General features: G+C 36.5%; 3 long non-coding RNA genes and 1 pseudogene across 4 annotated transcripts; all 4 read left to right on the forward strand.

Moving 5' to 3' along the window:
• Positions 1 to 4,422: 4,422 nt before the first annotated feature.
• LOC149154456 (uncharacterized) lies at positions 4,423 to 7,048 on the forward strand. The gene is made up of 3 exons (XR_016263691.1): positions 4,423 to 4,745; positions 4,852 to 5,178; positions 6,889 to 7,048. It is a non-coding gene; the product is annotated as an uncharacterized LOC149154456 (long non-coding RNA).
• Positions 7,049 to 15,361: 8,313 nt separating this feature from the next.
• On the forward strand, positions 15,362 to 16,373 carry LOC149154457 (uncharacterized). The gene is made up of 3 exons (XR_016263660.1): positions 15,362 to 15,386; positions 15,543 to 15,943; positions 16,050 to 16,373. It is a non-coding gene; the product is annotated as an uncharacterized LOC149154457 (long non-coding RNA).
• Positions 16,374 to 19,692: 3,319 nt separating this feature from the next.
• Positions 19,693 to 24,023, forward strand: LOC149154458 (uncharacterized). Its single transcript, XR_016262615.1, has 8 exons — positions 19,693 to 19,940; positions 20,028 to 20,102; positions 20,209 to 20,530; positions 22,632 to 22,730; positions 22,841 to 22,935; positions 23,273 to 23,364; positions 23,560 to 23,774; positions 23,887 to 24,023. It is a non-coding gene; the product is annotated as an uncharacterized LOC149154458 (long non-coding RNA).
• Positions 24,024 to 24,110: 87 nt separating this feature from the next.
• LOC149154459 (protein TOPLESS-RELATED PROTEIN 2-like) lies at positions 24,111 to 28,759 on the forward strand (annotated as a pseudogene). The gene is made up of 10 exons (XR_016263351.1): positions 24,111 to 24,224; positions 24,515 to 24,634; positions 24,750 to 24,860; positions 25,049 to 25,228; positions 25,470 to 25,686; positions 25,945 to 26,114; positions 26,218 to 26,601; positions 26,707 to 27,199; positions 27,293 to 28,045; positions 28,186 to 28,759. The product of XR_016263351.1 is annotated as a protein TOPLESS-RELATED PROTEIN 2-like (transcript).
• The last annotated feature ends 43,330 nt before the right edge of the window (positions 28,760 to 72,089 follow it).

Genomic DNA, 72,089 nt, shown 5'->3' on the forward strand with positions numbered 1-72,089 from the left:
ATAACATTGATTGCCTTATTCCTAGAAGAATTATGTCTAGTTTAGAAAACTTATATATTTTGAGATATAGCATGGAATATAAATGGGCTTGAATTAAGTTGGTTCACAAGTTCATGCCTTGAACTGTCTAGTTTAAATTTTATTATAATTCTAATATTTTATTTTCTATCTACTGTAGATGGTTGTTTCCAGTGCGAAGGAATAAGTAGAATGCAAAATGGATTATACTCATATAAAAAGTTCAAAGTCAGGTATGTTTCACATTGTGATTGATTGTTGCATTCAACTCTCGAACTTAACTTGTATAATGATTCTGACACCTTATGATGTATCTGTTGTAGATGGCGTGTTTTGGTGAGCATGGGTAAGTTGAATATAGAATGGAATGTCTTTCTTTATATAGCAAAATCTAAACGAAGTATGTTTGCTATTATGAATAATTATTTGTTTTGAATTATGCTTCCCATTAATATCTGTGTCTTTATTTTAACTTTATTCACACCTCTTTTTTTCCTTTTAGCGGAGGACAAGACACTACAATGGAGATAATGTGCAAAGGGGAAGTTTACAATTTTTTGTTTGTTGTTTTCTACTTGATTTATTTTTGTTGAAGTTCGTGCCTTCAAACTCTCTGGTTTGACTTTTATTAGAAATCTAATATTTTATTGTGTATCTATTGCAGATTGCTTATTCAAGTGAGCATGAAGATGTGAAATGCGAAATGGACTCTTCCCATTTATATAACAATTTCAAAGAAAGGTGTGTTTCTTATTATGATTAATTATTGCATACTCTCTAGTTTAACTTATATAACGATACTAATATCTTATTGTGTATCTTTTGTAGATGGTTGGTTCTGATGAGCATGAGCAAGTTGAATACAAAAGAGTGTCCATCATTATAAAGAGAACTCTATGGGGAGGTGTGTTTGCTATTATGAATAATTATTGATTTTGAAATATGTTTAACATGACTAATTGTCTATGTATTTTAACCTTATCCAACTTGCCTTTTTTCCCTTTTCGCAGAGGACAACACATTGCAGGAGAGATGATGTGCAGAGGGGATGTTTGCAATTTTTTCTTTGTTCTTGTCTGCATGTTTTGTTTTGTTTGAGTTTGAGCATGGCCATGCTCTATTGTACTCGTCTTCCTTTGTTTAACAATTTTTTCTTGTTTTTTGTAGTATATATTGGTTTTGTTTGTTGGGTTTGTTGTACTCTTCCTCTATTTTGTTATTTTGTTTTTGTTTTCTGAACGTTTCTTGTAGTTTGGTCTTGGTTTTGTTTCTTGGGTGCGGAAATGGAAATGAAGGAAGCAGACAAAGAAAATTGAGGTTATTGTTCATAAATAAAGGTGAGTCAACATATCTACATGCAATGCACTTCACTTATAAGTATCTTTCGTTAATTTATGGCTCCATTTGTTTGCTATTCAAATTATTGTATGTTTTATCTATGCTTTCATAGTCAACGATATTGATCTTTTTTATGTAGTGAGCAACTACAATTGTATGGTCTACAAAGGTTAAGTGGTGAAGATGCACTAGACATTCTACAAACATGACACAAAGGATGAGTGAGGCATAGCTTACTTAGGAACCCCATTAAAATATTAATTATTTTAATAAAATACAATCCATGTGGAATTTCCCCAAATAATTCTGGGTCTTGGAGATCTCATGTGTTCTAGCCCCTCCACAAAATTTTGGAGCTAGAGAACATCCCAGGCTACCCTAAAATCAACACTTCCCTCTATTGCCTACTTGTGCTACTTGAATGAGGCAAACTTAGGGCATAGAGGGTTGCTACCTATCACTGTCAAAAGTCCTTGTTCAACAACAAACATGGGCTAGTCAAAGTGCTCCCTTGACCTTGTTCTTTTGTCCTTCAAAGATCAATCTTGATCACCCCTTCTTTTGCCCTAAAATCTATCCTCAAATTCTTTCTCAAGTGATTGTACTTATGTTATGGAGCAAGACACTACAACACTCCCGAAACTGTTCTTTTGGTTGCTCCAAATACTATCCTAAACTACGACACCAATCTTGCACTTTCTCTCCTTGTAGACGTCCACTTCTGCTCTCGAAAACCCTTGGATATGAGTGAGACTTTTTATAAAGAACTCTTTCCTAACTAGGGCAACCTAAAGCAGGTCATGTTGCAACCCACTCCAACATCCTTTGATTTCTTCACTCCTACTGTAGATGAGTGTGGCCTATCCTTGGCTGCCAAGTAAGCTACTCAACACTCTAATAATCATCATTTCATCCACTTGCAATACTTCATAAATCTCAGCCTGTTGGAGAGAGCTTGCTTATGTTTTCATGCTCATATTTTGTCCTCAAAAGTCTCGTCCTAGTTTCCTACTCGTTGCTTTTACCTGCATAACCACAACCCAAAATAGTCCCAAAACCAGCCCTAACCATAATTGATCCTTTCTCTCCTTGGTTCGCGACTCGACCTCCTATTCACATGTTCACATGAGGATAAGTGACTTGATGGGTGAGGAATGAGGCTCTTCCCCCATTCTATTTAATATCATTCCTTAGGGTGATGTCTAACTTCTTAAGTTGTCTCCTCCATAAAAAACAATCCATGTAGAATTTCACCAAATGATTTCTGGGTCTTGGAGATCTCTTGTATTCTAGCCCCTCCACCAAATTTTGGAGCTAGAGAACATCCCAGGCTACTCTAAAATCAGCACTTCCCTCTATTGCCTAATGTGCTACTTGAATGAGGAAAACTTAGGGCATAGAGGGTTGCTACATATCACTGCCAAAAGTCCTTGTTCAACGACAAACATGGGCTAGTCAAGGTGCTCCCCTGACCTCGTTCTTTTGTCCTTCAAAGATCATTCTTGATCACCCCTTCTTTTGCCCTTCTAACTATCCTCAAATTCTTTCTCAAGCGATTGTACTTATGTCATGGAGCAAGACACTAAAACACTCCCAAAACTGTTCATTTAGTTGCTCCAAATACTATCCTAAAATATGACACCAATCTTGCACTTCTGCTCCTTGTAGACGTCCACTTCTGCTCTCGAAAACCCTTGGATATGAGTGAGACTTTTTCTGAAGAACTCTTCCCTAACTAGGGCAACCTAAAGCAGGCCATGTTGCAAGCCACTCCAACAACCTTTGATTTCTTCACTCTTATTGTAGATGAGTGTGGCCTATCCTTGGCTGGCAAGTAGGCTACTCAACTCTCTAATAATCATCATTTTGTCCACTTGCAATACTTCATAAATCTCAGCCTGGTTGAGAGAGCTTGCTTATGTTTTCATGCTCGTATTTTGTCCTCAAAAGTCTCGTCCTAGTTTCCTTCTCGTTGCTTTTACCTGAATAACCACAACCCAAAATAGTCCCAAAACCAACCCTAACCATAATTGATCCTTTCTCCTTGGTTGCGGACTCGACCTCCTATTTCAGTGTTCACATGAGGAATAAGTGACTTGATTGGGTGAGGAATGAGGCTCTTCCCCATTCCTATTTATATCATTCCTTAGGGTGATGTCTAACCTTCTTAAGTTGTCTCCTCAAGTCAACTTGAAACTTAAGATAAATTCACCCACAGAATCAAATAAAAATTCTTTTCTCTCTATCCACAAGGCCTCTCTTCGTGCTACAAGTGGCCCCTTGTTCATTTAAGGGTGCCCTACAATCTCCAAGTGCCAAGTGTCCAAATCCATACATGGTTTCACATCTACAAGTGACTTTGTGGTGCCAATTCATCCACAACCCTAGAGCCTTGGGTTTTGAGTACCACCCAAGTTACCAATCTCAACATGTTCAATATGTTTCAATATGCTTGGATCTCTTTTATATAAAGGTTTATTTATCTTACGATAACATTGATTGCCTTATTCCTAGAAGAATTATGTCTAGTTTAGAAAACTTATATATTTTGAGATATAGCATGGAATATAAATGGCTTGAATTAAGTTGGTTCACAAGTTCATGCCTTGAACTGTCTAGTTTAAATTTTATTATAATTCTAATATTTTATTTTCTATCTACTGTAGATGGTTGTTTCCAGTGCGAAGGAATAAGTAGAATGCAAAATGGATTATACTCATATAAAAAAGTTCAAAGTCAGGTATGTTTCACATTGTGATTAATTGTTGCATTCAACTCTCGAACTTAACTTGTATAATGATTCTGACACCTTATGATGTATCTGTTGTAGATGGCGTGTTTTGGTGAGCATGGGTAAGTTGAATACAGAATGGAATGTCTTTCTTTATATAGCAAAATCTAAACGAAGTATGTTTGCTATTATGAATAATTATTTGTTTTGAATTATGCTTCCCATTAATATCTGTGTCTTTATTTTAACTTTATTCACACCTCTTTTTTTCCTTTTAGCGGAGGACAAGACACTACAATGGAGATAATGTGCAAAGGGGAAGTTTACAATTTTTGTTTGTTGTTTTCTACTTGATTTATTTTTGTTGAAGTTCGTGCCTTCAAACTCTCTGGTTTGACTTTTATTAGAAATCTAATATTTTATTGTGTATCTATTGCAGATTGCTTATTCAAGTGAGCATGAAGATGTGAAATGCGAAATGGACTCTTCCCATTTATATAACAATTTCAAAGAAAGGTGTGTTTCTTATTATGATTAATTATTGCATACTCTCTAGTTTAATCTTATTGTGTATCTTTTGTAGATGGTTGGTTCTGATGAGCATGAGCAAGTGGAATACAAAAGAGTGTCCATCATTATAAAACGAACTCTATTGGAGGTGTGTTTGCTATTATGAATAATTATTGATTTTGAAATATGTTTAACATGACTAATTGTCTATGTATTTTAACCTTATCCAACTTGCCTTTTTTCCCTTTTCGCAGAGGACAACACATTGCAGGAGAGATGATGTGCAGAGGGGATGTTTGCAATTTTTTCTTTGTTCTTGTTTGCATGTTTTGTTTTGTTTGAGTTTGAGCATGGCCATGCTCTATTGTACTCGTCTTCCTTTGTTTTGCAATTTTTTCTTGTTTTTTGTAGTATATATTGGTTTTGTTTGTTGGGTTTGTTGTACTCTTCCTTTATTTTGTTATTTTGTTTTTGTTTTCTGAACGTTTCTTGTAGTTTGGTCTTGGTTTTGTTTCTTGGGTGCGGAAATGGAAATGAAGGAAGCAGACAAAGAAAATTGAGGTTATTGTTCATAAATAAAGGTGAGTCAACATATCTACATGCAATGCACTTCACTTATAAGTATCTTTCGCCAATTTATGGCTCCATTTGTTTGCTATTCAAATTATTATATGCTTTATCTATGCTTTCATAGTCAACTATATTGATCTTTTTTATGTAGTGAGCAACTACAATTGTATGGTCTACAAAGGTTAAGTGGTGAAGATGCACTAGACATTCTACAAACATGACACAAAGGATGAGTGAGGCATACCTTACTTAGGAACCCCATTAAAATATTAATTATTTTAATAAAATACAATCCATGTGGAATTTCCCCAAATAATTCTGGGTCTTGGAGATCTCATGTGTTCTAGCCCCTCCACAAAATTTTGGAGCTAGAGAACATCCCAGGCTACCCTAATATCAACACTTCCCTCTATTGCCTACTTGTGCTACTTGAATGAGGCAAACTTAGGGCATAGAGGGTTGCTACCTATCACTGTCAAAAGTCCTTGTTCAACAACAAACATGGGCTAGTCAAAGTGCTCCCTTGACCTCGTTCTTTTGTCCTTCAAAGATCAATCTTGATCACCCCTTCTTTTGCCCTTCTAACTATCCTCAAATTCTTTTTCATGTGATTGTACTTATGTTATGGAGCAAGACACTACAACACTCCCGAAAATGTTCTTTTGGTTGCTCCAAATACTATCCTAAACTACGACACCAATCTTGCACTTTTTCTCCTTGTAGACGTCCACTTCTGCTCTCGAAAGCCCTTGGATATGAGTGAGACTTTTTATAAAGAACTCTTTCCTAACTAGGGCAACCTAAAGCAGGTCATGTTGCAACCCACTCCAACAACCTTTGATTTCGTCACTCCTACTGTAGATGAGTGTGGCCTATCCTTGGCTGCCAAGTAGGCTACTCAACACTCTAATAATCATCATTTCGTCCACTTGCAATACTTCATAAATCTCAGCCTGGTTGAGAGAGCTTGCTTATGTTTTCATGCTCATATTTTGTCCTCAAAAGTCTCGTCCTAGTTTCCTTCTCGTTGCTTTTACCTGAATAACCACAACCCAAAATAGTCCCAAAACCAACCCTAACCATAATTGATCCTTTCTCCTTGGTTGCGGACTCGACCTCCTATTTCAGTGTTCACATGAGGAATATGTGACTTGATTGGGTGAGGAATGAGGCTCTTCCCCATTCCTATTTATATCATTCCTTAGGGTGATGTCTAACCTTCTTAAATTGTCTCCTCAAGTCAACTTGAAACTTAAGATAAATTCACCACAGAATCAAATAAAAATTCTTTTCTCTCTATCCACAAGGCCTCTCTTCGTGCTACAAGCGGCCCCTTGTTCGTTTAAGGGTGCCCTACAATCTCCAAGCGCCAAGTGTCCAAATCCATACATGGTTTCACATCCACAAGTGACTTTGTGGTGCCAATTCATCCACAACCCTAGAGCCTTGGGTTTTGAGTACCACCCAGGTTACCAATCTCAACATGTTCAATATGTTTCAATATGCTTGGAAATCTTTTATATAAAGGTTTATTTATCTTACGATAACATTGATTGCCTTATTTCTAGAAGAATTATGTCTAGTTTAGAAAACTTATATATTTTGAGATATAGCATGGAATATAAATGGGCTTGAATTAAGTTGGTTCACAAGTTCATGCCTTGAACTGTCTAGTTTAACTTTTATTATAATTCTAATATTTTATTTTCTATCTACTGTAGATGGTTGTTTCCAGTGCGAAGGAATAAGTAGAATGCAAAATGGATTATACTCATATAAAAAAGTTCAAAGTCAGGTATGTTTCACATTGTGATTGATTGTTGCATTCAACTCTCGAACTTAACTTGTATAATGATTCTGACACCTTATGATGTATCTGTTGTAGATGGCGTGTTTTGGTCAGCATGGGTAAGTTGAATACAGAATGGAATGTCTTTCTTTATATAGCAGAATCTAAACGAAGTATGTTTGCTATTATAAATAATTATTTGTTTTGAATTATGCTTCCCATTAATATCTGTGTCTTTATTTTAACTTTATTCACACCTCTTTTTTTCCTTCTAGCGGAGGACAAGACACTACAATGGAGATAATGTGCAAAGGGGAAGTTTACAATTTTTTGTTTGTTGTTTTCTACTTGATTTATTTTTGTTGAAGTTCGTGCCTTCAAACTCTCTGGTTTGACTTTTATTAGAAATCTAATATTTTATTGTGTATCTATTGCAGATTGCTTATTCAAGTGAGCATGAAGATCTGAAATGTGAAATGGACTCTTCCCATTTATATAACAATTTCAAAGAAAGGTGTGTTTCTTATTATGATTAATTATTGCATACTCTCTAGTTTAACTTATATAACGATACTAATATCTTATTGTGTATCTTTTGTAGATGGTTGGTTCTGATGAGCATGAGCAAGTGGAATACAAAAGAGTGTCCATCATTATAAAACGAACCCTATGGGAGGTGTGTTTGCTATTATGAATAATTATTGATTTTGAAATATGTTTAACATGACTAATTGTCTATGTATTTTAACCTTATCCAACTTGCCTTTTTTCCCTTTTCGCAGAGGACAACACATTGCAGGAGAGATGATGTGCAGAGGGGATGTTTGCAATTTTTTCTTTGTTCTTGTCTGCATGTTTTGTTTTGTTTGAGTTTGAGCATGGCCATGCTCTATTGTACTCGTCTTCCTTTGTTTTTCAATTTTTTCTTGTTTTTGGTAGTATATATTGGTTTTTTTTGTTGGGTTTGTTGTACTCTTCCTTTGTTTTGTTTTTTGTTTTCTGAATGTTTTTTGTAGTTTGGTCTTGGTTTTGTTTGTTGGGTGCGGAAATGGAAATGAAGGAAGCAGACAAAGAAAATTGAGGTTATTGTTCATAAATGAAGGTGAGTCAACATTTCTATATGCAATGCACTTCACTTAAAAGTATCTTTCGCTACTTTGTAGCTCCATTTATTATCTTTTCAAATTATTATATGCTTTATCTAAGCTCTCATAGTCAACTATATTCATCTTTTTTATGTAGTGAACAACTACAATTGTATGTTCTACACAAGTCAAGTGGTGAAGATGCACTAGACATTCTACAAACATGACACAGAGGATGGGTGAGGCATAGCTTACTTAGGAACCCCATTAAAATATTAATTATTTTAATAAAATACAATCCATGTGGAATTTCCCCAAATAATTCTGGGTCTTGGAGATCTCATGTGTTCTAGCCCCTCCACAAAATTTTGGAGCTAGAGAACATCCCAGGCTACCCTAATATCAACACTTGCCTCTATTGCCTACTTGTGCTACTTGAATGAGGCAAACTTAGGGCATAGAGGGTTGCTACCTATCACTGTCAAAAGTCCTTGTTCAACAACAAACATGGGCTAGTCAAAGTGCTCCCTTGACCTCGTTCTTTTGTCCTTCAAAGATCAATCTTGATCACCCCTTCTTTTGCCCTTCTAACTATCCTCAAATTCTTTCTCATGTGATTGTACTTATGTTATGGAGCAAGACACTACAACACTCCTGAAACTGTTCTTTTGGTTGCTCCAAATACTATCCTAAACTACGACACCAATCTTGCACTTTTTCTCCTTGTAGACGTCCACTTCTGCTCTCGAAAGCCCTTGGATATGAGTGAGACTTTTTATAAAGAACTCTTTCCTAACTAGGGCAACCTAAAGCAGGTCATGTTGCAACCCACTCCAACAACCTTTGATTTCTTCACTCCTACTGTAGATGAGTGTGGCCTATCCTTGGCTGCCATGTAAGCTACTAACACTCTAATAATCATCATTTCGTCCACTTGCAATACTTCATAAATCTCACCCTGTTGGAGAGAGCTTGCTTATGTTTTCATGCTCATATTTTGTCCTCAAAAGTCTCGTCCTAGTTTCCTACTCGTTGCTTTTACCTGCATAACCATAACCCAAAATAGTCCCAAAACCAGCCCTAACCATAATTGATCCTTTCTCCTTGGTTGCGGACTCGACCTCCTATTTCAGTGTTCACATGAGGAATAAGTGACTTGATTGGGTGAGGAATGAGGCTCTTCCCCATTCCTATTTATATCATTCCTTGGGGTGATGTCTAACCTTCTTAAATTGTCTCCTCAATTCAACTTGAAACTTAAGATAAATTCACCCAGAGAATCAAATAAAAATTCTTTTCTCTCAATCCACAAGGCCTCTCTTCGTGCTGCAAGTGGCCCCTTGTTCGTTTAAGGGTGCCCTACAATCTCCAAGTGCCAAGTGTCCAAATCCATACATGGTTTCACATCCACAAGTGACTTTGTGGTGCCAATTCATCCACAACTCTGGAGCTACAAAGGTTATGTGGTGAAGATGCACTAGACATTTTACAAACATGACACAAAGGATGAGTGAGGCATACCTTACTTAGGAAACCCATTAAAATATTAATTATTTTAATAAAATACAATCAATGTGGAATTTCACCAAATGATTTCTGGGTCTTGGAGATCTCTTGTGTTCTAGACCCTCCACCAAATTTTGGAGCTAGAGAACATCCCAATCTACTCTAAAATCAGCACTTCCCTCTATTGCCTAATGTGCTACTTGAATGAGGCAAACTTAGGGCATAGAGGGTTGCTACCTATCACTGCCAAAAGTCATTGTTCAACAACAAACATGGGCTAGTCAAGGTGCTCCCTTGACCTCGTTCTTTTGTCCTTCAAAGATCATTCTTGATCACCCCTTCTTTTGCCCTTCTAACTATCCTCAAATTCTTTCTCAAGCGATTGTACTTATGTCATGGAGCAAGACACTAAAACACTCCCAAAACTGTTCTTTTAGTTGCTCCAAATACTATCCTAAACTATGACACCAATCTTGCACTTCTGCTCCTTGTAGACGTCCACTTCTGCTCTCGAAAACCCTTGGATATGAGTGAGACTTTTTCTGAAGAACTCTTCCCTAACTAGGGCAACCTAAAGCAGGTCATGTTGCAACCCACTCCAACAACCTTTGATTTCTTCACTCCTATTGTAGATGAGTGTGGCCTATCCTTGGCTGCCAAGTAGGCTACTCAACTCTCTAATAATCATCATTTTGTCCACTTGTAATACTTCATAATTCTCAGGCTGGTTGAGAGAGCTTGCTTATGTTTTCATGCTCGTATTTTGTCCTCAAAAGTCTCGTCCTAGTTTCCTTCTCGTTGCTTTTACCTGAATAACCACAACCCAAAATAGTCCCAAAACCAACCCTAACCATAATTTATCCTTTCTCCTTGGTTGCAGACTCGACCTCCTATTTCAGTGTTCACATGAGGAATAAGTGACTTGATTGGGTGAGGAATGAGGCTCTTCCCCATTCCTATTTATATCATTCCTTAGGGTGATGTCTAACCTTCTTAAATTGTCTCCTCAAGTCAACTTGAAACTCAAGATAAATTCACCCACAGAATCAAATAAAAATTCTTTTCTCTCTATCCACAAGGCCTCTCTTCGTGCTACAAGTGGCCCCTTGTTCGTTTAAGGGTGCCCTACAATCTCCAAGTGACAAGTGTCCAAATCCATACATGGTTTCACATCCACAAGTGACTTTGTGGTGCCAATTCATCCACAACCCTAGAGCCTTGGGTTTTGAGTACCACCCAAGTTACCAATCTCAACACGTTCAATATGTTTCAATATGCTTGGATCTCTTTTATATAAAGGTTTATTTATCTTACGATAACATTGATTGCCTTATTCCTAGAAGAATTAGGTCTAGTTTAGAAAACTTATATATTTTGAGATATAGCATGGAATATAAATGGGCTTGAATTAAGTTGGTTCACAAGTTCATGCCTTGAACTGTCTAGTTTAACTTTTATTATAATTCTAATATTTTATTTTCTATGTACTGTAGATGGTTGTTTCCAGTGCGAAGGAATAAGTAGAATGCAAAATGGATTATACTCATATAAAAAAGTTCAAAGTCAGGTATGTTTCACATTGTGATTGATTGTTGCATTCAACTCTCGAACTTAACTTGTATAATGATTCTGACACCTTATGATGTATCTGTTGTAGATGGCGTGTTTTGGTGAGCATGGGTAAGTTGAATACAGAATGGAATGTCTTTCTGTATATAGCAAAATCTAAACGAAGTATGTTTGCTATTATGAATAATTATTTGTTTTGAATTATGCTTCCCATTAATATCTGTGTCTTTATTTTAACTTTATTCACACCTCTTTTTTTCCTTTTAGCGGAGGACAGGACACTACAATGGAGATAATGTGCAAAGGGGAAGTTTACAATTTTTTGTTTGTTGTTTTCTACTTGATTTATTTTTGTTGAAGTTCGTGCCTTCAAACTCTCTGGTTTGACTTTTATTAGAAATCTAATATTTTATTGTGTATCTATTGCAGATTGCTTATTCAAGTGAGCATGAAGATGTGAAATGCGAAATGGACTCTTCCCATTTATATAACAATTTCAAAGAAAGGTGTGTTTCTTATTATGATTAATTATTGCATACTCTCTAGTTTAACTTATATAACGATACTAATATCTTATTGTGTATCTTTTGTAGATGGTTGGTTCTGATGAGCATGAGCAAGTGGAATACAAAAGAGTGTCCATCATTATAAAACGAACTCTATGGGAGGTGTGTTTGCTATTATGAATAATTATTGATTTTGAAATATGTTTAACATGACTAATTGTCTATGTATTTTAACCTTATCCAACTTGCCTTTTTTCCCTTTTCGCAGAGGACAACACATTGCAGGAGAGATGATGTGCAGAGGGGATGTTTGCAATTTTTTCTTTGTTCTTGTCTGCATGTTTTGTTTTGTTTGAGTTTGAGCATGGCCATGCTCTATTGTACTCGTCTTCCTTTGTTTTGCAATTTTTTCTTGTTTTTTGTAGTATATATTGGTTTTGTTTGTTGGGTTTGTTGTACTCTTCCTTTATTTTGTTATTTTGTTTTTGTTTTCTGAACGTTTCTTGTAGTTTGGTCTTGGTTTTGTTTCTTGGGTGCGGAAATGGAAATGAAGGAAGCAGACAAAGAAAATTGAGGTTATTGTTCATAAATAAAGGTGAGTCAACATATCTACATGCAATGCACTTCACTTATAAGTATCTTTCGCTAATTTATGGCTCCATTTGTTTGCTATTCAAATTATTATATGTTTTATCTATGCTTTCATAGTCAACTATATTGATCTTTTTTATGTAGTGAACAACTACAATTGTATGGTCTACAAAGGTTAAGTGGTGAAGATGCACTAGACATTCTACAAACATGACACAAAGGATGAGTGAGGCATAGCTTACTTAGGAACCCCATTAAAATATTAATTATTTTAATAAAATACAATCCATGTGGAATTTCCCCAAATAATTCTGGGTCTTGGAGATCTCATGTGTTCTAGCCCCTACACAAAATTTTGGAGCTAGAGAACATCCCAGGCTACCCTAAAATCAACACTTCCCTCTATTGCCTACTTGTGCTACTTGAATGAGGCAAACTTAGGGCATAGAGGGTTGCTACCTATCACTGTCAAAAGTCCTTGTTCAACAACAAACATGGGCTAGTCAAAGTGCTCCCTTGACCTCGTTCTTTTGTCCTTCAAAGATCAATCTTGATCACCCCTTCTTTTGCCCTTCTAACTATCCTCAAATTCTTTCTCAAGTGATTGTACTTATGTTATGGAGCAAGACACTACAACACTCCCGGAACTGTTCTTTTGGTTGCTCCAAATACTATCCTAAACTATGACACCGATCTTGCACTTTTTCTCCTTGTAGACGTCCACTTCTGCTCTCGAAAACCCTTGGATATGAGTGAGACTTTTTATAAACAACTCTTTCCTAACTAGGGCAACCTAAAGCAGGTCATGTTGCAACCCACTCCAACAACCTTTGATTTCTTCACTCCTACTGTAGATGAGTGTGGCCTATCCTTGGCTGCCAAGTAAGCTACTCAACACTCTAATAATCATCATTTCGTCCACTTGCAATACTTCATAAATCTCAGCCTGTTGGAGAGAGCTTGCTTATGTTTTCATGCTCATATTTTGTCCTCAAAAGTCTCGTCCTAGTTTCCTACTCGTTGCTTTTACCTGCATAACCACAACCCAAAATAGTCCCAAAACCAGCCCTAACCATAATTGATCCTTTCTCCTTGGTTGCGGACTCGACCTCCTATTTCAGTGTTCACATGAGGAGTAAGTGACTTGATTGGGTGAGGAATGAGGCTCTTCCCCATTCCTATTTATATCATTCCTTGGGGTGATGTCTAACCTTCTTAAATTGTCTCCTCAAGTCAACTTGAAACTTAAGATAAATTCACCCAGAGAATCAAATAAAAATTCTTTTCTCTCAATCCACAAGGCCTCTCTTCGTGCTGCAAGTGGCCCCTTGTTTGTTTAAGGGTGCCCTACAATCTCCAAGTGCCAAGTGTCCAAATCCATACATGGTTTCACATCCACAAGTGACTTTGTGGTGCCAATTCATCCACAACTTTGGAGCTACAAAGGCTAAGTGGTGAAGATGCACTAGACATTTTACAAACATGACACAAAGGATGAGTGAGGCATACCTTACTTAGGAAACCCATTAAAATATTAATTATTTTAATAAAATACAATCCATGTGGAATTTCACCAAATGATTTCTGGGTCTTGGAGATCTCTTGTGTTCTAGCCCCTCCACCAAATTTTGGAGCTAGAGAACATCCCAGGCTACTCTAAAATCAGCACTTCCCTCTATTGCCTAATGTGCTACTTGAATGAGGCAAACTTAGGGCATAGAGGGTTGCTACCTATCACTGCCAAAAGTCCTTGTTCAATGACAAACATGGGCTAGTCAAGGTGCTCCCTTGACCTCGTTCTTTTGTCCTTCAAAGATCATTCTTGATCACCCCTTCTTTTGCCCTTCTAACTATCCTCAAATTCTTTCTCAAGCGATTGTACTTATGTCATGGAGCAAGACACTAAAACACTCCCAAAACTGTTCTTTTAGTTGCTCCAAATACTATCGTAAACTATGACACCAATCTTGCACTTCTGCTCCTTGTAGACGTCCACTTCTGCTCTCGAAAAGCCTTGGATATGAGTGAGACTTTTTTTGAAGAACTCTTCCCTAACTAGGGCAACCTAAAGCAGGTCATGTTGCAACCCACTCCAACAACCTTTGATTTCTTCACTCCTATTGTAGATGAGTGTGGCCTATCCTTGGCTGGCAAGTAGGCTACTCAACTCTCTAATAATCATCATTTTGTCCACTTGCAATACTTCATAAATCTCAGCCTGGTTGAGAGAGCTTGCTTATGTTTTCATGCTCGTATTTTGTCCTCAAAAGTCTCGTCCTAGTTTCCTTCTCGTTGCTTTTACCTGAATAACCACAACCCAAAATAGTCCCAAAACCAACCCTAACCATAATTGATCCTTTCTCCTTGGTTGCGGACTTGACCTCCTATTTCAGTGTTCACATGAGGAATAAGTGACTTGATTGGGTGAGGAATGAGGCTCTTCCCAATTCCTATTTATATCATTCCTTAGGATGATGTCTAACCTTCTTAAATTGTCTCCTCAAGTCAACTTGAAACCTAAGATAAATTCACCCACAGAATCAAATAAAAATTCTTTTCTCTCTATCCACAAGGCCTCTCTTCGTGCTACAAGTGGCCCCTTGTTCGTTTAAGGGTGCCCTACAATCTCCAAGTGCCAAGTGTCCAAATCCATACATGGTTTCACATCCACAAGTGACTTTGTGGTGCCAATTCATCCACAACCCTAGAGCCTTGGGTTTTGAGTACCACCCAAGTTACCAATCTCAACACGTTGAATATGTTTCAATATGCTTGGATCTCTTTTATATAAAGGTTTATTTATCTTACGATAACATTGATTGCCTTATTCCTAGAAGAATTATGTCTAGTTTAGAAAACTTATATATTTTGAGATATAGCATGGAATATAAATGGGCTTGAATTAAGTTGGTTCACAAGTTCATGCCTTGAACTGTCTAGTTTAAATTTTATTATAATTCTAATATTTTATTTTCTATCTACTGTAGATGGTTGTTTCCGGTGCGAAGGAATAAGTAGAATGCAAAATGGATTATACTCATATAAAAAGTTCAAAGTCAGGTATGTTTCACATTGTGATTGATTGTTGCATTCAACTCTCGAACTTAACTTGTATAATGATTCTGACACCTTATGATGTATCTGTTGTAGATGGCGTGTTTTGGTGAGCATGGGTAAGTTGAATACAGAATGGAATGTCTTTCTTTATATAGCAAAATATAAACGAAGTATGTTTGCTATTATGAATAATTATTTGTTTTGAATTATGCTTCCCATTAATATCTGTGTCTTTATTTTAACTTTATTCACACCTCTTTTTTTCCTTTTAGCGGAGGACAAGACACTACAATGGAGATAATGTGCAAAGGGGAAGTTTACAATTTTTTGTTTGTTGTTTTCTACTTGATTTATTTTTGTTGAAGTTCGTGCCTTCAAACTCTCTGGTTTGACTTTTATTAGAAATCTAATATTTTATTGTGTATCTATTGCAGATTGCTTATTCAAGTGAGCATGAAGATGTGAAATGCGAAATGGACTCTTCCCATTTATATAACAATTTCAAAGAAAGGTGTGTTTCTTATTATGATTAATTATTGCATACTCTCTAGTTTAACTTATATAACGATACTAATATCTTATTGTGTATCTTTTGTGGATGGTTGGTTCTGATGAGCATGAGCAAGTGGAATACAAAAGAGTGTCCACGATTATAAAACGAACTCTATGGGAGGTGTGTTTGCTATTATGAATAATTATTGATTTTGAAATATGTTTAACATGACTAATTGTCTATGTATTTTAACCTTATCCAACTTGCCTGTTTTCCCTTTTCGCAGAGGACAACACATTGCAGGAGAGATGATGTGCAGAGGGGATGTTTGCAATTTTTTCTTTGTTCTTGTCTGCATGTTTTGTTTTGTTTGAGTTTGAGCATGGCCATGCTCTATTGTACTCGTCTTCCTTTGTTTTGCAATTTTTTCTTATTTTTTGTAGTATATATTGGTTTTGTTTGTTGGGTTTGTTGTACTCTTCCTTTATTTTGTTATTTTGTTTTTGTTTTCTGAACGTTTCTTGTAGTTTGGTCTTGGTTTTGTTTCTTGGGTGCGGAAATGGAAATGAAGGAAGCAGACAAAGAAAATTGAGGTTATTGTTCATAAATGAAGGTGAGTCAACATATCTACATGCAATGCACTTCACTTAAAAGTATCTTTCGCTAATTTATGGCTCCATTTGTTTGCTATTAAAATTATTATATGTTTTATCTATGCTTTCATAGTCAACTATATTGATATTTTTTATGTACTGAGGAACTACAATTGTATGGTCTACAAAGGTTAAGTGGTGAATATGCACTAGACATTCTACAAATGGGACACAAAGGATGAGTGAGGCATACCTTACTTAAGAACCCCATTAAAATATTAATTATTTTAATAAAATACAATCCATGTGGAATTTCCCCAAATAATTCTGGGTCTTGGAGATCTCATGTGTTCTAGCCCCTCCACAAAATTTTGGAGCTAGAGAACATTCCAGGCTACCCTAAAATCAACACTTCCCTCTATTGCCTACTTGTGCTACTTGAATGAGGCAAACTTAGGGCATAGAGGGTTGCTACCTATCACTGTCAAAAGTCCTTGTTAACAACAAACATGGGCTAGTCAAAGTGCTCCCTTGACCTCGTTCTTTTGTCCTTCAAAGATCAATCTTGATCACCCCTTCTTTTGCCCTTCTAACTATCCTCAAATTCTTTCTCAAGTGATTGTACTTATGTTATGGAGCAAGACACTACAACACTCCCGAAACTGTTCTTTTGGTTGCTCCAAATACTATCCTAAACTACGACACCAATCTTGCACTTTTTCTCCTTGTAGACGTCCACTTCTGCTCTCGAAAACCCTTGGATATGAGTGAGACTTTTTATAAAGAACTCTTTCCTAACTAGGGCAACCTAAAGCAGGTCATGTTGCAACCCACTCCAACAACCTTTGATTTCTTCACTCCTACTGTAGATGAGTGTGGCCTATCCTTGGCTGCCAAGTAAGCTACTCAACACTCTAATAATCATCATTTCATCCACTTGCAATACTTCATAAATCTCAGCCTGTTGGAGAGAGCTTGCTTATGTTTTCATGCTCATATTTTGTCCTCAAAAGTCTCGTCCTAGTTTCCTACTCGTTGCTTTTACCAGCATAACCACAACCCAAAATAGTCCCAAAACCAGCCCCTAACCATAATTGATCCTTTCTCCTTGGTTGCGGACTCGACCTCCTATTTCAGTGTTCACATGAGGAATAAGTGACTTGATTGGGTGAGGAATGAGGCTCTTCCCCATTCCTATTTATATCATTCCTTGGGGTGATGTCTAACCTTCTTAAATTGTCTCCTCAAGTCAACTTGAAACTTAAGATAAATTCACCCAAAGAATCAAATAAAAATTCTTTTCTCTCAATCCACAAGGTCTCTCTTCGTGCTGCAAGTGGCCCCTTGTTCGTTTAAGGGTGCCCTACAATCTCCAAGTGCCAAGTGTCCAAATCCATACATGGTTTCACATCCACAAGTGACTTTGTGGTGCCAATTCATCCACAACTTTGGAGCTACAAAGGCTAAGTGGTGAAGATGCACTAGACATTTTACAAACATGACACAAAGGATGAGTGAGGCATACCTTACTTAGGAAACCCATTAAAATATTAATTATTTTAATAAAATACAATCCATGTGGAATTTCACCAAATGATTTCTGGGTCTTGGAGATCTCTTGTGTTCTAGCCCCTCCACCAAATTTTGGAGCTAGAGAACATCCCAGGCTACTCTAAAATCAGCACTTCCCTCTATTGCCTAATGTGCTACTTGAATGAGGCAAACTTAGGGCATAGAGGGTTGCTACCTATCACTGCCAAAAGTCCTTGTTCAACGACAAACATGGGCTAGTCAAGGTGCTCCCTTGACCTCGTTCTTTTGTCCTTCAAAGATCATTCTTGATCACCCCTTCTTTTGCCCTTCTAACTATCCTCAAATTCTTTCTCAAGCGATTGTACTTATGTCATGGAGCAAGACACTAAAACACTCCCAAAACTGTTCTTTTAGTTGCTCCAAATACTATCCTAAACTATGACACCAATCTTGCACTTCTGCTCCTTGTAGACGTCCACTTCTGCTCTCGAAAACCCTTGGATATGAGTGAGACTTTTTCTGAAGAACTCTTCCCTAACTAGGGCAACCTAAAGCAGGTCATGTTGCAACCCATTCCAACAACCTTTGATTTCTTCACTCCTATTGTAGATGAGTGTGGCCTATCCTTGGTTGCCAAGTAGGCTACTCAACTCTCTAATAATCATCATTTTGTCCACTTGCAATACTTCATAAATCTCAGCCTGGTTGAGAGAGCTTGCTTATGTTTTCATGCTCGTATTTTGTCCTCAAAAGTCTCGTCCTAGTTTCCTTCTCGTTGCTTTTACCTGAATAACCACAACCCAAAATAGTCCCAAAACCAACCCTAACCATAATTGATCCTTTCTCCTTGGTTGCGGACTCGACCTCCTATTTCAGTGTTCACATGAGGAATAAGTGACTTGATTGGGTGAGGAATGAGGCTCTTCCCCATTCCTATTTATATCATTCCTTAGGATGATGTCTAACCTTCTTAAATTGTCTCCTCAAGTCAACTTGAAACTTAAGATAAATTCACCCACAGAATCAAATAAAAATTCTTTTCTCTCTATCCACAAGGCCTCTCTTCGTGCTACAAGTGGCCCCTTGTTCGTTTAAGGGTGCCCTACAATCTCCAAGTGCCAAGTGTCCAAATCCATACATGGTTTCACATCCACAAGTGACTTTGTGGTGCCAATTCATCCACAACCCTAGAGCCTTGGGTTTTGAGTACCACCCAAGTTACCAATGTCAACACGTTCAATATGTTTCAATATGCTTGGATCTCTTTTATATAAAGGTTTATTTATCTTACGATAACATTGATTGCCTTATTCCTGGAAGAATTATGTCTAGTTTAGAAAACTTATATATTTTGAGATATAGCATGGAATATAAATGGGCTTGAATTAAGTTGGTTCACAAGTTCATGCCTTGAACTGTCTAGTTTAAATTTTATTATAATTCTAATATTTTATTTTCTATCTACTGTAGATGGTTGTTTCCAGTGCGAAGGAATAAGTAGAATGCAAAATGGATTATACTCATATAAAAAGTTCAAAGTCAGGTATGTTTCACATTGTGATTGATTGTTGCATTCAACTCTCGAACTTAACTTGTATAATGATTCTGACACCTTATGATGTATCTGTTGTAGATGGCGTGTTTTGGTGAGCATGGGTAAGTTGAATACAGAATGGAATGTCTTTCTTTATATAGCAAAATCTAAACGAAGTATGTTTGCTATTATGAATAATTATTTGTTTTGAATTATGCTTCCCATTAATATCTGTGTCTTTATTTTAACTTTATTCACACCTCTTTTTTTCCTTTTAGCGGAGGACAAGACACTACAATGGAGATAATGTGCAAAGGGGAAGTTTACAATTTTTTGTTTGTTGTTTTCTACATGATTTATTTTTGTTGAAGTTCGTGCCTTCAAACTCTCTGGTTTGACTTTTATTAGAAATCTAATATTTTATTGTGTATCTATTGCAGATTGCTTATTCAAGTGAGCATGAAGATGTGAAATGCGAAATGGACTCTTCCCATTTATATAACAATTTCAAAGAAAGGTGTGTTTCTTATTATGATTAATTATTGCATACTCTCTAGTTTAACTTATATAACGATACTAATATCTTATTGTGTATCTTTTGTAGATGGTTGGTTCTGATGAGCATGAGCAAGTGGAATACAAAAGAGTGTCCATCATTATAAAACGAACTCTATGGGAGGTGTGTTTGCTATTATGAATAATTATTGATTTTGAAATATGTTTAACATGACTAATTGTCTATGTATTTTAACCTTATCCAACTTGCCTTTTTTCCCTTTTCGCAGAGGACAACACATTGCAGGAGAGATGATGTGCAGAGGGGATGTTTGCAATTTTTTCTTTGTTCTTGTCTGCATGTTTTGTTTTGTTTGAGTTTGAGCATGGCCATGCTCTATTGTACTCGTCTTCCTTTGTTTTGCAATTTTTTCTTGTTTTTTGTAGTATATATTGGTTTTGTTTGTTGGGTTTGTTGTACTCTTCCTTTGTTATTTTGTTTTTGTTTTCTGAACGTTTCTTGTAGTTTGGTCTTGGTTTTGTTTCTTGGGTGCGGAAATGGAAATGAAGGAAGCAGACAAAGAAAATTGAGGTTATTGTTCATAAATAAAGGTGAGTCAACATATCTACATGCAATGCATTTCACTTAAAAGTATCTTTCGCTAATTTATGGCTCCATTTGTTTGCTATTAAAATTATTATATGTTTTATCTATGCTTTCATAGTCAACTATATTGATATTTTTTATGTACTGAGGAACTACATTTGTATGGTCTACAAAGGTTAAGTGGTGAATATGCACTAGACATTCTACAAACGGGACACAAAGGATGAGTGAGGCATACCTTACTTAAGAACCCCATTAAAATATTTATTATTTTAATAAAATACAATCCATGTGGAATTTCCCCAAATAATTCTGGGTCTTGGAGATCTCATGTGTTCTAGCCCCTCCACAAAATTTTGGAGCTAGAGAACATCCCAGGCTACCCTAAAATCAACACTTCCCTCTATTGCTTACTTGTGCTACTTGAATGAGGCAAACTTAGGGCATAGAGGGTTGCTACCTATCACTGTCAAAAGTCCTTGTTAACAACAAACATGGGCTAGTCAAAGTGCTCCCTTGACCTCGTTCTTTTGTCCTTCAAAGATCAATCTTGATCACCCCTTCTTTTTCCCTTCTAACTATCCTCAAATTCTTTCTCAAGTGATTGTACTTATGTTATGGAGCAAGACACTACAACACTCCCGAAACTGTTCTTTTGGTTGCTCCAAATACTATCCTAAACTACGACACCAATCTTGCACTTTTTCTCCTTGTAGACGTCCACTTCTGCTCTCGAAAACCCTTGGATATGAGTGAGACTTTTTATAAAGAACTCTTTCCTAAGTAGGGCAACCTAAAGCAGGTCATGTTGCAACCCACTCCAAAAACCTTTGATTTCTTCACTCCTACTGTAGATGAGTGTTGCCTATCCTTGGCTGCCAAGTAAGCTACTCAACACTCTAATAATCATCATTTCATCCACTTGCAATACTTCATAAATCTCAGCCTGTTGGAGAGAGCTTGCTTATGTTTTCATGCTCATATTTTGTCCTCAAAAGTCTCGTCCTAGTTTCCTACTCGTTGCTTTTACCTGCATAACCACAACCCAAAATAGTCCCAAAACCAACCCCTAACCATAATTGATCCTTTCTCCTTGGTTGCGGACTCGACCTCCTATTTCAGTGTTCACATGAGGAATAAGTGACTTGATTGGGTGAGGAATGAGGCTCTTCCCCATTCCTATTTATATCATTCCTTGGGGTGATGTCTAACCTTCTTAAATTGTCTCCTCAAGTCAACTTGAAACTTAAGATAAATTCACCCAGAGAATCAAATAAAAATTCTTTTCTCTCAATCCACAAGGCCTCTCTTCGTGCTGCAAGTGGCCCCTTGTTCGTTTAAGGGTGCCCTACAATCTCCAAGTGCCAAGTGTCCAAATCCATACATGGTTTCACATCGACAAGTGACCTTGTGGTGCCAATTCATCCACAACCCTGGAGCCTTTGGTTTTGAGTACCACCCAAGTTATCAATCTCAAGATTCTTAACATGAATAGGATATCAATACTAGGGCCATAGACTTTATCATTAAGCTGCCTCACTCAAAAATTATTTGTTTCTTTGAAAAAATATTGCATTTTGAACATTACTACAAAAAAAATTGCAAAAAGGGCAAAACGCTCCCGAAAACGCAGGGAGCGAAAAAATTTTTAGGGAGCGATTTCGGAAGCGCGCTCCCGACCCGCTCCCGCCCGGAGCGTGGATTAGGAGCAGGATCGAGGAGGAGGGGGGTGCTCCCCCGTAACACTGCTTTGGTCTCCTTTTGGTTGGTTGCACACCAATATAATAGTGTACTACACCCTCCCTTTTGGTTGGTAGCACACCAATATAATAGTGTACTACACCCTCCCTTTTGGTTGGTTGCACACCAATATAATGGTGTGCTACGCCCTCTATTCAGATACTGACATGCCTGCATTTGTGTTATAGGAGTTGTGTTTTCCAAGCATATAGTTCACATATATTCCTATACTGTGGCAGGCGATTCTAGACAACATCTAGTGTCTTGCTTACATGCTTAAAGGCCAACCTGTACATTCTTTGTATGTGTGTAAAATTAATTTTGTATTGAAAGTATAATTTATTAACATTGATATAATTTAAACAGATTGACGCAATTGCTGGTGGTGTGAATGATATTGCTTTTTCACACCCTAGCTACCAGCTCTTCATAATAATTACATGTGGGGATGATAAGACCATCAAGGTAATCTGCTTTATCATATGTGTCAAGACTCATTCTAATAGTTGTCGTTTATTTATCTGTATATGAAAATTTGAAAAATAAAGGAAAACAATATTGTGTTATGCTTGTAGGTGTGGAATGCAGTAACTGGTTGAAAGCAGTACACATTTGAAGGCCATGAAGCAGCTATATGTTCTGTTTGTCTTCACCGCAAGAAAATATTCAGGTACTTTGTTCCTTGATACCTGAAGAATTTATGTGAATTGCAGTTGAGGAATATTAAGAATTTATGTGAATTTCAATTGAGGAATATTAAATTCTAGTTGTTTTGTAGTTACATTGCATATTCTATTTTTGTTTGATGTTTGGCTTCCTGTGAATTTTTAGCCATATGACAAATACTTTATTGCACTAAGGATAGATGGATTATGATTCTTTCTTCGTATGCAGTTTATTTTTTTTACAGCTATTGATTGAAAGATTAAAGCCTAGTTATATGATCTTGCGGAATCTACTTTATTGCACTAAGGATAGATGGATTATGATTCTTTGTTCGTATGCAGTTTATTTTTTTTACAGCTATTGATTGAAAGATTAAAGCCTAGTTATATGATCTTGCGGAATCTTTCGGGTCTTATAGTGCTGATGGAACAAGGTAAAATGTTAACTTGGAATGGTGTTTAGTTAGTACAGTGTCTTCATGTGTAACTGAGGTTTACTTTCTCCAATTTTCTATATTTGCTCTGTCAAATCCATGTTCTTTCTCAATTTTACTCTCTCAATTTTCTATATTTGCTCTGTTAAATCCATGTTCTTTCTGAAGTATATAATCATTTGTATTTTTTACTAGGCTCTTCTCCTGTGGAACAAGTAAAGATGGTGATTCAAACCTGGTTGAGTGGAATGAAAGCGAGGGAACAATCCAGTGGACATACTCTGATTTTAAGCGTTCCTTAGGTGTTCTGCAATTTGATACAACCAGGAATAGGTTGTTGGCAGCTGGTGATGAATTTCAAATAAAGTTCTGGGACATGACTGACAACAATTGATGTTGAGGGTAGTTCGGTAAGAAGTTATTTTTGGAGATGAGGATGGTTTATTTTTAGAGTTTCAAAACATTATTTTAAGTTTTCTTGATCACATCTCAATGTATAATCCTTCGCTTATTTTCAAAAAGATCCAGGCTAGTCCCTATTGGCAGTCACGGCATAAAAATTTTACCCAACGCAGAGGGATTAATTTCGCTTAACTTGCATGCTAGAGAGTAGATCCTTTGAAGGAACGAGGGTGCCACCAGAGACAATGGCAACAAAGGTAAATTGCTTCTTCCATGCACATTTACTGTGTACATGCACTACTAATTAATGGTAAAGTTTAAACTCTAACTAGATCATTTTTACTATGCAGACTTCAATTGTGAATGCCATGCCTCCTGTAGTCACTGCTCCTGGTTCCCTTCGCAGTGCTATAGAACGTTCGGACAGACTTCCACCTGCATTGTCAATGACCAATTTTGTAAGAGCTTTCTCCTAAAATTATTTCTTTAGAATCTAGCATATTTGTCCAGCATTATTCAGTTTAGTTTGTTACATATATCTTATCATTTTCTAAACTTCACTCAGAGTCCAGATATTGTTGCTTTCAAGTTTCCATATAGCATAGGATTTTGTTCTTTTCCCTTTTCACATGCTCTATTAGCCATTATTTTGGCATATCTTTTATAGGAATAGGATGATATGATCAATGAATTCTAACAATTATCTGACACTCGAGACAACATGTGTGCAGAGTAGTATAGACTCTAGATAGACAGTCGGACCCCAGATGTTAAACGAAGGCTTCTAGATGAGGTCACAGACAAGAGCAAGAACTGGAAATTGACTGAGATCACTGATTCGGGTCAGTGTAGGTCGCCTGCGAGCAAGGTATGCAATCATCCCTCTATTACAGAAAACACTAAAGGTTGACATACTTTACAATTTTATGTGCTACAAATTCTGTCGATATTGATCCAAACAAGTAATGTGCTATTTCTTGCAGGTGGTAAAACTGATATACACCAATTCCGGTGTTGTTGTCTTAGTACTGACATCCATTGCACTCCATAAGCTATGGAAATGGCCACGGAGTGACCGGAATCCATCCGGAAAGGTGGGGTTCTTTAGTAGTTGTTGTTTGCTTCTTTTTTATTTTAGCTTGTTTTATTTATTTATTTGTTTTAGCTTGTTTTATTTATTTATTTGTTTATTATACGTTTGGATATATAATTTGCAGTTGTATTTTATGTAGTAATGAGTGACGTGTAACTAAGAGTTAGTATCTTGTTCCACCGTCTACAGAGTTTTATTCGAATACAGATGTGGCAGCCAGCGAGTGGGATTGGGATTGTTATGGATAATGACGTTGGTGATACAAATCCAGAAGAAGCCGCTGCTTGTATAGCTTTGTCTAAGAATGATTCCTATGTAATGTCTGCTTCCGGTGGCAAGGTCTCCTTATTCAATATGATGGCATTTAAGGTAAGAGAACCTTTTACCTAAAGACCAGTTTCATTTTAATGTTTCCGATGATATATAATTTCAGTTTTGGTACATTGGTCTGCTTAGGGTTTATTCTCTAATGTCTCACCTTCAACTTTCAAATTATGTGGGTAATGGGGTTCAGTTCCTCTACAAGGTTCTTGTGTAATTTTCCTTACTATAGGCTAAGAATCCAAAGGCTCCCAATTTTCATGGGATGCTGATTAGTGATTCATTGCAGGTCATGACAACTTTCATGCCACCTCCTTCTGCAGCCACTTTTCTGGCTTTCCACCCTCAGGACATAACATCCTTGTAATTGCCATGGAGGATTCAACAATTCAAATATACAATGTTTGAGTTGATGAGATGCTGCGTGTGAATATCTCTTTCAATACTTATCTCTTCCAAAGCTCATCTTTAAGTGGCATGCTCTGAACCTGCTGCAATTTTTACAGGTAAAAGCAAAGCTCAAGGGCCACCAAAAGAAAATCACAGGCCTGGCTTTTTCACATGCTTTGATTGTGTTGGTATCTTTCACATGTTTTGAATGTGTTGGTATCTTCTGGAGCTGATACCCATGTATATGGTTTCTTTTATTATTAAATATAGTCTGACTCCATGATGTTCACTTTAAAGTTTACATAAATTTACGGAGTAGAAATGTTCATGTACTCACAACCACGTCTTTTGGCAGTTATGTCCCTGGGGCATAGATGGGTGGGACAAGCGAAAGTCAAAAGTTGTACCAGTACAACCAGGAAGATCGTCACCACCAGTGGGGATACAAGAGTACAGTTTCATAATGATCAAATTCACTTGTTGGTTGTGCATGAGAGCCAGCTTTGCTATATATGATGCTTCCAAGTTGGAGCACTTGTGCTATGTAAGTACTTGTAAGCAGTGTTAAATTAAACATAGACAATAATATAATGTCACTTACCTTCTGTATCTGATTGGATGACCTTGTTACATGGTTGCATTTGCAGTGGTCTCCTGATGATCCCCTATCTGCTATTTCAAGTGTCATATACTCGTGTCAGTGTCCTAGTTTATGCGAGCTTCTGAGCTTCTGTGATAGTGGACTTGGAGTGTTTGATGCAGAATATCCGCTCCTATTTCAAGTGTCATATACTCACGTGACAGCGTGTACTAGTTTATGTGAGCTTCTGAGCTTCTGTGATAGTGCAGTTGGAGTGTTTCATGCAGAATATTTGCTCCGATTTCAAGTGCCTTATACTCATGCGACAGCATCCTAGTTTATGCGAGCTTCTGAGCTTCTGTGATAGTGCAGTTGGAGTGTTTGATGCAGAAAGCTTGAGGCCTCACTGCCCCATTGCACCTTCTGCATATTTACCATCGGGAATGAACAGGTAAATGGGCTCTTTCATTCTGTCATGGTTGATACATCTATTTTTTAGATTTGGATTTTGACAAGGCATATTATGATTTAATTTATTGTTTGGTTATTTATTCAGCAGTAATGCCTATTCTCAGTCGTTGCATCACATCCATCGGAACCGAATCAATTTGTTCTTGGAAAAACAGATGGAGTTCATGTTATTGAGCCTTCAGAGTGAGAAGGGAAATCGGGTGATGGACCTCCCCCAAATAATGCAACTGTCGGATCAAATCCATCATTTAAGTAACCAAGGTTCGGCACTACCCTCAAGGTAGTTCAATGGAAACATAAAAACAATTTGAAGTGCACTCTTTATTTACAAGAATACCATGAATAATTGCCGCTTCTTGTCAGTGAAATGCCTGACTTGTGTTCCAGTTGTTGAGGCAGTATGGGTGGGACAAGCGAAAGTCAAAAGTTGTACCAGTACAACCAGGAAGATCGTCACCACCAGTGGGGGTACAAGAGTACAGTTTCATAATGATCAAATTCACCTCTTTGTTGTACATAAGAGCCAGCTTTGCTCTATATGATGCTTCCATGTTGGAGCACTTGTGCTATAAGTACTTGTAAGCAGTGTTAAATTAAACATAGACAATAATATAATGTCACTTACCTTCTGTATCTGATTGGATGACCTTGTTACATGGTTGCATTTGCAGTGGTCTCCTGATGATCCCCTATCTGCTATTTCAAGTGCCATATATTCGTGTCAGTGCCCTAGTTTATGCGAGCTTCTGTGATAGTGCACTTGGAGTGTTTGATGCAGAATATCCGCTCCTATTTCAAGTGTCATATACTCATGTGACAGCGTACTAGTTTATGCGAGCTTCTGAGCTTCTGTGATAGTGCAGTTGGAGTGTTTGATGCAGAATATTTGCTCCTATTTCAAGTGCCGCTCTGTGGATTAAATTGAAACGACACGACTGATGAGCTATTTAGTAAGGTTGGGACTCGGGAGCACCTCAAGGTCAAAGGCTGGCCACTGCCAGCGTGCATTAATGTCGAACAGAAAAGAGTTGGGGCCAACAATGGGAGGGAAAGCAGAATAGGATTTTAGTAATGGAGTTAACCAACGCCAACGCAAGAAAGAGGCTTCAATTGTGTCGCCTGATGGGATTCAAACTACATTGATATTATATGTCTTTAAACACCGGGCTTGGCTTTTAAATTTGTATTTGGTATTATAATTCCCACTGCCAATAAATTTATAAAACATGAGGGTTGATATGTGTGCATTGCTGATTTATTATGATATGTCACCATAAGTCTAAAATTGATCGTAGAATTGACAGTTAAGAAATGGGCAATTGTTGTCATTATCTGGAATCGAATCAGATTATAGAATGAATATATGGATGTTTTAAGTCATGCGCTGCCAGCTCACCTGCAGGTGCACGCTCTTATCATTTTCCGTGAGTCCTTCTCTTCAAATTGTTTTTTGGTAAAGTTAGATATGCCCCAGCAGCTGATGCTAATTTTAAAACTTTATATGTTTTGATAATAATAACTTCCTACTTACAGCTTGGTGATGTGAATCATTTCTGGTGTACAGTCTGCTTGTTTAGAAGAATGCTGTAAAGATTGCACCTCAATTATCTGCCGCATAGCTTATAGGCCAAACGATCATTACTTCTCGCTTTGGAGCATCTGTAAAAGCTCCATTCCAGCGTGCAATTTAATCAAGGTTTCCTCCGAATCTTTTAAGAAACAACAGAAATCTATCCGGGAATTCTGCTGCCCTCCGTCTCTGGTTTGTGGCACCTCTTCCTTCATGGGTGGGACAAGCTAAAGTCAAAAGTTGTACCAGTACAACCAGGAAGATCGTCACCACCAGTGGGGGTACAAGAGTACAGTTTCATAATGATCAAATTCACCTCTTTCTTGTGCATAAGAGCCAGCTTTGCTCTATATGATGCTTCCAAGTTGGAGCGCTTTTGCTATAAGTACTTGTAACCAGTGTCAAATTAAACATAGACAATAATATAATGTCACTTACCCTCTGTATCTGATTGGATGACCTTGCCCTATTTCAAGTGCCATATATTCGTGTCAGTGCCCTAGTTTATGCGAGCTTCTGTGATAGTGCAGTTGCAGAGTTTGATGCAGAATATCCGCTCCTATTTCAAGTGTCATATACTCATGTGACAGCGTACTAGTTTATGCGAGCTTCTGAGCTTCTGTGATAGTGTAGTTGGAGTGTTTGATGCAGAATATTTGCTCCTATTTCAAGTGCCTTATACTCGTGCGACAGCGTCCTAGTTTATGCGAACTTCTGAGCTTCTGTGATAGTGCAGTTGGAGTGTTTGATGCAGGAAAGCTTGAGGCCCCTCTGCCCCATTGCACTTTCTGCATATTTACCATCGGGATTGAACAGGTAAATGGGCTTTTTCATTCTGTCATGGTGATACATCTATTTTTTAGATTTGGATTTTGACAAGGCATATTATGGTTTAATTTATTGTTTGGTTATTTATTCAGCAGTAATTCCTATTCTCAGTCGTATCACATCCATCCGAACCGAATCAATTTGCTCTTGGAAAAACAGATGGAGTTCATGTTATTGAGCCTTCAGAGTAAGAAGGGAAATCGGGTGTTGGACCTCCCCCAAATAATGGAACTGTTGGATCAAATCCATCAGGTAGTTCAATGGAAACATAAAACAATTTGAAGTGCACTCTTTATTTACAATACCATGAATAATGGGAGCGTCTTGTCAGTGAAATGCCTGACTTGTGTTCCAGTTGTTGAGGTATTCTATCAAGGATGTAATTTTCATCAGACATTGTTCAGCAAACATCAATGATATGTAAATGAAAATGAGTATCTAGGTGCAATCCTGGTCCCTATTTTTTTTGGGTCATTTAAAAATTTAAGGTCTGTCATTGGAGCATTGGTGGTGTAAAATTGAAAGTCTGTCATTGGAGCATAATATCAGCATTTTTGGGTTGAATACTATTGGAGCTGAGATTGAAGTAATTAAATTGAGAAAACATTAACTAGGCACGAGTTTTTGTAGTTGACTCAACGATGGCTTTTTTGGCGTGGCTAAATCATCACTCTTTATAGTAAACAAATTGTATCAGCATTTTTGGGTTGAATACTATTGGAGCTGAGATTGAAGTAATTAAATTGAGAAAACATTAATTAGGCACGAGTTTTTGTAGTTGACTCAACGGTGGCTTTTTTGGCGTGGCTAAATCATCACTCTTTATAGTAAACAAATTGTTTCTGCAATCGACTCGAGGAACTTTCTTGTTTGATGACTCTATTGTTTAAACATATTGATACAGATATTTACCGAAAGCAAAAGCTTTCGGTTAATGTGATAATGCTCCTATCTGCTTTAGGTTAATGTGATAATGCTCCTATCGCTGCAGTTTTTGTGTTTTGTTTTTATGGACTTGCAGTTTTTGTGTTTTGTAATATCACACATTTTGGATATCAACTTAATATCACACATTTTGGATATCTACTTAATAGGAGGCTTCATTTATATCGTATTTACAGGACTTACATGCTTATAGTGTTTTCATTTATATTTTATTTAAAGGATTTGTACGCTTATAGTGCTCGTAATTATCTACGAATGCATGAATTTTAGCTGCTTTAATAACATGGATAGAATTTATATAAGTGGATATTTTATTGTAAATTGGCACTCTCACAGAGAATTTATATGAGTGGATATCTAATTGTAAATTGGTAGACTGTCATCATTGTATAAAGAGAATTTATGAGTGGATATCTTATTGTAAATTAGCAGATTGTCATCATTGTTTTGTTAGGAAGCAATCAGATAATGTCCTTGTTAAAATATAATATGATTAGCAGTCAACTAGTGAAATTAAAATACTATAACTATAAAGTGCTTGTAACTATCTATGAATGCATGAATTTTAACTGCTTTAATAACATGGAGAGAATTTATGAGTAGATATCTTATTGTAAATTGGCAATCTGTCGTCATTGTATGGAGATAATTTATATGAGAATTCATGAGTGGATGTCTGTCATCATTGTATGGAGATAATTTATATGAGAATTCATGAGTGGATATCTAATTGTAAATGGGCAGACTGTCATCATTGTAGAGAGAGAATTTATGTGAGTGGATATCTAATTGTAAATTGGCAGACTGTCATCATTGTATAGAGAGAATTTATATGAGTGGATATCTTATTTTAAATTGGCAGATTGTCATCATTGTTTTGTTAGGAAGCAATCAGATAAGGTCCTTGTCAGAATATAATATGATTAGCAGTCAACTAGTGAAACTAAAATACTATAACTATAAGGTGCTTGTAACTATCTATGAATGCTTTTAACTACTTTAATAACATGGAGAGAATTTATGAGTAGATATCTTATTGTAAATTGGCAATCTGTCATCATTGGAGATAATTTATATGAGAATTCACGAGTGTATGTCTATCATCATTATATGGAGATAATTTATATGAGAATTCATATGAGTGGATATCTAATTGTAAATGGGCAGACTCTCATCCTTGTATAGAGAGAAATTATATGGGCAGATATCTAATTTTAAATTGGCAGACTCTCATTATATAGAGGGAATTTATATGAGTGGATATCTTATTGTAAATTGGCAGATTGTCATCATTGTTTTGTTAGGAAGCAATCAGACAAGGTTCTTAGAATATAATATGATTAGCAGTCAACTAATGAAATTAAAATACTATAACTATAAAGTGCTTGTAACTATCTATGAATGCATGAATTTTCAGTGCTTTAATAACATGGAGAGAATTTATGAGTAGATATCTTATTGTAAATTGGCAGTCTATCATCATTGTATGGAGATAATTTATATGAGAATTCATGAGTGGATGTCTGTCATCATTGTATGATTGTATGAAGATACTTTATATGAGAATTCATATGAGTGGATATCTGATTGTAAATGGGAGAACTGTCATCATTGTATAGAGAGAATTTATATGAGTGGATATCTTATTGTAAATTGGCAGATTGTCATCATTGTTTTGCTAAGAAGCAATCAGATAAGGTCCTTGTTAGAATATGATTAGCAGTCAAACTAGTGAAATTAAAAAACTCTTCAATTGGAAGTTTTGATACCATCTACATGTCTGAAATTAAAAAACTGTTCAATTGGAAATTTTGATACCATTTACATGTCTGCTATGGAACATTTTGATCTACTACATTGTTTCCTCTTCTCCATTTGTTAAGCCTTGTTTTATAGCATACACAACTTTATTTAGACACACTCCAAATGGAAATAATGTTGAAAGTTTGAAAACCGGGAAGCTTTTGATACCATCTACATGTCCGCAATGAGATATTTTGATTTACTACATTTTTCCAAATGGAAATAATGTTTGTGTGCTCAATCACCCTTTAGTGGATGTTCTTATAAGTTATTGATGAAACACTATTGATAGGGTTTAACGAGATTTTTTCATTTCTCATTGAAGTCGTCTAGATACATGGAAAAGCATGAAACATTGATTATTTATTGATAGGGTTTAATAAGATTTCTCATTGCTCATGAAATATTTCTAAATATATGGAAATATTTCTAAATATTTGGAAATGCGGAGCTAAATTTCATTATCATGAATCAATGCTTTCAACTCATATTTAACTTTTTAATTTTCATTAAATTGGGAATTATATTATTCATAACCCTCAGGAATAGGAAGGAGGAGGGGCTTCCTTTCTGTCTTCATTTTTCATGAAAACAAAATATCCATGTCTAAATTTCATTGTCATGAATCAATGCTTTCAACTCATATTTAACTCATTGATTTTCATTAAATTGGGAATTATATTATTCATAACCCTCAGGAATAGGGGGCTTCATTTTTGTCTTTATTTTTCATGAGGACAAAATATCCATGTCAAAATTTCATTATCATGAATCAATGCTTTCAACTCATATTTAATTCACATTGATTTTCATTAAATTGGGTATGATATTATTCATAACCCTTAGGAATAGGAGGGGCTTCCTTTTCGTCTTCATTTTTCATGAAAACAAAATATCCATGTCATTTTTTAGAATGTTGAGAGTTTTGTGCTATTGCTATGAGTGAGTAATTTTTATCGTCCAAAAAATTTTTATCGTCCAAAAATTCACGAGGTCACATGACTCTATCCACAAAACACATTATATGAGAGGTATGACTTTTATTACTTATGATTTCATTAGCATTGTTAATCTTTGGTTATAAATTTGAATATAATCTTTTTATATTCAAATGGAAAACTACCACATGGCCCTCCTAGTAGGATCAAAGGCCGATGTAGTCGCACTTCCAAAAATGTCATTCATTCATGAGATCCAATGGAAAACAATCGCATGGTCCACCTAGTAGGATCAAAGGCCGATGTGGTCGTACTTCTAGGTAAGTGAGCATGTATCCCTACAAAAGTGGGAGATCCAATGGAAAACACCACATGGCCTGCCAAGTAGGATCAAACGCCGATGTTGTCACACTTTTGGGTAAGGGAGCACTTATCCCTATAAGAGTGCAGCCTATCTCCCTCTTAGGATATAAAGGAACTTATAAAAATGGGACACCAGTGAAGCAAACATGGGCTAGTCTTTACTTGGTGTAACACAAAGTATCCCTATTTCTAGCCAACTAACATCATTTGCGTATTTCCAAAGCAAATTAAACAAAAGGCTTTGTATAAAGAGCAAGAAAAAAAAGTGCACTTATTATTCTTGTTGCCATTGTAAATAATCTTAATCTTAGTGTGTATGAGAATGGTATACCAAGTAAAGAGAATATCTTTGCAATATTTGAATGATGATATCCTCATGCCAGCATGATTTTGCTATAAGGTTTCAAAATCCCCCTTTCAATAAAAATGGGGCGTTTGTGAAGCAAACATGGGCTATTCTTTACTTGCTGCAACATAGAGTATCCTTATTTCCAACGAGTCAACATAATTTTCCTATAATGTTTCAAAATCTCTTTCAAAAATGCAGAGTAGATTGAAGAAAATGATTTATATAAATAGCAAAAGAAAAAAAAATTGCACTTTTTATTTCTTATTGCCATTGTAAATAATCACAACGTGTATGAGAATGGTATACCATGTAAAGAGAATATCTTCACAATATTTGAGTGATGATACTCTTATGCCAGCATGATTTGCCTATAAGGTTTTAAAATCCCCTTTCAATAAAGATGGGGTGCCAGTGAAAGGAACATGGGCTAGTTTTCACTTCACACAACACAGAGTATCCCTATGTCCAGTTAGTCAATATGATTTTCCTAGAAGGTTTCAAAATCTCTTTCAAAAATGTGGAGTAGACTAAAGAGAAAGCTATGTCGAAAGAGTAGGAGAAAATTTTTACACCTTTTGTTTCTTGTTGCCATTATAAATAATGTGTGTATGAAAATGGTATATCATGTAAAGAGAAATAGTTTGCAATATTTGAATGAGAATACTCTTTTGCTAGCATGATTTTCCTATAAGGTTCCAAAACCCCTTTCAAAAATGAGAGTGGATTCAATAAAAGCCTTTGTATAAAGGGCATGAGAAAAAAATTACTCTTTTGTTTTTTTTATTGCCATGGTAAATAATCTCAATGTATATGAGAATGGTAATACCATGTAGAGAGAATATCTTTGCAATATTTGAATTATGATGCTGTTATAATAATGTTATGCATCGTAAAAATAGGAATATTTCATTATGTTCTCATTATAATTATGTATAAAAAATGGAGTGCATTTTTTGTGTTATCAATACAAACACCATTCCAATATTTAGAGTTTTAATACTAATATTTTGGTATTCTCTAATTTGAGCTACTTAATTTCTCTTGAAAATATATAGAGGAAATAGAATCTATTTATTCCCTAAAGAGAAACCACTACCCAATTATTAGCAATGTTAAAAGCTTGCATGATTGCCCATAGCATTTGGATGTCTTAATTATTGTAATATTATTTGTAATTTTATTATATAATATTAATTGTGCATTGGAGACATTTTAGCTTTATATATGATGTTTAACTTTCTAGGAATTAAGTGAACCATTTAAGAGATGCATCACACCAATTTTATATTACAATTGGTTTGGTTTGGGTTGCATAGTCCATAATAATATCATATCTTACAATGAATTAGAATGCTTGTTGAATTGAGCTATGATGCCAACACTGTACATTATTATTATTATATGGAAGTAGGGTTAGATAAAAATGGACATTTCATTTCTTCACAAGAAAACTAAAGTTAATATTTTAATAGTTAGTATTCATATTAATGTTTTGTAATCAACATATTAAATTCATAAATGCATTTCAAAAATGTCATTTCACAACTAAAATTTATTGCTAATCGAAAAATGTTGGATATAACCAAATGAAAAGTGTTTATTAATAACACATTAAAATGACATTATGTTTTGAATAGATGAATACGTAAGTTATGATGTTTTGAGTAATATATGGTTTTATTGCTTTTGATTTATCAAACTGTTGAAACAATGAATTGCAAATGTTCCATGTGCATGAATTTTATTTCTCCCTATTATTGGCTTATCCCTAGATTCAATGTCATTTTTTATTTTAAATAAGTTTAGTCTTTATTACCGCTACCACAATGCCCCTTTAGGGAATTTTTTCTAAAATTATTGCTTCATTCACCATGTTGGTCACATTATTGCACTATATACTATTTTCAAAATGATTATGTTTAACCAACCACAACCTATCAATTTGTTTGTTGGGTCACTATTGTAATGCCTTACCATGTTGCAATTGATAACATGCATATATTTTGTCATACAAGAAATAGCCTCAACAACATTTGGAAATGAGATTGTTTATTAAGAATGACTAACACAAACCTTCTTTAGTGCAAAACAACAATATGATGTAGCATTAATCAATCAACTAGATTTTCTTAAGTGTAAACAACAAGATGATGTAGCCTTAATCAATCAACTAGATTTTCTTAGGTGTCATTGTTAGACCATTAATCAACTAGATTTTCGACACAAATGTGGATTAAATAATGATAGTGACAAAGTATGACTTAATGCTTTATTGGTACAAAAAAAATACGGTTAGACTGTGGATCCACAACACATAATTCCTCTATTGCAAGATCGCCCTTCAAGGTTGTGGCCATATGATGTGATAAATTGATTCCTCTATTGCAAGATCGCCCTTCAAGGTTATGGGCCTATGATGTGATAAATTGATTCCTCTATTGCAAGGTCGCCCTTCAAGGTTGTGACCATATGATGTGATAAATTGATAAGCATACATGTGATTCATAGTGTGTAAATAGCATGCTCATGTTAGACTTGCAAAGACACACTTTGAGGAGCTTAGAATACTCATTTTTCTACTTTGTTTGGTTTTTATAAATCACTTTAGCAACTGAACTGCAACTTGTTGTAAAATTAAAACTAAAACTCATACATTAGAACTTCACTATGAGTAATCTCATTATTTCTCTAAACTTTATCTTAGTTATAATAATAAAATAAAGAGCATAAAATGAATGTTATATCTAATGTGATCCATCAGTGTGTGAATAGCATGTCCATTTTGGTTCAAGTCACACCTTGAGGAGCTTAGAATATTAAATTTTCTACATAATTTTGTTTTTATAATTGATATAATTGATTCTAGGAAACAAATTGCAGCTTACAATAAAATGAAAACTAATACCCATATGTTATAACTTCACTATGAGTAATCTCATTATTTCTCTCAACTTCATCTTAATTATAATAATAAAATAAAGAGCACAAAATGAATGTTATTTCTAATGTAATCCATCAGTGTGTGAATAGCATGTCCATTTTGGCTTTGCCAAGTCACACCTTGAGGAGCTTAGAATATTAAATTTTCTACATAATTTTGTTTTTATAACTAGTTCTAGGAAACAAATTGCAACTTATCATAAAATTAAAACTAATACCCATACTTTATAACTTCACTATGAGTAAATAAAAAAAAAATATTATCTTAATATTACCCATTAATAAATTACTTAATATTTTTTAATATTATGTCCAAGCAATTTAACATAATAAGATGAGAAATACTAAAAATAGATCCTATATTAAAAATAACTCTACAAACATTACTATTTTTTTCCCCATTTTGAATGGAACTCTATTCTTGAGAAAGTACTAAGTGGAAATGAATCATTACCACTACAAATTGTTTTAAGTAATTACTCTCATGCACTTTGTACTATGAAACTCATTTAAATCTAAATCTGTGGTTCCAAACCTCCAATTGAAATGTACCAATAACCCATGAAAATATCATGATATATAACTATATATTTTCTCTTATCTCAATAGTCCTTGGAAAATATTTTTTATATTTCATTATTGTATTGTTTTTAAAGTTTTATTAGAAATATAAATTGGAATTGACTCAATGATAAATGGATGCACTTTTTGATCTTGACATCTTCCATTGTTTTTCTTTAAAGGAGCATTTATCGTACCAATAACCCATGAAAATAAACCTCTAATTGAAATGTACCAATAACCCATGAAAATATCATAATATATAACTATATATTTTCTCTTATCTCAATAGTCCTTGGAAAATATTTTTTATATTTCATTATTGTATTGTTTTTTAAAGTTTTATTAGAAATATAAATTGGAATTGACTCAATGATAAATGGATGCACTTTTTGATCTTGACATCTTCCATTGTTTTTTCTTTAAAGGAGCATTTATCGTAGCCTAGATCCAAAACAAAATAGACAAAATGGACAACATGGACAACATACAAACAATATGAGAGGGGAATGTGTAGTGTACTCTAATAGAAAGCAAAAATACTCAACGAAGAATATAGAGGTCAACTTTGCCAATTGGGCTATGGGAACTATCCCAACAATGGTATATTTACGTCTTTATATTACATTACACATTTATATCCTATGTCAATTTCACTCAATTGATCTAACAATAGGAACGATCCCAACAATGGTATGTTTACAACTTTATATTATGGTACACATTTATATCGTATGGCAATTTCATTCAATTGATCCAAGAATTCCCTTTTTCGATCCTTCAGGTTTTCTTTTTCTGCATTTATTCAAATTCAGAGAGCCTTTAAAAACCAAATAGAAAGGTTGCTATAAATTTGTACTTACTATGCGAAATAAGGATACAACCATAATTCCTCAATTCACTTTAAGGTTACAATAAATTTGTAGTTACTATGGGAAAATGGAGAAAATCATAATTTGTATCAAACTTTATAATAACTATTGGAAATAGAAAACAACCATAATGCCTAATTTTTGTTTTAATATTAAAATTAATTTGGTAATATTTTTTGTTTTAATATTAAAATTAATTTCAATTAATAGGTAATCATTGTTACTTTAAAAGTTATAAGATTAAAGATATTAATATTGTTATGAAGGATTTTAAATTAAAATTAAAAGTGATGAAGGATTTTAAATTAAACGTAGATGGGAAGATTTCAATTTTCTATACAATATCAGATGCAATATAAATCCTGGATTTAGTTATGGTTAGGTTTATATGTTTTGTTGGTTGAAAATCACTGTTATTGATTTGTATTTTTTTGGATAGATGGTTGTACTTTTCAAAATTGCCTATTTTTTTAATGCACTACATCTGCAATATAAAACTTTTCAATGAAAATTATTACTGTTATTGATTTGTATTTTTTTTGATGGATGGTTGTACTTTTCAAAACTGCTTATTTTTTAATGCATTCCATCTGTAAAATGTAAAACTTTTCGATGAAAATTAGTAACGTTATTTTATGTAACGCTAACCTAAAAGTGAGCTATTTGGAATACTAGTTGAAAAGAGAAGTAAGGTCATTGAAATACTTATTTATCATTAAGTCAATTCCAATAATTGAAATACTTAAAAACAGTGCTCAAGGGAGATTTCAATTTAATAAAACTTAACTTTCGAAAACAATGTAGATCAAACCATTTGGTCATCTCCATTGCAGGACCGTGGGGTTTCCTGGAGCCATGGAAAAGTAAATGTTTGAACCCAATATCCGTAACAATGTCAATTCCAATTTCGAAAACAATGTAGATCAAACCATTTGGTCATCTCCATTGCAGGACCGTGGGGTTTCCTGGAGCCATGGAAAAGTAAATGTTTGAACCCAATATCCGTAACAATGTCAATTCCAATTTGTATTTATAAGAAAATTTTCAAAAAATAAAACTATTTATAAGAAAAATTTCAAAAAATAAAACTCTCGAAAACAATGTTGAAGGGCGATTTCAATTTTAAAACAGATCAAACCATTTGGTCATTCTCGAGCCATGGAAAAGTAAATGTCTGAAACCAATATCCCCCACCAGCAAAGCCATACCTGGGAGGAACCGCTGCAAGCATGTCAATGGTATCCAAAACCGGATCCAAATAGGAAAAGGCATTGCTGGAAATCAATTTCACTCCCGCAGATACCATCAATTTCAGTGCCTTGGCCACACCGTCCAGATCAGCAGCAGAGCTCTTGCCATGCCAGAAGGATTCAAGAGTTAACTTAATCTCTCTCTTAGAGTCCACGCGAGCGTATTTAACAACGTGGGAACCCATTGCTTCCAGGGTTGAAAAGTCCAATTTTCCTGCAAATGAGATCAAACTCTCAACAAAATCATGATTAATTTGAATCTCGATTGGATTATAAGATTAAAGGTCCCTGCAACACTATCATTCACAAATCTGCAAGCAATAAAATATCTAGTTCTTGTCCTCCTTTTTCCACACAACCTTTGTGTCCCGTCAATAGAACCAATTGTTGGCTTCACCATCAAGGACGCAAGAGAGCCCACATCGACATTATTCAATATCGAGATCACCAAATAAGGAGACTGGAAATACAGGGACAGAAAAGTTAGGCGCACCGCGCAGACTTGCTGTGCGGGGGCTATGCTCTGCGCGCGTGACTGGCTATCAACCAGCATGACCGTGTGACACTGGTCTAGTTCTGGGGGATTTCTACGATCTACCGGGAGGTATTATGATGAACTGGTAAACAATAGACACATTCCCTTCGCCCTTTTGGCAGCCAGCTAAAAGCCCCACAGTTGACAGAGAAAAGAAGACCGATTAAAAGAAAAGAAGCCGTCCCATGAAGGAAAAGGTGCTACAAACCAGAGACGGAGAGCAACAGAGTTTGCTGTTCCTTCAAAGGCTCAGAGGAAACCTTGATTAAATTGCAGGCTGGAATGGAGCTTTTACAGATGCTCCAAAGCGAGCAGCAGAGTTCTGCTCGTAATTTATCACTCATCATCAAGGGGTTATCCTTTTACAAGTTATCCGTTGAATAAGCTATCTGCAATAAGCCATATATTAGATGTAATGTATCAGCGATAAATTATCGGATCAGATAGGATATCAGCGATAGATTATCGGATCACATAGGATATCAGCGATAGGTTATCTGTTGCAGATAGGATATCAGCGAGAAGATATCTGTCAAAGATAGGCTATCAGCGATAGGTTATCTGATGGAGATAGGCTATCACGATAAGGTATCTATCAAAGATAGGCTATCAGCGATAGGTTATCTGATGCAGATAGGGTATCAGAGAGAGGTTATCGGATAAAGATAGGCTATCAGAAATAGCTTATCTGATGCAGATAGGCTATCAGAGAGAGGTTATCGGATGAAGATAGGCTATCAGCGATAGGTTATCTGATAAGATAGGCTATCACGATAAGGTCTATATCAAAGATAGGATATCATCGATAGCTTATCTGATATAGATAGGGTATCAGCGAGAAGATATCTGTCAAAGATAGGCTATCAGCGATAGTTATCTGATGCAGATAGGCCATCACGATAAGGTATCTGTCAAAGATAGGCTATCAGCGATAGGTTATCTAATGCAGATAGGCTATCATAGATAGGTTATCGGATGAGATAGGCTATCAGCGATAAGTTATCTGATTCAGATAGGCTATCAGAGATAAGGCATCTGTCAAAGATAGGATATCAGCGATAGGTTATCTGATGCAGATGGGATATCAGCGAGAAGGTATCTGTCAAAGATAGGCTATCTGAGATAAGGTATCTGTCAAAATAGGCTATCTGCGATAAGGTATCTGTAAAAGATAGGCTATCAGAGATGGGTTATCTGATTCAGATAGGGTCTCAGAGATAGGTTATCTGATGCAGATAGGCTATCAGCGATAACGTATCTGTCAAAGATAGGACATGAGCGATAGGTTATCTGATGCAGATAGGCTATCATCGATAGGCTCTCGATTGTATCTAGTATAAGCAATAAGTTCTCCGATACACAACGTTCAACTTATCCGCTGAATAAGTTCTCCGCGGAAATGACAGTCGACAGAGCAGGTTGACAGTCGACATTTCCATAAACTATCAGCGGTGTATTGTCTCTGACACTTCTTTAAAGTATGGCTCCGTGTCTGCATATGTAATGTATGGCTTATTTTATTCTGGGTGTGGCTATCAATGGGGAGTGATCTCATTCGAGTTCCTCTTCTACTGCAAACCGCCATGAAACCCTGGAAACCCTAGCTCTGGCCAACCTTAGCTCCTAGTTTTCCCTAACTCTGTGAAGCCTTTGCTCTGTACGCTGGTGAGATGAGAGGGCTGATATTAAGGCTGTTGGCTGCAATTTCAGAAGCTTTAGAGCTGGATTCCGATTACTTTAACAGAATTCTTGGCAAACATCGCCAACGGATGTCTATAAATTGCTGTCCTTCATACCCAAACCTAGACCTTACTCTAACTGCACCCGACTCTGTATAGAGGATACCCGGCTCTGTAGGGAGGATACAAGTTTGAAGAGTTTATGTCAGCTGCGTGGAGCAAAGGGATCAAAGGGAAAGAGTCTTCTGGATCATTTCAAGATCTAATGGACCATGATTGCTGTCAGTTGGTGTAGCCTAGCCATCCATTTGCCTTTGCATTGCGCATGCATCCCATCATGAACGTCTTATTTCAAAGTACATAAATAAATAATACACGATGCCCATCGATGCATTGTGGTAGTTTTATACATTGAGATGAATGCACTACTTTAAAAACATAATTTATTTTAAATTACATCCCTTTTCATATATTTAAAGCCATTTGTAAAAACATAATTTATGTTAAATTCATCTTTTTTTTCATATATTTAAAGCCATTTGTTTTTACTTATGTTACATAGTAACTCTTTTTGGAGAGGTGGGAACTACATTCTGATGGCTACCATACTGGAGCTTTGGAACTGTATGAGATCCATAGTTTTTTAGGATAGGGATGTTGAACTGCCCAAAAAACATGAGTCTATGTTGAAAATTTGGAATACGAGCCTATGTTGAAACCTTGGAACGTAAAGCCTGTAGAGAAATATGCTGAATTGCCCACAGAACACGAGTCTATGTTGAAACCTTCATAAAAAGAAATGCCAAAGATACCCTTAACACCGATATACTTAATTGACAAACTGGAGCAATCTCTTGATGGGTTAAGGAAGCGTGTGTGACATAAGGGCAATATTTGGGATGTCATGCTAATGAGTATTTCTTTTGTTGTTTATGTGTATATATATATATATATATATATATATATATATATATATCATAAGGGAAATATTTGGTGAATCACTTGTTCGTAGCTGGTGATCCCTAGTTCTGCTGGCATGTTGGTGCCAGAGTTTTCTGGATTTTGGCTTCTGGGTTTTTGGCGGACGCAGGGTTGTGAGAATCCTACTTCAAATCCGCTATCGGTTTGTGACAAGCCTGGCTCAGTGTTGTGGCATGGAGACCTTCGTCGAAAACCAAAGTGATGGCTGCTGACCAACCGTAGCTCTCAGTTTCCCTTCCTCTGCGAAACCCTTGCTCTGTGATGTTACTCCCTAGCTCAACCATGGTGAATCGCTTGCTCGGGAGCTGGTGAACCCCTACTTCAATTGGTGCCAGAGTTTTCTTGTTTCTGGCGGATATAGGTTTAACATGTCTGCATTTGGTCGATATGCTCTATCAACAGAAAAGTGCTTCCACCATCTCAACATTAATCGTTGTTGTGATCAAATAGTAGTGATTTGGATTGGGTAATAAATATTTAAAATAAATGCATATTCAATCCACTTCTTACTCTGAAATAAGAATTTAATATTTTTTTTAAACCAAAATATTTAAGTTACAATTATGTTTCCTAAAGCCTATTGGCCAATAATGGAAAGTCACTCAACCATTTTTTAATTTAAATTGTTCGAGATTTTAATTGACATGTAAGGGTTGTGCATAATACTATAAACTATAGTTTGTTATGCTTACAAGCTTGAAACAACCGCAAATGTTAATATGAATTTTAGCATATATATATATATATTTCTCCCCAATCTATCGTCTTGGGGTCCACTCTATCCGTTCCAGGGATGCGTCCTCGTCGTTCTCCCATCCCCAAAACCAATGCAACATAATTTTTAACAGCCTTTGAAAACCCATTTCAAGAACTATTCCGAACTTGGTTCTAGAGCTTAGGGCTTTTGCAACATTCTTTAGTCGTGTAGTTCCACACTAGTGGAGAGATCGGATTTTGCATTCTTCAGGGAGGATCGTCTCTTTCAGTCATAATTCCAAGATTCAAGGGGTTGCAACGAGAGCGAAGAGATAAGACAAAATTGTTGACAACTTGCATGGAGAAAACTACTCTTACGTTGGGGGTCGACATGGATTTGGATTGTGTGGACAGTGTCTCTGAAGAGGCCTTGGTTGGTAAGTTTATCTCCTTAAGTAAGGACCAACTTATGAGTTGAGTCACATGGTCCTAGAAACCCTTACTTGGTTACACCTTGTGTGTGAGTGTCCTTGTCAACAATTGGATACATAAGTTGGTGATTAGTTCCAGGGGATTCTAGCATAGAATCCCCTGGAACTAATTTTACACAAACATTGGGTGATTAGCAATGGGAACTTATGGTTAAAGAGGTGGCACGTGGATTTTGACCCCCTCACTAAGAAACCTAAAACCCAAAACCTGTGGGTTAAACTTGTGGCTTTTCCTTTGCAGTTCTAGAAGAGGCAGATTATTATCAAGGTGGCTAATGTGATTGGCAAATTCATTTTCTTTGACAACTTGGTCTTGGTAAGGTTTGACAAGCAGATTCTTCGAGTTTTGGTGGAGTGTGATGTCACATTCGATCTGCCAGGGGAGATTGAAATTACACATGGGAAGAAGACCTTTCATCAGCTTTTGGACTACTGGAGAGTCTTGTTCAGATGTATTGTATGTCGTCTTAAGGCCTCTTTCCCCTAATTTTTGAAGTCAAAATCGGGCGGTGGGACTCTTTGGTGGACCTTCCTCCATTATTCATGCTCCGTTATATATATAGGTTTTTATATTTAGTCGATTTTCTTAAAGTTGTGTAATCAAAATAAGTTTCCCTAGTTTTTGATAACTATCCCTAACTTCTTTTTATGAAAAAGGGTTTTATTTCTTTAACTTGGGAAATTATTTTCTCATACTTCTTAGTCAAGTTAGTTTGGAATCTAAGATTTTAATTTATTTATATGTATTTAATTATTTAAGTCATAATTAAAATATTAATTTTCTTAGTTTAGTCTAAAATATATTTTATATTTTATGTAAGAAAAAGAAAAATATAATATTAATATCTTTTGTTACACATTTGACTTAATTATTTAGTGTTTGATTAAATTAATTCTTCCTTATTTTTTTACCTAGTCAAAAGTGGTCAAAATTAGTTGTTTCTTTATAGCTGTTGGAAGGATTTGTATATCTATTTAACCTACTGCCATGATATGATTCTTCATCTTGCCCTGATGATGAACCACAACCACACTGGATGGTTCGAAACGCATCGACAAATATTCTTTGATGTGATTTTTTCTAAGAAAAAAATAAAAATAAATAAAAATAAATAATCTTCTTATAATGTAGATATGGATCACATAAGCCTAGACTCGTTAATTTAATTATTATTGAAAAGTGAATGTTTTTATTCAAAAATAATTCAACAATTTCATATATTAATTAATATTATTAGATAACTAAGCAAAAAAACACAATTTAGAATCTACATGTCGCGTATACAATTTACTTTTGAAGCTAGGGCAAAGTTGAGATTGATTCCCTATGTGTAGCTTGGTCTTTAATCGAAGAGACAATAAAATAAAAGCTCCAACCTTTGTACAAAGATTCAAATGAATAGGTGGATATTTGGCCAAATCGATTTTTGGCCTAATAACAATTTGCAACAAAATCATAGCATAAAACAAAATTTTTGGAAAACTTCAATAAAATTGTTGGAAGTGATTTCATTTAAATTCTCAAATGTCATACATTTTCAAACAAATATGATGAGTTCAAGTATCAATACACTAACAATCGAATTTCACCTTAAATGGATTGATGTTCATGGGAGTTTATTATATTCACTTAAAGTTTTGATTTTGAAGCAAAAAGGACTTGGTAATGTGCACTTTCACAAACACTTTTACCAAGTTCAATCTTTTAAGAACTTTTTTTGGCTTTAAGAGTTAGTGTACCTATTGAAGCCCCGAAAATCGGGTCTACAAAAAGGGGGATACCCACCCGGTCCGGACCTTGGTTAGCAGCTCCTTTTCCGTTTGGTATAGTGGGTCCGACTGGGGATATGGGACTAGTTTCCCAATTTATGTGTGTGTGTGTTGAGATTTGATATTTCCTTTCTAAAATTTCCTAAGTGAAATGCTTTTACTTTAACTCTAATCTAATTACATGCAATTGTATTCTAATAAACAGAAATATCTAATTCTACACTAACCTGGGGTGTAATCTTTCCGTTATGCGATCTAGAATGATTTCAAATAAAAATTGGTAATAAAGATCATTCAACTGTTATAAGAAGAGAATTCAATAGAGATAAACCACTTCGTATAAAAAGTTAGACGAAACAGTTGTGAAAAACATATCGCATAATAAGCTACTCATACATTAAGCATAAATAAATAGTTATCACCATACAGAAGTGCCAAATGATAACTCAAGCATTCACACATCAATATATAAACAAATGAACATAAATATCACTTTAACACAAAGGCAGAAAGAGAAAGTACCATTTTTAACTAGTTCTACTAATGAGCTTCAAGCGATAATGATTTATCTCTTCTTAATCCAACATCCACTAAGAGTAAGAAGTGCAACATCAGTAGTAGATACTAAATGCAGATATCAATAAATCCTGTTCCATTCATTCATCAAAACCTCCTCGGAGGGTGCAAAAGTGCATGTTCTGAGGACAAGTTTTTGACAAATTTCAGGACCCTTCTCTAAATGCATGAGAAGGGTTTAAATACTACTAACTAAATATAAAAATAACTTATTACAAAATGTAGGATACAGTTTAAATGACCGTCCTCATTTCAGGCAAAAATAAAGAAAAATTAATACTAACATTGAATCTAAAATTAAAACTAACAACTAACTATTTCTGTATCCATTCCTTGAAATCGCAAGCGTTCAACATTTGTTTGAGAAGAGCCAGCTGGCCGACTTCCGACTTTAACTGTCCTGCAAAAATGGCATCGGCAAACGCTAGCGCCATCTTCTCGGCAGAATTGATGATACATTTGAGAGTCATGCACTGGCTGTGTGGTTTTACCAAATGTGCCCAGTAAGAATCCCAATTCAACTTAGTTAATCTTTTGATCGATTCTACCTTTTCTTGAGCTTTCTGTCTCTAGCCTGTCTGCAGTTGCTGTGCTTTTGGTAGATACCCTGGAGTGGTTTCTGAGATCAGATTTTCCCTGTGCAAATTTTCATTTATGCAGTCAATAACACCATTTGCTGTTGTGGCTGCTTCTTCTGCCGCTTGCTCTGCTTTCCTGATTTTTGCATCCCATTTGTTAAAGAGAATTTCTTTGTGATTGTCGTTGATTATTGGTGCGCCTACTCTTTTCCCCTCCTCTGTTTCTTGCCAAGCCAAATATTCAGTAACTCTTCTATCAATTAAATCATAATCATGTCGTAATTCCACGACTTGATTAGTGATTTTATTGCTTATTTCGCAATAAGAGTTCCACTGTGATATTCTTTGGCACAATGCTTCCTGTTGCTGCAGTAGTTGATCATTTAAGGAAATGGATTCTGTAAGCTTAGGGTCATCCTTGTGCATCTCTTGCATATCCTGTAACTGTTTTTCTCTTTTAGCCAAACTGTTCTGGTAGCCTATCTGTATTTGTTGGAAGTCTTGTTGTAATCTTTCAAGCTGCTTCTGTGCTTCGTTGTTGGCGTTGGCTTGTTGCAGCTATTGCTGCAAAACTTGTATTTGATCTTCCTTCTCTTTCAGTAGCTGCTGTACCTCAGATGCTTTATCAATGGTCGCAGAGGCGTATGCTCTTGTGATCTGAGATAATTTGGTGAGATTTTCAGTGGGATTAGTGGTAGGATCTTGCCATAGGATGTCTAATTGCTCTGCATCATGAGAGAGCACATTTTCCAATTTTCTTTTCTTTCTTTGTCTTCTCACTACTGCCTTGTGTTGTGGACTATAAAATACATCAAGAGGAGGAATCTCCTCTATTTTGAGCATAAGTTCAGAGGATGGGGTAATGGGAATATGTTCCATTTCTGAGACATTGCTAATTGTTCCTGTGACTATATCTTTTGTTGCATGTATATTACTCACAGGTGTCTTTGTGCTTTGTCCTTCAATATTGATTAAATCATTGAATGTCTCCCATTCTTTATCTAGCTCGGTTCTGATTGATGGTGGCTGGACGATGAGAGGGGAAGGATCTAGCTGTGGAGAGATCAAAGCCTGTTGTTGTGGGAGCTCTTTTGACTGGGCAGTATCCCTTACTGACCCTTCGCTTTTATCATGGCCACTTTCGGATCTCTTAGAATGTTTTGATGTTTCTTTCCCAGATTTAGATTTAGATCTATCTGTGCCTAAACTTCCACTGAGACTGATACTCGGAGTTGGTTCCCTTACGGGTTCCAAGCGTAGTTCTTCCAAAGGGATATTAGTTAACCTCCTTTCCCTGTATATCTTGAACTCTTGAAATTCTGCTGGAGGGAATCGCACTTGGGCTGAATGCAGAACTTCTTCAAGTGTACTTTTCTGTTGGAACATGTCATCAAAAATATTATCTTCTTTAGAAAACACCTTTATTTTGACTGTAGTAGTGAAATTCTTAGCAATATCATAAGGGTCGAACGGTCTTCCTAGAAATTTGAACAATCGTAGACATGTTATGTTGTTTACTTCTTTGAATGCATGGCCTACATCAAATAGTGAAAAGGCCCCACAGGCCACAGGAAATTGTGGCCAAATAGCCTTGTTTTTTCCTTTCAACTCTTTAGTCAAGCCTCCTTCTCCGCGGGTTTGATAAGCAATTTCTCGTGCCATGAGTTTATCAGGAACATACAAAGTAAGACATGAGGGGAAGCGAGACTTCCGAATACCCTGACATATGTAAAGAGTTCTTCTTCCAACCATCTCGTGACAGGGAGTATATCTACCTCTGCTTCAATGACAAATCTTGTAGAAATACAAAGTGAACTTAGAATCCCACAATTCTTTATGATAAATATGAATGGGTAAGGGGTCTTGAGTCATCCATTTCCAACCCATTAAAGGAAACTTGGAAACATAACAGATTGCATCCATCACATATGCAGATAAGTAGAAAGGGGGGTAAATTCTTTGAGAAACAGTTCTTTTAGACCGGTAACTTACAATGGCTGTGGCTAAGTTGTCAGACAATATTTTAGCCCAATCCATAACAGTAGCATTAATGGTGGCATCCAATAATGGTAGCCATTCAGATGAAAATTTGTTAATGTCCGGCTTCCCAAAAAGTCTATAGAGAATAGCAGCAGCAAAGCAATACAGGGAGGTGAGAGAACGAGTACTATACATACCATGTTTATCCCTTTTTAGTGGTTCGTCCCTCCTTGACCAGTCTTTGGTACATTCTGCTAGGATTTCATTTTCTTTAGCAAACTTCTCTATGAACTGTCCGTTATAAGTTGCCTGTGGCTCTGGTAAATGATACATGAGCTTCAAGTCTTGTGGAGTGAATGAGCCAATGAGTCCTTGATCCTGAGTCTTAAATTGTTTGTTTTTTATGTCGGCGCTGTCCAATACCCATTTAACCATGTCCGTGTATGGAAGAATTTTGGGCCTCATCGCTATTCGGTGTAAGAATGAGCAAGCTAGCTCTGTAATAGACGCCTCAGAAGACCCATGTGAGCCTGCGGTAGCTGTAACCTCCATTATTTTGGGATTATATTCTTCAAGTAGACTATACATGCCTTCCCAAGTAGTAATACCAACGTCTCTGTTATAGGCGGTGTTTGTATACAAGGGCGTCATTTCTTGATCTTCAGAACTCGGAGCTTTGCCTTTCTTTTCCATAGTATCATGAATACTGCTTTGTATAGTTCTCTGTTCTTTGTTCTTGAAGTTTACAAATGAGGTGAGAATCATGATAAGGAAAAGGTGACGAGAAAGCTTTAAATGCCGAAGACATATAAAATATACCACCTTACGTGAAATGGCTCTTCGATAAGCACGAAACCCTATTTCATTAATGACTGGCAACTAACTCATTAATTAGCATTAAAGCGCATAACCAGGTCTTGATTTATGGAAAATACTTTTTTGAACAACGAGCCCGAAATATTTGTGATGAAGCGATTTTGCGATTTGCTTCGCAATATCACAGATCACAACATCGCAATATCGCTCTATCACTTTATCGCTTTATCGCAATATTGCAACATCGCAACATCGTAATATCGCAATATCGCTGGAGCGTAGCATATGACAATCATCTGTTAATGTGTTTTCCGCGAAATGCGATTTGCGATATGCGCCATCGCATATTGGCAGTTTGAGGTTTTTCAACGTAAGTGATATTTGATGCATGCAATGCGATGAAGTTTCGCATCGCGATCTCGCAACCTTAGAATTGTGTTTGTAAGGAGGTATCCATTATCCTTTTTGCGATGCGATATTTCTTAAGGAGTGATTTTATCCTACCTCATCATGAAACTTAAGCTTTTTAGATTTTTCAAGGGTATTCTCCTAAGTTTATGAAGGTAAGTTTTATTGAAAAAGGAAATTCAAGCACTAATTGATTTTTTAATTTTTTGACTAAGGGTCCCCACTTATTTAGTATTAGTAATAACACTAAATAAGAAGGGGGGTTGTTGCTAGCCACAACAATTGGTGATTCACTTGGAAGAACTAGTTATCTCTGCTTTTCTTTTGAATTTTCTAAACTTCCAAAACAGAAAATTTTCCTAAAAATCAAACTTTATTATAGAAAGACAAAGAACATTATGCTTTTACCTATCAATGATATTTCGTTTCTTCTATTTTTAATTTTGATTATTTACTCCCTCAAGCTAGTCCTTGTATCTACATCAGTCACTAATTGGTTTATAAAGATAAAAACAAAGCCTTCTCTATAAATCAGTTTTAAATATGCTCATTTGTCGTACGTAGAGCCTCTGCTGCCAGCAGGCATTTATATCCTCGACAGGTGTTATCACCAAAATAGGTCCCTGATAGGCTGCTGATCAGACTATCTCGGTGTAACTATTTCAAACCAATCTTTTAGCTAAGGCTTAGCCTCCTCAGCCTCCGAGGGCTCTCTCAAAGGATTAATGATATTGATTGATGATAATATAGATGGCTAACTCTATCTTGGTTTTGTGTGTTTGTAGGTTGAAAAGATGAAGGCTTGCTACCATTGGGCTATGGAGTCAACAAGTCAATAAATTCAGTGGCAAGGTTTCTTGACATGAAAGCTGAGGCAAATGGGGTTTTAAAACAAAGATAATTCACTCAAGGAAATAGGTCATCACAATAATTCCATTACTAAAGGAAGTCAGAGCATAGGGTTATGAATTCTAAGTAATAGTAACAAAACTTACTACTAGTAGTTCAAAGATAGTTTACTAACAAAATGTAGAAGATACAGTCATCTCATTTCTAAAGGAAGTCAGAGCACATGGTTGTGAATTCTGAGTGATAGCAATGAGATCTACTGCACAAACACAAAAATTCCATTACTAAAGGAAGTCAGAGAATAGGGTTATGAAATCTGAGTAATGGTAATGAAACTTGCTGCTAGTAGTTCAAAGATTGTTTACTCACAAACTGCAAAAAGACACAGTCATCTCATTTCTAAAAGAAGTCAGAGCACATAGTTGTGAATTCTAAGTAATAGCAATGAGATCTACTGCAAATGATTCAAAGTAACATATAAATCAAGACAACATTAACCCCATGAGAACTCAGATCTGTTCAGAAAAACCTCTCTGCATTACTGATTATAGTTCATAACATAAAGCAACAACTAGGCCAAAAAGTCTTCAACCCTTTGCTAATTCGACCTCTTGCTCTATATATAGCATTTACAACATGTATTCCTTCATCCCTCATCAAGAGAATTCGAATTTGCTATGAGTGACACCTATTCTAACCATAAAACAAACTATTAAATACAAATGATAGCAAACTGGCAGTCCTAAAGTCCTAATACAATTAGGAGTACAACTCCTTGTTATGATTACAACAACCTTATCTAAACATTGAAAGCATTATTTGACAGCTGCAACCTCATGAAGTTGAATTTGATGAAGCCTCCCACGTTGTCACCTGACTGCTGATGACAAACCCTAGAAATTAGGGAACATGTTTCCCTGTTTTTAGGCTTAGGATCCTTGAAAATGGCACGTGGGACAGAGCCCTTATCTTCTCACTCATGACATATTTTACGAAACTCCATGCCATCTAGAACAAAATCCTCTCTTGTTTTTTTAAAACACTTCTCCAGCTGTCCAGAATCTGTCCTTGAAAAACATGTGTCAAACAGGAAAAATCCGTTCTCTGAAATTAGAGTCTCAAAGAAAGCTTATTATATCCCAACTGAAAACACTTATGAAGAAATTGAGATAGGTTATTGTAGCTGGAGAGTTGATGAAGAGAAACCTCCTTCAGAATTCCAAAATACCTTTTCATGTGACCAGAAACGGATCTTGAAAAAGACTGCTAAAACTAGAAGACCAAGCTTGAATTTCAGCAGTTTCGTAGCACAAGTTTAACCATAAATTCCTCCCACCTCAGAATGAATTTGAAGAAACTGAAAGAGGTTTTTTTATTTTGGAATGTTAGGAAGAAAAGCCTCTTTCAGTTTTAAAAATTGAGTTCTCATCTCCTCAGGACCCCTTCTGGAAGTTGACTAGTAAACGCAGAAAACAAAGTTTTTTATGCTGAAACATGCTTTTTTAAGGGTTTCGTAGCGCACTACGAAAACTCCTAGTTCAGTGATTTCATAGCGGAAAACTGGTTTTTTACACTGTCTGCGCTACGAAAATGTGGATTCGTAGCAAGTTTCAAAATTTTTCCAAAATGGCTAAACACATGACTTTCAAAACATGATATGAGATCCATAAAGTGTGAAACAAGGTTGTTGAGCTATATTTGATGATGGAAATGAGACTCTAACCCTATGACTTAGACTCTAAAAACCATAACAGCGACTTAACCACCATCTAACATTATGACTTTAGGAACAAATGTAAAATGTAAACCTTGACACAAGCTTGACACATGGAAATAATTTGTGATGTGGGACCAGTGATGGGCAAGAATGGAGTGTTGACCCTATTTGACCATACCAACAAGACTCTTTTCTAGATCTTAGACACTAAAGCAACCATGAAAATATTATACCAAGACTAACACCAATCCTTTTGAATAGAATTGATGCTCCGAATTTAGAAATCATTTCTTAAGTGATAACAATAGGGTTACCTGTTACCCAGCAATGATCTTGTATCCCACTTAGAGAAATATACAATTTTCAAAGAGAAATCCATATTCACACTTATTGCTTTCATTTTTCCTTTTTAACCTTAAAGAACAATGTCTTGGTTTGGTAGCCAATTTATGACAACGTCATTCACTTGATTTAAAACTTTGCTGAACAAGCTGGCTCGTGATGAGACCCTTTGTCTTTTGATTGCAACAATCTTTGAGTCATTGCCCTGTTGTGGTACGCAGTATTGGAAAAGTCAGCAAGCTATAATATCTATGATCATGATAAGTCGGCTCGTGATGAGACCTCTTACTCTTTAAGTTAAAGTGTATCATTGGATTATTCCTTGAAAGTTGTAATTTCCTAGGTGGGGAGGAAGTCATTGTTTCCTTAAGATAGCTCTCGACGATAATTGTTGAGTTTTTGGAAAGAGATTTTCTACAGAGAATCTTCGTTTTGTTATTGATACCTTTCATTAGATTGATATAAAACAATTTCCCACTAAAGGTAATTTTTCATCAAAATTTACAAGGTTGAAACTAGTATCATTTCTAGGCCTAGAGCCTTTAATTGTATCTTTCAATGACAACGATCAATTTTCTAAAAGAATTCTATTTATATAAGTGAAAAAAAAACAAAATCTAAAAGAGAATTTGTGTCTTTTTCATGAATTCCAAATGTAACTATTTACAACTGGTTTTATTATGAAAATAAAAATTAAAATAAATAAACTAATCTACAAGATAGAAGAATGATCTCCTATGGAAAATCTTTTTTGAGGATCTGTCCGTTAACAGGTAAAGATTCTCTTTTTCCTGTTAAATCCTGTAACATAAAAGTAAACGGACCTATGACTTCTGCGATTTGAAAAGGGCCAAGCCACATTCGTTGAAATTCCGTATGTTTCTCTTTTTCCTCATGAGCCTTGTCCCATTTTAGAACTAGATCTCCCATCTGAAAGTCCTTTCTAGATATTATGTTTGAATCAAAAGAAGCTTTTACTAATGCTTGGTGATGAGCATGCATTATTTTGGCCTGTTCTCGTTTCTCTTCTAACTTAATTATTTCCAGTTGCCTTAGTTGTAAGGAAGAAGTTGGTGCTTTATCAATATATTGAACTAAGGCCAAAGAGGGAATTGCTAAATTAGTTGGAAGAACCACTTCTTTCCCATAAACTAAATTAAAGGGAGAAGTGCCAATGGAGGCTTTCTGCGTTATTCGATCTGCCCATAAAGCATATATTAAGGACTTGTGCCAATTTTTGTGATTTTGATCAATGGTTCGCTTAATGATTCTGATTAAGTTTTTATTTGTAGATTTAGCTAACCCATTCCCTTGTGGGTAAATATTAGCAGAGTATTTAAGCTTGAAACCCCTCTTGAGTGCAAATTTAGTCATCGCATTACCAGAAAAATATGATGCATTATCAAACATTAAAGCAGAAGGCAACCCAAAACCTGGTGATTATGAACCTATCTATGAACTCGATGATGTGTTCGACATTAGCCGTCTTGAGAGGGACTGCTTCTACCCATTTAGTGAAGTAATCTGTTGCTGTAAGGATATATCTATGCTGTTTAGAGGAGTGAGGAATGATCTCACCTATTATGTCCAATCCCCATTGATCAAAAGGCTGCTCAATGTTGACCGGTTGCAGTGGCAATGATGGTTTCTTTTGTCTCCCAGCAGTGGTTTGACAAACTTGACATTTCCTTGCGTAGTTATGTGAGTCTTTGAATAATGTGGGCTAGTAATAGCCTGCGCATAAGATTTTATGTGCAGTAGCGTCTCCAACATAGTGTCCCCTGGTTGGCCCATTGTGGAGTTCCTGCAAGACTTTTTCAGCTTTAGATTTCTCAAGACATCGAAGGAGAACATAATCATAATTTATTCTAAAAAGAACATCGTTCACAAGCTGATATTGTTTAGCCTTCAACCTTAGATCTCTTTTCTTAGTATGATCGAGGTTTGAAGGAGCATATCCATTCGTTAGATAAAATATGATATCAGCGTATAATGATTCAACATCGTTTAGGGTTACCTCATACATTTGTATCTCTGTAGATGGCATTTCGGAAATAAGCGATGCTCCAACCAGCATTTTGCAAAAGCCTTGACCTTTTACAATACTTGCTGGTTTGATTTCTATGTCATATTCCTGTAAGGCAGTAACCCAATTGGCTCTTTTCTCACCCACATCTTTCTGTACTAAGAGATTTCTTACCGCTGGAAACAGTACTATGATTTTTGTATGGTTTTAAGTAGAAAGGGTCTGAAATATTTAATTGCTTTGAAAACAGCATAAGCTTGTTTCTCTACATTTGAATAATTTAACTCAGCACCCTGTAAATTTGAACTGAAAAAAGCAATTGGAGCTTCTGCCTTGTCTTGATTTGCTTGAGTGAGTATCGTAGCATATGATCTATCAGAGGCAAATGTATATAAAATAAAAGGATCAAAAAAATTTGGAGTTGCTAAAGATGGAGCGTTAACAATTGCTTGTTTGATTAGATTGAATGCCTCATGTTCGCCTTAGCCCCATTTGAAGTTTGAGTTCTTTTTAATCATTGCTTGTAAAGGAGACACGATTCTTGAAAAATCTGGGACAAATCTCTTTACAAAATTAATCTGGGCAAGGAAAGATTGCATAGCTTTGTTGTTGTGAGGCAGGGGTATTTCGGAAATCTCCTTGATTCTATCAGGATCAATATGAATTCCAGATTTTGACACTACGAATACAAGAAGTTTTCCTTCACTTAATGCGAAAAAAGATTTTTGCGGGTTAAGTGAAATTCCATACCTTTGACAACGTTGGAAGATTTGTTTTAAATCTCTAATATGATTGCCTCGTTTCTTGGAATATACAGTTATATCATCCAAGTAGATTACCACTAATTTGTTAACTAATCCCTTGAATGCGATGTCCATGGCTCGCTGAAATGTGGCACCAGCGTTGATCAGACCAAAGGGAATCTTTTGATATGCGTAAGTGCCCCATTTGGTTCTAAATGTGGTTTTTAATTGATCACGGGGATGAACCAACACTTGGTTGTATTCTGATAATCCATCCAAGAAGGACATTAATTCTGATCCTGCGACTGCCTGCAGTATTTGCTCCATGGGAGGTAAAGGAAAATTATCCTTTTGACAGGCTTTGTTAAGGTTTCAAAAGTCAATGCAAATTCTAATGTCTCCATTTTTCTTTCTAATGGGAACCATATTGGAAACCCATTTGGAATGTCAAACGGGAAAAATGATTTTGGCTTTCAATAACTTATTGAGTTCAGATTTGATCTGGTTTTCTAGATTGGGATGGATCTTTCTCAGCTTTTGCTGGACAGGTTTTTCATCGTTTAGCATTGGGATAGTATGTTGGATGATAGAAGTGTCATAAGTTTTGAGTTCATCGTAGTTCCAAGCAAAGACACTTTTGTATTGTCTCAAGAGACGAATATATGCTAATTTTCCTTCAGGAGCTAGGCCAAGGCCTAGGTTGATATTCTGCGGTTTGGCATCAATTCCTAGATTTACTAATTCATAGTTCAAAGTTGAACTTTGCAGTTTTGAATTGGTAGATCTTTTGAATCGATCTTTCAAATCATAAAGGTCTTCTAACTTGACTACTGATTTTGGCATAGCATTATTAGTGCTATCTTGTTGCAATTGTCTGTCATGTTGGTCCTCATCAATTATCTGATTGGTATAAGATCCTTCGGATGTGAGAAAGCTCACAATATTAGGATTGTCGTTAAAAATCCTCCAATTGGTAATGTTATCAGGAATTGAGGGTCTAAAGATTAATTCTATTGAAAATTGATCAGGGCTATAGTCTTCTGAAGGAATGAGCTTGGAAGCTACGTTAGCTAGGAGGTCTGCACTAGCATTCTGGAGTCTGGGAATTAATGAAATATTAAATGCCATAAAGTGTTCAGTTAGATCTTGAACTAAATATTGGTAATGCTTTAGATGACCTGATAAACAATGTATAGTATTGTGTACCTGTCTGATTACAATTTCAGAATCTTTGAAAACTTGAAGATATTTGATGTCTAATCCGATTGCTTTGTATAATCCTTGGACTAAAGCCTCGTATTTTGCGGTATTATTGGTGCAATCGAATTTGAGTCTACAAGTTAGCATAGTTTTGTTTCCCTCTGGACTGATTAACACGCATCCTGCTCCTGCTGCTTTGTTAGACTTAGAACCGTCAAAAAATAACTTCAAAAATAAATATTTATTTACAGGACTATCTATAAAATTAATACATTTAGAACTATTTGTTTGAGAGAAATTTTCTACTTGAGATAAAATAGAATGTTCTAAGTAAGGTGAAGTATGAGCATTAAAATTTCCTAAGAAAGAATCTACTGAGTAGTTGCCAATGATGTTATTGCTGTATGCTACTGGTTCATTCTCTCCTTCCAGTTCTGTTACTATGTATTTCTGATGTCTTTCTCGCTCAACTTTTATCTGATTTGGTTTACCGTTGTAAGGGAGCCACATGTGCGACCAGTCAGTTGCAAAGTATCCATGAAGTTTTTCTGACCAATCTCTGCTAAGAATTAAGCCATAAAATTCTGGAATATCAGCAACTAAAATGTTGATAACTTGACATACCTTTGGATTGGATGACAACCTTATGGTAACTTGATTTAATTCGCCGATCACTTCAACTTGCGATCGATCTAGCTGAACTATGCGCACAACAGATTTTTGCGGTTGAACGTTCAACTTTGCACATATTGATTTTGGTAGAATATTAGATGAAGCTCCAGAATCCACTAAGCAATTATGCAAATTTTTATTGAAAATTTCATAAGTAAGAAGAAATGGGGGAGTATGAGATCTCGACCTTCCTCCAATTAAAGCGATGTCGTTTGGATCAACTTTATTAATCACGTTAGTTGGAGGTCTTCCCATTTCATGGGAAGCTTGAGAGATTACAGCGGCGGGCAAAGGTGCAACTGGTACAACATGTAATTCTTTCAAAAGTACCTTTTGCTGGTGTTTTAACTTGCTCAATTCATAAAAAGTGATGTTAGCCCTAGTATTTTTCATGTCTTCTATGATATTATACTCCATTTCATCCGAAACGATCAGCGTTTTTGATGGAGTTGATGAATCTGTTTGGACTGGGCTGGTTTGAGTCGCTTTAGGTGTCATTTTCTTGGCTGCGACTTTATCCTTAGTCATTGAGCTTGTGCTCTTTGGCTTGGGAGTAGGTTGAGAAGGATCAAGTTGATTTCTACTTCGAGTACTAACCGGGGATTCCTCTTGATCCTCTTCATCTGGGAGGATGAAGTCCACATACCTTGTACCTCTATAACTTCTTCATTGGTATGTTCTTCGGTAACAATTTCCTCTTCTTCTTCTTTTGATTCAGCACTTGTGATAACATTTGGTGGCTTTGAATCGGTTGAAGGGTTTCTTCTATAAGGCTTGTACAGCTTTTTAGAAGAAATTTCTGCCACTTGTTTCTTAATGTCAACCATTTCGTTAGACATGGTTTTCAAAACTTTTTGTAATCCTTCTAAATTGAACGGATCTTTCAATTGTTTTTTCTTGGGGTCTTCCTTGAAAGTAACCTTCTTGGATTTTCGTTCTTCTATTGTGTTTTTCTTTTCTAGAGCTATGATACATTTCTCTACCGCTATTGCTTCTTTCATATTGTCGGCTAAAGTTGTTTTGTTAGCCCTATCAATGAAGATTGCTATGTTTTGCGGTAAAGCAGAGATGTACCACTCACTTTGCACTTCTTCGCTAAGCTTGGAAGCAGTAGGAATTTTATTTAACAGTTTATTGAAAAGTGAATTAAAATCTTTGATAGGTTCCTTTGACTTGGCCGTAAGGTTAGACAGGTTGTTGATCAGTGTCGCCGTAGACCTGTCATCACCGAACTTAGTCAGGAATTGTTCTTGGAAGATATCCCAACTAGTGATAGATCCAGACGGTAATGAGAAATACCATGATCCGGCTGCTCCTTGCAGAGTATAAGGGAAAAGTCGGATGACAACATCTTTGTTGGTAACTCCATTGAGATTTATGGATAACATAAAGTTATTTATATGTTCTTCCGCTAGCATGCCTGCTTCAGGATTAAACTTAGGTAGCCATTTTTCAGGATGGGCCGGTAACTGACTCAAGGGCGCAGGCATTAAGACTGCCCCTAGGTTATTCCATGGAGATTGGGCCATCGCTGAACTACTAACAGAGGAAAGTGCAGAAGATGATCCCTGCGATTGAGAAGATGAGGATATTATGACTCCAGATGATTGAGAAAAAGGTGTGGAAGTTCCTGTGGACTGGTGGAAAATAATCTGAAGTGGAGGAGTGGATGGTTGACTTCACGGTGGAGAGGTGGAGATGGATGATGATGATGAAAGAGTCTCGCTATCGAACCCTTTAGGCAATTTCCTTGCTCCCGTTCTTGTAGGTAGAGGTAACTCGGTTGGCTGAACACCAAACTTTTCGCTCTTTAATCTGGTAAGAGGATGAGTAGGGTTATATTGCGAAGTCACGCTACCTTGAGATTTATCAGATCTTTGAGGTGATATAGAAAATCACTGAAGTTTATGGATCAAAGATTCAACTTCAGGAGGTTCAATAGTAGATTGTTTTGAAATGTCAGGGTTTGTAGCAAAGGTTGTTGTTCTTTCAACTTCTGGCTCTAGATTTAAAGATTCTAAGTGTGATGGAGAAGTCGGGGGAGATGGTGAGGGCGATTTACTCTCAGAATGGTATTTAGATTTAGACTTACTTTCCATTCATAGTTCGGTGGCCCTCCTTCTAGCGCCAAATATGTTGAAGCCCCAAAAATCGGGTCTACAACAAGGGGGATACCCACCCGGTCTGGACCTTGGTTAGCAGCTCCTTTTCCGTTTGGTATAGTGGGTCCGACTGGGGATATGGGACTAGTTTCCCAATTTATGTGTGTGTGTGTTGAGATTTGATATTTCCTTTCTAAAAGTTCCTAAGTGAAATGCTTTTACTTTAACTCTAATCTAATCACATGCAATTGTATTCTAATAAACAGAAATATCTAATTTTACACTAACCCAGGGTGTAATCTTTCCGTTATGCGATCTAGAATGATTTCAAATAACAATTGGTAATAAAGATCATTCAACTGTTATAAGAAGAGAATTCAATAGAGATAAACCACTTCGTATAAAAAGTTATACGAAACAGTTGTGAAAAACATATCGCATAATAAGCAACTCATACATTAAGCATAAATAAATAGCTATCACCGTATAGAAGTTCCAAATGATAACTCAAGCATTCACGCATCAATATATAAACAAATGAACATAAATATCACTTTAACACAAAGGCAGAAAGAGTTAAGAGATAGAAGTACCATTTATAACTAGTTCTACTCATGAGCTTCAAGCGATAATGATTTATCTCTTCTTAATCCAACATCCACTAAGAGTACAGAAGTGAAACATCAGTAGTAGATATTAAATGTAGATATCAATAAATCCTGTTCCATTCATTCATCAAAACCTCCTCGGAGGGTGCAAAAGTGCATGTTCCGAGGACAAGTTTTTGACAAATTTCAGGACCCTTCTCTAAATGCATGATAAGGGTTTAAATACTACTATCTAAATCTAAAAATAAATTATTACAAAAATGTAGGATACGGTTTAAATGACCATCCTCATTTCAGGAAAAAAATAAAGCAAAATTAATACTAACGTTGAATCTAAAATTAAAACTAATAACTAACTATTTATGTATATGTTCCTTGAAATCGCAAGCGTTCAACATTTGTTTGAGAAGAATCAGTTGGCCGACTTCCGACTTTAACTGTCCTATGAAAATGACATCAGCAAGAGCTAGCGCCATCTTCTCGGCAAAATTGATGATACATTTGAGAGTCATGCACTGGCTGTGTGGTTTTACCAAATGTGCCCAGTAAGAATCCCAGTTCAACTTAGTTAATCTTTTGATCGATTCTGCCTTTTCTTGATCTTTCTGTCTCCAGCCTATCTGCAGTTGTTGTGCTTTTGGTAGATACCCTGGAGTGGTTTCTGAGATCAGATTTTCCCTGTGCAAATTTTCATTTATGCAGTCAATAACACTGTTTGCTGCTATGGCTGCTTCTTCTGCCGCTTGCTCTGCTTTCCTGATTTGTGCATCCCATTTGTTAAAGAGAATTTCTTTGTGATTGTCGTTGTTTATTGGCGCGCTTGCTCTTTTCCCCTCCTCTATTTCTTGCCAAGCCAAATATTCAGTAAATCTTCTATCAATTAAATCATAATCATGTTGTAAGTCCACGACTTGATTAGTGATTTTATTGCTTATTTTGCAATAAGAGTTCCACTGTGATATTCTTTGGCACAATTCTTCCTGTTGCTACAGTAGTTGATCATTTAAGGAAATGGATTTTGTAATGAATACTGTAAGCTTAGGATCATCCTTGTACATCTCTTGCATATCCTGTAACTGTTTTTCTCTTTCAGCCAAACTATTCTGGTAGCCTATCTGTATTTGTTGGAAGTCCTGCTGCAATCTTTCAAGCTGTTTCTGTGCTTCGTTGTTGGCATTGGCTTGTTGCCGCTGTTGTTGCAAAACCTATATTTGATCTTCCTTCTCTTTCAGTAGCTGTTGTACCTCAGATGCTTTATCAATGGTCGCAGAGGCGTATGCTCCTGCGATCTGAGATAATTCGGTGAGATTTTCAGTGGGATTGGTGGTAGGATCTTGCCATAGGATGTCTAATTTCTCTACAACATGAGAGAGCACGTTTTCCAATTTTCTTTTCTTTCTTTGTCTTCTCACTACTACCTTGTGTTGTGGACTATAAAATACATCAAGAGGAGGAATCTCCTCTATTTTGAGCATAAGTTCAGAGGATGGGGTAATGGGAATATGTTCCATTTCTTAGACATTGCTAATTGTTCCTGTGAATATATATTTTGTTGCCTGTATATTACTCACAAGTGTCTTTGTGCTTTGTCCTTCAATATTGATTAAATCATTGAATGTCTCCCATTCTTTACATAGCTCGGTTCTGATTAATGGTGGCTGGACGATGAGAGGGGAAGGATCTAGTTTTGGAGAGATCAAAGCCTATTGCTGTGGGAGGTATTTTGACTGGGCAGTATCCCTTACTGACCCTTCACTTTTATCATAGCCACTTTAAGATCTCTTAGAATGTTTTAATGTTTCTTTCCCAGATTTAGATTTAGATCTGTCTGTGCCTGAACTTCCACTGAGACTGATACTCAGAGTTGGTTCCCTTACGGTTTCCAAGCATAGTTCTTCCAAAGGGATATTAGTTAACCTCCTTTCCCTGTATATCTTGAACTCTTGAAATTCTGTTGGAGGGAATCGCACTTGGGCCGAATGCAGAACTTCTTCAAGTGTACTTTTCTGTTGGAATATGTCATAAAAAGATTATCTTATTTAGAAAACACCTTTATTTTGACTGCAGTAGTGAAATTCTTGGCAATATCATAAGGGTCAAATGGTCTTCCTGGAAATTTGAACAATCGTAGACATGTCATGTTGTTTACTTCTTTGAATGCATGGCCTACATCAAATAGTGAAAAGGCCCCACAGGCCACAAGAAATTGTGGCCAAATAGCCTTATTTTTGTCTTTCAACTCTTTAGTCAAGCCTCCTTCTTCGCAGGTTTGATAAGCAATTTCTCATGCCATGAGTTTATCAGGAACATACAAAGGTAAGACATGAGGGGAAGTGAGACTTCCGAATACCCTGACATATGCAAAGAGTTCTTCTCCGAACCATCTCACGACAGGGAGTATATCTACCTCTGCTTCAATGACAAATCTTGTAGAAATACAAAGTGAACTTAGAATCTCACAATTCTTTATGATAAATATGAATGGGTAAGGGGTCTTGAGTCGTCCATTTCCAACCCATTAAAGGAAACTTGGAAACATAACAGATTTCATCCATCACATATGCAGATAAGTAGAAAGGGGGGTAAATTCTTTGAGAAACAGTTCTTTTAGACCGGTAACTTATAATGGCTAGCTAAGTTGTCAGACAATATTTTAGCCCAATCCATAACAGTATCATTAATGGCGGCATCCAATAATGGTAGCCATTCAGATGAAAATTTGTTAATGTTTGGCTTCCCAAAAAGTCTACAGAGCATAGCAGCAGCAAAGCAATACGGGGAGGTGAGAGAACTAGTACTATATATACCATGTTTATCCCTTTTTAGTGGTTCGTCCCTCCTTGACTAGTCTTTGGTACATTTTTCTAGGATTTCATTTTCTTTAGCAAACTTCTCTATGAACTATCCGTTATAAGTCGCATGTGGCTCTGGTAAATGATACATGAGCTTCAAATCTTGTGGAGTGAATGAGCCAATGAGTCCTTGACCCTGAGTCTTAAATTGTTTGTTTTTTATGTTGGCGCTGTCCATTACCCATTTAACCATGTCTGTGTATGGAAGAATTTTGGGCCTCGCCGCTATTCGGTGTAAGAATGAGCAAGCTAGCTCTGTAATAGACGCCTCAGAAGACCCGTGTGAGCCTGCAGTAGATGTAACCTTCATTATTTTGGGATTCTCTTCTTCAAGTAGACTATACATGCCTTCCCAAGTAGTAATACCAACGTCTCTGTTACAGGCGGTGTCTGTATACTATTAGTATCAGTCTTTCCAGCCTTCCTTCAGTGATCAAATATGCTCTTACAAAGTGATTTTGAAGTGTCAAGGTCAAATTTTGTCATTTCAAAGAGTTTTCAAGCAAAATTTGGTCACTAGGCATTAGGTCTAGGGTTTGCTTTAACTCCTTCTAAAGTTGTCCAAATGCCAATCTATGTCACTATTCAGCTGAGTCTATCATCATTCATAGGGTTTTCATTATCATGTCAGTGTCTAATGAGTCATTTTACATCTTGTTCATGCTTCAGTTGTGCTTTGGCAAGTTCATTTCCCTCTCCTAGGGTTTTGAAGCCAATTTCTCTTGGACGGTCAAATCATCGGCAAAACTTGTATCCAGATGTTCATACACCTTCCCCTATCCTTAAAGTACCTTATCAAACACTTCCCATCCCTTAGATCCGCCAAATTCCTCATTTTTGCACAAACCCTAGTTTCTAGCTACAACCTGGCAATTTTCTAGGTTGGGCCTGTGTTTTGCCCTTTTGGACCCCTTCCCCTCGCTCAATCTCTGAGATTCCACTTTCCCCTGTTTCCTAACATCCCTCCCCACTCCCAAAAATTTCCTCAAGAATTTAGAAGCCCCCTATCCCCTTCATTTCGCTTCATTTCGACGAAATTCCTTGTTTCACACATCGGGACAAGTTTCACTCAAATGATGTTTCAGAGCAATCAAAGATGAATTTTGGAAAACTGAGAGAGGTTTTTGTCCAGAACATGCCAAAGAAGAAAAACCTCCTTCACTTTTTTCACAGGTGTCATTTTTTGAGAGAAATGTCAAGAATACCGTTGCCTCAGGAGAATCAAAGACACCTCTGAAGTGACCTTGGGAAAATCAAGTTTTCTCCTAGCTTGGTTGGCCAAATGATTTTATTGATGGGTAAAATGATAACTAGACACAAGGAGATTTCCAATGAGCTATCATGAGCTCAATTTGGGGTTGAGGAAGGCATTCAAAAGTTGACTGCAACAACACTCTTCCTTGAGGCAGCCTCATTTGGCACTTTTTGACCAGTCTTGGGAGGTTTGATTTTTGATAGGTCAAATAAACTCCAAATTGAAAAATTCCAGTTGGGTTGGAAAGTAGACTCAAAGAGCTTTCCAACGAGCTATCATACGCCCAATTCTGACATCGGGAAGGCCTCCAAAGGCCTCCTGCAAAAGTGCGACCTGTTGGGTGGTGCGCGACCCGTTGAGAGCTCTTCCGCAGTTCAGAAAAGCAACGTGCGCGACCCGTTGGGGATTTCTCCACAGAAATTTTCCAGTAAGCTGCCAAATGACCCCAAATCTCTTCAAGGTTGTAGGTAGGCCTCTGATCATCAAAGTATTTTGCTTGATAGAGAAAAATGAGCATGGGAAATGTGTTTTAATGCCATCAAGTTGAAATGAGAAGTTCATGTATATTTGCTTTAAAAATGTCAAAATGCAAGTAGAGATAGGGTTTTGTTTTGCTGCTCTCAAGGTTATCCCTTTCACCCCCTGAGGTTGTTCATGAGGAGGGAAGGCCATCACAGTAGCATGATATTCTTGAGACCAGACATGTCAGCTCCACTCCTTTGGTCACTTATCAGAAAGGCCCAAGGGCCTTATTTGCAGCAGCTAGGTGAGTACTATCTCCACAGCAGGTGGAAGGGGTCTCGCCTTCATCTTCAGCTCAGCGAGTGTTATCTCCACATCAGGTGGAAGGGGCCTCGCTTTCTTCACCAACACAGGTACTACAGAGGGGCAAAGAGCCCATGATTCATGAGGATCCGGTGATTGATCTTGAGGTCAGTTCTCCTAGCCAAGAGGCGAAGGAGATCATTCAGCATCTCAGGGCTGAAAATGATATTTTACAGAGGAGACTTGAGGGTGCTCAATGGACTATTACTTACCTGGAGCATCGGAACAAACAATTGGAGGAAGAGAAAGCGCTTGATGAGCTATGGAGGATTCGTAGCGACCGAGTCTTGAACCGTAGAAGGCCCGGTGATCCATTGCCTGCTGACCGAGAGTCAATGCTCATTCAGGAGAATGCTCACTTGGAGAGGCTGTTGGCTAAGGCCAACCAAGAGAAAAGGCTGCTGAGAAACATGAAGAATCACTATTGGGCAAGAATGCATGTATGCAAGGCCAAAATGAAAATGTTCCAAAGGAGGTTGTCCGAGGCTCTTAGGCGGAGAAAGAAGACCAATCCACTCCGTATCTTGGCTGAGGCATCCCTCCAAGATCATGGCACTCACTAGCATCAGCTACAACACAAATCCCAAAAATTTTTAAGAATTTTGGGTAATTTTGGCATTTTTTGGAAATTTACAGGTTTTGGCTCCTCAACGGGTCTCACCCCCGGTGAGACCCTTTGTCATCGTAGCTCCTTTTTGCAAAAACTCAGCATTTCTAGATTTTTCATGCAAAGTTACACATGCCTATGGATGGACTTGAGTTTTTATGGGGATTTGGGCCTCCAGAAGGTCAAAATACAGGCAAAATTTGACTTTCTGCCCCTTTTTTGAGTTGCAGAAGTAGTCTTGGGAGAATTGACTTTTGACTAGGCAAATGACCTCCAAATCCAAAAATTCTAGTTGGGTTGGAAAGTAGACTTAGATACCTTTCCAACGAGATATACTGCACCTAATTCTGACACCAGGAAGTCCTCCAAACAGAGCTCCAAAGTGTGCGACCCGTTGAGGAAATGTGCGCGACCCGTTGAGGAAACTTTGCCAGATTTGACCAGTTCAACCCAGAAAACGCAGTTTGGCTCCAGTTTGACTTTTTGAGGTGGATGGTGGTCCTCTTGGGTGTAATTGTGACACTTTTTGGATATTTTTACTCTTGTTTAACTCTTCTAGAAGATTCTTGCATGTAAAGGGTAAAAATTGAATGTATGAATTGGTTTCCAAGTTGATAGAGGCAAGTTGTTTTGACTGCCTATTTTCTAGTGCTTAGTTTAGAAGTGGTTCAAACAGCTCCTAGGATAGTGAGCTCGACCCATGGAGGCAGGGAAAGAGGTTAGATCATCTATATTATGTACTTTCTTGCTCATTTTCATGGTTGGACTCTTGAGGGAGAAGCTATCACTGTATTATTTCACTTGTATCTCTGCAATTTTTGGCTAAGGAAGACCAGGGTTTTGCAGTCATCTTTGGGATTCTTGTGGACTCATGTGTTGATGGTGTGTTTCTCCATGTTATTGTAAGCTTTGTTATGTGATTCATTTCCTTTCTATACTGCTGCATATTAAACAAATGAAGTGTTAAAGTAAGAATTCATGCTTGCCATGCTCTGCTTTTAAATTTGTTTAATTTCTATGTTTTCTACTGTCTAAAGAGAATTCAAATTCATTGTTTTCTCTCTTTAGCCTTCTTATCTTTCTTTCCTAATCATCCACTTCAGCTAAAGACATCAATACAGGCTCCTACCTCGCCCCAAAGACCCCCCTGCAGAAACTGTGTCCAATCCCCGCACCCTAAATTGCAGCTCCTCAATTTGCCACCAAAAACCCCAAAACCCCCAAATCAACCTTTATAATCAGTTTACTAGCCTAATATCAGTGTTACCTTGTTGGTCATCTCATCCCATTGAAGATCTACCGAGATTGACCGGAGAGAGCCTTCTCCTGCCCCGTAGGGCTAGCTACGAGGCTGAATGGTTTGATGTAGCCTTGAGGTTTACCTTTCTCAGCCTGAGGTGAAATTTCAAGCACTAACATATACAAGGGCATCATTTCTTGATCTTCAGAACTCGGAGCTTTTCCTTTCTTTCGCATAGTATCCTGAATATTGCTTTGTATAGTTCTCTGTTCTTTATTCCTACAATTTACAAATGAGGTGAGAATCATGATAAGGAAAAGGTGACAGAAAACCTTTAAATGCCAAAGACATATAAAATATACCACCTTACGTGAAATGGCTCTTCGATAAGCACGAAACCCTATTTCATTAATGATTGGCAACTAACTCATTAATTAGCATTAAAGTTCATAACCAGGTCTTGGTTTATGGAAAATACTTTTTTGAACAACGAGCCCGAAATATTTGCGATTTGCTTTGCAATATCGCATATCGCAACATCGCAATATCGCTCTATCGCTTTATCGCTTTATCGCTTTATCGCAACATCACAATATCGCAACATCGCAACATCGCAATATCGTTGGAGCGTAGCATATGACAATCATCTGTTAATGTGTTTTCCGTGAAATATGATTTGCGATATGCGCCGTCGCATATTGGAAGTTTGAGGTTTTTCAGTGTAAGTGATATTTGATGCATGTGATGCGATGAAGTTTCTCATTGCGATCTCGCAACCTTAGAATTGTGTTTGTAAGGAGGTATCCATTATCCTTTTTGCGATGCGATATTTCTTAATGAGTGATGTTATCCCACCTCATCATGAAACTTAAGCTTTTTAGATTTTTCAAGGGTATTCTCCTAAGTTTATGAAGGTATGTTTTATTAAAAAAGGAAATTCAATCACTAATTGATTTTTAAATTTTTTGACTAAGGGTCCCCACTTATTTAGTATTAGTAATAACACTAAATAAGAAGGGGGGTTGTTGCTAGCCACAACAGTACCATACCAAAGCAATAAATTGATTTTGTGCAAAATCCACTTCACAACGAGAAAACTTTTCTCCTATTTTGGATAACCATCTAGCTAGCAGGCCTACACATTGCTTAATGATGATGATTTGATAGCTCCACCATATGCCCCAGTCATTACACCTCTCACCATCTAGCATTTCTCTTGAATGAAGGTGAGCTACCACTCAATAGGTACTTAATGTTTTGGGCCTTTAGTATGGATAAAAAAATGATTTGAACAATTGATTGATCTTGATTGTAAGTTTATTTTTTCACCTTACCAAAGGGGTTAAAGATAGGCTACCACTCAACAAGTACTTTGATCATTGTGAAATCGGGTGCATTTACTTAATGTTTTGGTCATTTAGAATGGATAAAAGGGTAATCTAAATGATTGATTGATCATGTTTGTAAGTTTCTTCCCTCACCTTACTAGAGGGGTTAATCTTTAGCCCTAGTCCAGTGAGACCTCCCCTAAGGCCTTAGGGTTATACGAGGGGCACTATGTGGAAGACATTGAAATAACGTGTTCATTCTCCCTTTTTACCATACTTAAACTTTCCATGTCACATTATTAGCCCATGATATCATCTACATTCTTCAGGTCTGTCACTGGTTCATTGCGATTTGGCACTCTTATCCACATCCTTGAGTAGGGCCAGAAAACATTTCCCTAGAAGTTAATGCAGCTAAAAGAATGTAAAAGCATAATATGGCCACAATGAAAGGAAAAGAATATTGAAATGCAAAACATGGCTGAGACATAAGTTAGCATGTGAGCAAAAACCTAACATCTTCACATTAGCAATCACCCAATTCCTAAGCACTTATGCTCCATCTCATCAAAAGGGTCACTTGAATGTCCAAACCTTGATGAGCAATAAATTGCTTCATCTTAAAGGGGTAATTAAATGTTATATCATAAAGAGAAAGCTTTGATCCTTGAGTTGTGCACCAAAATACAAAGCATTATAAAAAAGAAATAAAAGGGCCACTAGAGCCTTTACTTCTTTTTGGCGAAAAAAGTGAGCAAAGCAGAGTAACTCATGAATCCACAATCATTGCCTCCATTACATCTATATACTAAGGATGTGGATTCCCACTCACTGGTCCCATTTGACCATGCCTCTTGGCCATGAAAATTTTCCCCTCCATTTCCACTTACTTATGCCAACACCTATTGTTTGAAGGCTTAACCTTGGAAATGTGACCTCCTCTTGGGGGTTGGAAGCACCTAATAAGGTTGACTACTTAGCCAACCCTACAAAAGTTGGGAACACCTTTACCACACTTAGTCTAGTTAGATATTTGGGTGATCTCAGTTTGAAGCATGAATATGACCTTAACACTCAAGTATCATCCACTTATTGGCATCTAAAACAGAGGACCACTAGGCATCAGATACAACACCACTTGGCATCAAATAGTGGAACCACTTAGCTTCAAATTTGACCGCATTTCCAAGTGAGCTATTGTGCCACTTGGAATCAAATAATCAAACCATATGGCATCAAATTATGGGGCCAAATCAAAGGGCACCATTGATGAGCCATTACCACATTGCTTGCATCAGACAAATGCCACTTCGCACATTTCTAGGCTTGATTTTGCTTCTCATTTTAATATTTATATTTCCCTTCATGTATTATGTTGCTTAGGCCAACCCACAAAATTGCGTGTACAAAACCTAAGAATAATACCAACCTTCCCATATTTATTAGAACAAGGAGGGGTTGGGCAAGGAACGCCCATCTGTTTGGACGATTTAACCATACATATACACGGGTATGGGAGTTGTCCACTTGTCCTCAATACCGATCCCTGAGAGTTTCCACTTCTTTCATACTAACTGTAGGGACCCCACCCTTCCTTGGTACTTTCAAAGTTTTGCCAAAGCCATTAGTTCCTTACCACACATATGGATAGCCATTCCAATATATATAGGTCTCTACTCCTCCGACATGCGCAGACGTGATTCTTGGTCATAAAAATGTGTTGAATTAGTTGAATCAATCAACTAACTATCTAAGGCCTCTCTATTGATTGTGGTACAAGGGCATCCTCAATTTGTGTTCTACAGTGAAATATAGCGGCCAATATCATGCCAGAATGAACTGCCACAATTGGAGGACAATATAGCTTTAAAAAAAATGTTTTTGTTATTTATAATGGGAATCACTAAGCACAATGATAGACTATGGTGCAGGGTTGTTCAACAGCATGCATAGAATTTTCTATCCTCATTTATTTTGTTTATTTTTCCCCATCTGCTTACAAACAAATCAAAATTGTCACAAATCTTTGCATTGATCATAAACTCAAAAGAGGTCCAAAATCTAGAGCCTCACACAACCTAAGAGGACACTGACCATTTTAATATGCACTCGAAATACCAAGATAGTGTAATGAGCTTTTTTTAACTTTCAAAAAAAATATTATCCATTTAACGTATTTGTGTGTGTCTGTAAGTAATAAGTATAAAATAGTTGATTTATGTTTTAAGATTATGTTTTACAATGTTAAGAACTAATCTAGTTATTATTAATGAATGGTGAATGTTTTATTTTAAAATAGTTCAACAATTTCATATATTAATTAATATTATTATAAAACTAAGCAAAAGAAAAAATGCAAACTACAATTTGCATGTCAGCATATACAATTTACATTTGAAGTTAAGGCAAAGTTGAGATTGTCGCCTTATGTGTCACTCAGTGTTCAACCAAAGAAACAATAAAAGAAAAGCTTTGGCCTTTGTATGGAGATTCAAATTGTTAAATGGAGTTAGAGGAAGAAGGGTTCATCCAATGTTAGAGGTTCCCTAAGTTTCGCAGAGGGACCCACATGTGGACCAAAGCCTAGGGCTACCTTTATCTTATCATTTGACTTAGGAGAAATGTAATTTCTCTTGTAGTCAAAAAGTGAAACGATTGCAAACATCTAGGGAGACTTAATCTCAACCCATCGTAGGATTGGTGGGCCCAAGTCCATTTCTAAGAGGGAAAGGCGCTTACTTGGTTCATTCACACACTAGAGACACTTGGTGGCTAAAGGCAATAAGAGGAGAACACTTCAGGCTAAGGGGTTTCAACAAACTAGGGCTTCAAATCAACACAGATTAAGGGAGAAGAGAGGCATATGAGCCTCAAATCTTACCCAGCATCCATTCTACATTATCCAAGGCGTATTCAGGGCGTAGAAGGGGTGACTAGGTCGTGAGGTTGAGCAAGGGTGTCTTAGCATGTTGAGGAATTTGTAGAGCCAAAGGGAAGTTTTCCCTTTGTAATATATTTATGAAAAATACTTTTGTTGAAGCGACCTAATAAAAGCCACCATGTTTGCAAGTTTTCCCCAATTAGTGGTTTTCTGGGTAAAATTAGTTGTCAAAAAATTATATATATATATATATATATATATATATATATATATTTGCGCGTGGTTCACGAACACCTTCGGTTAATGGGTGGTGCTACGTCCACTGGAAAAATCTGGGCTGATGGCCCCTCGGCCTACTGCAAGACCTAACCCCAAGAGCTTTCGGGAATTGATCCCGTGACCTCCCATCTAGGGAGGCCCCAACTTGACCAATTGAGCTAACCCTTGGGGCGTTGGTTGTGTACAATTTTTATGGTGCCTTTGTTTGCATTTGTTCTTTATTTTCCATTGCATGCTAGTTAGAAAACTTGGTATATTTATGGACGAAAGTTAGAGTTCAGTTTTCAACTCTTTACTTAGCATAGTTAACAGATTAGTTGTTGAGTTTTAAGAAATATAACACAAACAAATAGGTGGATATTCAGCGAAATCGATATTTGGCTTAATAACAATTTGGAACACAATCATAGGGTAAAATGGAATTTTTAGAAAACTTCAATAAAATTGTTTGAAGAGATTTCATTTAAATTGGCGATCATTCTCAAATGTCATACATTTTCAAACAAAGAGGATGTGTTCAAGTAGCAATACCCTAGCAGTCGAGTTCTGCCTTAGATGGATTGTTGTTATTGGGGATTTATTCTATTCACTTAAATCTTTGATTTTAGAGCAAAAAGGACTTGTTAATGTGCACTTTCAGAAACACTTTTACCAATTTTCGATCTTCTATGAACATTTTTTAGCTATAAGAGTTATTGTACCATAGCAAATCAATAAATTGATATCATGCAAAAGCCACTTCACAAGGAGAAAACTTTTTCTCCTATTTTGGACAACCATCTAACCAAAAACCCTACACATATCTTGATGATGACGATATGACAACTCCACCATTTTCCCTAATCATTACACCTCTCACCATATAGCATTTCTCTTGAATGAAGGTGGGCTACCACTCAATAGGTACTTCATGTTTTGGGCATTTAGTATGGATAAAAAAATAATCTGGATGATTAATTGATCTTTATAGTAAGTTTATTCTCTCACCTTGCCAAAGGGGTTAAAGATAGGCT

Source organism: Pinus tabuliformis, chromosome 9, assembly GCF_031772625.1.
Source record: "Pinus tabuliformis cultivar Carrire ecotype Pingquan chromosome 9, CPIR1, whole genome shotgun sequence".
Classification (NCBI taxonomy): Eukaryota; Viridiplantae; Streptophyta; class Pinopsida; order Pinales; family Pinaceae; genus Pinus; species Pinus tabuliformis.